This window comes from Cololabis saira, chromosome 15, assembly GCF_033807715.1.
Source record: "Cololabis saira isolate AMF1-May2022 chromosome 15, fColSai1.1, whole genome shotgun sequence".
NCBI classification, from domain to species: Eukaryota; Metazoa; Chordata; class Actinopteri; order Beloniformes; family Belonidae; genus Cololabis; species Cololabis saira.
Genome location: NC_084601.1, coordinates 3,203,581 through 3,275,669, shown reverse-complemented (window position 1 = coordinate 3,275,669; position 72,089 = coordinate 3,203,581). Strand labels below are relative to the sequence as shown.

The 72,089-nt window shown below is 38.6% G+C and overlaps 1 pseudogene; it reads right to left on the bottom strand.

The window, feature by feature from the left end:
* Nucleotides 1–19,290: 19,290 nt before the first annotated feature.
* On the bottom strand, nt 19,291–62,489 carry LOC133461390 (kinetochore protein Spc25-like; annotated as a pseudogene).
* Between the last annotated feature and the right edge of the window lie 9,600 nt (nt 62,490–72,089).

The following is a 72,089-nucleotide window of genomic DNA, read 5'->3' as shown; positions in this document are numbered from 1 at the left end:
ATTAATGGACACAAGATTAACCGTGTAGGTTCAGGACAACTGTTACCAACAAGGAGTTAATTGTCACTTGATTATTTCAATTTTGTTGTTGTGAAGTCAGTTTCCCTTCACAGACACTTAGCAGTTTGTTTCGGTGCAGAGAAAAGCTGCGTTAGACAGCGAGTGTTATCCCCTGACCCCATGTTGAACGTGTCTTCTTAATTAGCTCAGTGAACTAACGGGACCTTATTAAAGGGTCAGATCTCAGTTCTCCCGAGTCCCAACATTGTCTACAGTAGGGAAGGGAAAGACCCACTAGGGGGCACTTTGAGACTTCAGATCAAAAGGAAGAGTGACAAAAGCCTCTTCTGCAAACTCTTTAATAGTTTGAAACATGTTCACTATTAGCTTAATGAGAATTTCTACATAGATGGAACATTTTATAACCTTCCTTGAAACTGGATCATTTTCATTTGGGAGGCATTTTTCATTCATTCAGAGCGCCATGGATGCTGATCGGCCTCAGCCTCAGTTCAGTATCATAAACGCTTCAGCATCCATTGCCCTGCAAGAAGGAAGGACTCAAAAGGGAGATCTTGAGGGACGGGGAAGTTGCTCTTATCTGTTTTAATGGCACTCCGCACTCCAGGGAAGCTGCAGCCTTCACTAAAAGCCAGTGTCAAGATGTTAAGCGTTTTTCAGAAATGACGCAAGATGTAAGTAATTTGGTCCAATCATGTTTCCGTTTTTTTATATATATATATATAAATATACAATTGTAGGTGTTAAGAGGTTGTGGGGTAGGCCAACAGGAAAACATTCAGACATGAAAACTTCTACTGGAGAGCAGAGCAGAGCATGATTGGATTTTCACTGCAAAAACATGCAAGTGAAACTCATTTAAAAAAAAAAAATCACATCTGCTTCTCCATTCTGTTTTCTACGGAAGAGTATTAGGGCCAGGCAGGAGAAAAATAAAAATAATATTTTAGAGGAGGAAGATTTTTTTTTCATTATGCACTTTGAGAAAAAAGTTGAAAAGTCGAGATTAATGTTGAAGTAGAATTTTGAGAAAAAAGTCGAAATGTCGAGAAAAGAGGTCAATATTTCGTGAATAAAGTCGAAATGTTGAGAAAAAAATCGAAATGTCAAGATTATTGTTGAAGTACAATCTTGAGAAAAAAGTCGAAATGTCGAGAAAAAAGTCGAAATGTCGAGAAAAAAGTCGAATTTTCGTGAAAAAAGTCGAAATGTGGAGAAAAAAGGCGAAATTTTGACTTTATTCACGAACTTTTTTCTCAAAATTGTATTTCAACATTAATCTCGACATTTCGACTTTTTTCTCAAAGTGCACAATAAAAAAAAAATCTTCAACTCTCAATTTTTTTTCCTCTTGCATGGCCCTAATACTCTTCCGTAGTTTTCTCCATTTTCATCTTAATGTGGAATATAATTATGAAATCCTATTGAGATTATCATTCATGGCAGACAGAGTTTAGACCTTGTTTGCTCTGCACATGTTTGTGGTTTTTGTGTCTCTTTGCCTGGCGTTTATTGGATCTTTCTGCAGCGTCTGACAGACCACATGATCACTCACACGGCAGCTTTATGAAGTGGTGGCAGTCGCCAACATGCCGCTGGACGGAGTACAACGGTCCAGCCTGGTCGCAGGGTCGCACCTCTGGCCTCCACACTTCTCACACCCTAGATGAAGAAGTTACAGCATCTGTAGACTGTGTTGGATGAGATCAATTTACACAAGTGAGTGTGGGAAGCATACCTAAACAGGCAGGAGGGTGGTAGCAGTGGGCCGTCCACGGCTGTTGGAACTATAGAATGAAATGCCACGTATGCTTGTTTTTTTTTTTTCAACCTGCATGACCTCTACACACCAAAGGTTGTCTACTGAGTGAAAGCAAAAAACTGCTCGCTGTACAGCTTCTTTTCTGTTATCATGGACTACGTTTACATGCAGTCAAAATCCAGGTTATTGCTAATATTCCGGTTACTGAAACATTCAGAATATTCCGTTTCCATGGTAATTAATCATTCAGGATATCTGGATCAAACCAGCGACGCACGGAGAACATCATGATGCAATTCCCGTCATTTCAGCTTCTTCTTCCTGTATCCAAATTCAAAACAAATGCTGCTTCGCACAACTTTTCTCTCACCTTCTTTTAAATCTCTCTATCCCGGTACTTTCTACCGTCTACAAATGCAGAAATGTTCATATCCTTCATTACATTTATGAAGTGATTAGTCTCCTCCTGGTCTTGCGTTTCTCCGAGTATTAGGGCCAAACTAAAAAAATTCAAATTACGAGAATAAAGTCATAATATAATGAGAATAAAGTCGTAAAATTATGTGAATAAAGTCATAATGTTGCGAGAATAAAGTCGTAATAGAATAAAGTCGTAATATTATGAGAATAAAGTCGCAACATTACGAGAATAAAGTCGCAACATTACGAGAATAAAGTCGTAATAGCCTATTACGAGAATAAAGTGGTAATTTATGAGAATAAAGTCGTAATATTACGAGAATAAAGTGGTAATTTATGAGAATAAAGTCGTAATATTACGAGAATAAAGTGGTAATATTATGAGAATATAATTTATGAGAACTAACAGGAAGAGCATCTTCTCCCTGTGTTAAAATGAGGAATATTGAGCATCTTGTGAAGTTATATTTATATATTATATTATATATTACGACTTTATTCTCGTAATATTACGACTTTATTCTCGTAATATTATGACTTCATTCTGGTAATTTTACGACTTTATTCTCATATTATTATGACTTTATTTTCGTAATTTCCATTTTTTTTGTCTTAGTTTGGCCCTAATACTCCGTCGTACCGTTTGGCGTTTACATGACCCAATATTCAGGTTTTAAAAGGAGTAACCCAGGGCTCATATTGGGGTTTTTAAAAACCCCAATATGAGCAAATTCTAGTTATTGAAAGGGGTTATTGGTGTTTACATGGCCGTGCAAATTCAGGTTATTGCCAATATTGGGGTTTTAAAAGGATTATTAATGCATGGAAACACAGTCACTGCTGTCTGTACTTGTGTCTTTCTTGTGCTCCGTTGTGCACACGCTGGTGTCAGATGTTCAACACTGAATCATACCTGTTAAAAGCCATAATTCCATGACTCAAACTCCACCCACCGGCGGCGTGATTGACACACCGAGCGAGTTCAAGGACCACATGGCAGATCGACACCAGCGAGCAGCCGCTGCAGTGTGAAAGCATGAACGTCTGAGTCACAGAAAACAGGACGGAGAAATCTTAGTCAGAAGTTGAAAACGGCTTTGTTTACTGGTCAATGAAAGGTCAGTGTAGTGGACATTTCTTTTTTAATTACACACACTTATATGTACAGGACTGTCTCAGAAAATTTGAATATTGTGATAAAGTCCTTTATTTTCTGTAATGCAATTAAAAAAACTAAAATGTCATACATTCTGGATTCATTACAAATCAACTGAAATATTGCAAGCCTTTTATTATTTTAATATTGCTGATCATGGTTTATAGCTTAAGAAAACTCAAATATCCTATCTCAAAAAATTAGAATGTTCTGGGAATCTTAATCTTAAACTGTAAACCATAATCAGTAATATTAAAATAATAAAAGGCTTGCAATATTTCAGTTGATTTGTAATGAATCCAGAATGTATGACATTTTAGTTTTTTTAATTGCATTACAGAAAATAAATAACTTTATCACAATATTCTAATTTTCTGAGACAGTCCTGTATATACATATACACATACATATATACACACATGTATATATATGAAATTACAGTTAATAAAGTACATTTACAGTTAGTTTCTGCTGTGTTTTGATAGTTGCATCATGCACTTTGTGGACAGAGTAAAGTGCGTTCCAAGAGTGATGGTCTTGGCTAACACTAGCGATGGGGCAAAAACTGCTCCTGCTGGTTTACCATGTGTCAACTGCCCTGTTAGTGTGGGTGTGCGTGTGCATGCGTGTGGGTGCCTATGAGCAAGTGCACACATTCAGTTTTTTCGTAAACCACTGCGTACACAACATTTTTTTTTTTTGTGGGGGGGGGGGGGGGGGGGGGGGGTGTTAAATGTAAAAAAAAAAAAACAAGAAAAAAGTTTAACAATTTTTTGAGAAGATCTTACATTTTGACCGGTAGGGTTTTATTAAATTTTAATTTAATGTCTAAACAACTTTTATTTACATTGCAACGTAGGATGCTTGTAACATGTATGTTTATTAATATGAATGAATGAATGAATGAATGAATGAATGAATGAATGAATGAATGAATGAATGAATGAATGAATGAATGAATGAATGAATGAAGTTTATTCAGTCATGACAACACAAAACACAACACCAAAAAAAACATTGTGCACAGCATTAACATTTCATACAAAACCAATAACCATGTGTTGAACAATGACTGAAAAGGCATAGGCTGCTTATAAAAGCTTATCCTATATTATTAACTTTCTTTTTTTGGCTACCGACCTCCAGAAAACCAAAAAGAGAATAGAAAAGCAAAGAAACAACAGAAAAGCAAAGAAACAGAAAGGCAAAGAAACATTAACAGATAGTCAATCGCATTTACAGTATAAGCTTCAAAAATAGCTTTACAAACCGTTTTCTTAAAAACCAAAAGAGAATGACATGTTTTTAAATGTATGTTGGCATCATTCCAGAATTTAACTCCAGTAATGGAGACACGTCTCCTTTTCATACCCAGAGCTGGGTAAAGTAGCCAAAAATTATACTCAAGTAAAAGTACTGTTACTTCAGAATAATATGACTCAAGTAGAAGTAAAAAGTAGTCATCCAAATAATGACTTGAGTAAAAGTAAAAAAGTACTTGGTGAAAAAACTACTCAAGTACTGAGTAACTGTTGAGTAACGTCTGATTTATTTTTTAACACAACCATTCAAACAGACAAAAGTACAAAATAATCATCTTTAAGCAAATTAAATCAATACAATTAATAAAATAAATTAAAATTAATAAAAAATAAATAATTGCTTTAATTAAAATAATCTTAAATTAAATTCAAGTGCTTTAATAAATAATAAAATAAATAAAATAATAACAGAATAAAAAAATAAATTAAGCACAAAATGTCAAGCCTTTGTACTTTTCTTTTTTAACCAGGCAGAACTAGAACAAACATGAACTCATAGAAACTCTGTGTGTGTTTGAGTCTGTGTAAATGTGACAAAACATGCAAAAACAAACATTTTTCCCAAAGAATCACTCAGTGATGTCATGAGATTGACACGTACGTGGATAAAAGGATAAAAGAAAAGTAACAGCTCAACGTAGCCTAATGTAGCGGAGTAAGAGGAACAGTTTCTTCTTCACAAATCTACTCAAGTAAAAGTACAAAGTATAGTGATTCAAAACTACTCCTAAAAGTACAACATTTCCCCAAACTTACTCAAGTAAATGTAACAGAGTAAATGTAACTCGTTACTACCACCTCTGTTCTTTAGCTTTTTGTACAGTGAAATTGCAGACACCTCTAAGATTATAACAAGTCTCTTGAATTGAAAAAGAACCTCTGTATTGAGTCAGGGAGCATTTTTGATTTTGCTCTGAACATAACATGCTACTACCCTATTGAGTCTTGAATTTACATTTTTCGTCAAGAAAAATGGGAAAGTGACTTGAGAGTGACTGCACATCCGTGACTTTGGGTTAATCACAGTTTCCGTGTGTTACTTTATATGAAACTACATGCACCAAACAAGTGTTACTTTGTGCTTGTTGATGTTTCCAGGCTGGGCTGAATCATTAGGAAGTGATTCTCTGTAACAAGGGCTAAGGAGCTGTCAGGAGACATTCACAGGCAGGTTTCGCCATGGAGAGTGTGAGGAGTCTTATCAGGGTCTTAGCTGTTTTGCTGCGCCTGTTTATAAAGAGCCTGCTTTATTTGGAGTGAATGCATTCTAGCAAGGTCTCTACTGTTGCTGTGCTTTGATTAAAAGTGTTTTCACGATTACCCGTAGTGAGTCTATTCCAGCCTAACAGGGTTACTAGCAGTTTTTAATGAAGGGGAGTAATCATTATATGTGAAAGGGGTTTGTTGGGGTCTCGCACTGTTATTCTCTGTCTGCTTGTTGTGAGTGTGACGGGGAACTTTGCCTCCAGTGGGCACTTGCTTGCTCGCTGCCATTTTTTTTCTTTCATTTTATCCTAAAATAAAAAAGCAGAAGTGCATCCGCTCATTTTGTTGCCGTTACATTATTATTATTAATCCTCATTATAACACTTTCCTCCTTTGCAAAATGTTTCCTTGAAGAAATCTGTAAAAAAAAAAAAAAAAAAAATGATATAAACTGTAATGATAGGTGTAATATTATTTTTGTCTTTCTGCATTTGGGTGTTCTGCATGCTCCTTCCTCTTCTTCAGTTACAGTTGCTCGCTCGCTGTGTGGCTTTCTGCTCCTCTCCTTTAGTTGGCTGTGGTCAGCTTTTGCATTTGCTGGTGTGAGTGAATTTCTCACAGCTTCTCGTGAATGTGTTTTTTGAAAGTCCTATTCAACATTTGGTGCAACTATAATCGGCAGCGAGCCACTACGCTCATGCAGACGTGTCTGTGGATTCACACATTTGGGCCCTAACAAGTGTTGTGCCATATCTTTTTTAAAAATGCTTTTTTTCCAAGTAACAACTTCATTTTTTTTTTTTTTTTTTTTTTTTTTACAATTGCTAAAATGAGTATCCCTCAACCCCAAGATGACAAATAGATTTTATTGAAAGATAAAACATCTATTTATAAAGTAAAACATTTTTATTTTATTTATAGAGGCAAATAATTATTCAGCAGCGACTATCAGAAGAAGATGCATATCATAACTGGAACTTCAATCTTCAACATAACACTTAAAACTAAAAAGAAAAAAAATATAAATCTGTAAAAATATTATCCTGCTAACTTGCATTGTACAATTCAATGCAAAGCATCTACTTTTAGTCGTTCTGCCACTACAAAGTTCCCCTTTTCAACAATCTAACAATCAAGCTTTCACTTCCCTTTTATTCCTTAATTTTTTTTAAGTATTAAATTTAAGCATTTGTGCAGGTCAGAGTTTCAGCTATTAGTGTATTCCAGCAAAAGCTCCGTCCCCGGGCACATTATCTACCCGTGTTATCAAATCAAACAATCGCACGAGAAGTCCTGGAGCAGAAAATTGCATTTTGACACAATTGTGCGTTCTCTGATTAATATATTGCAACATCTGACTCGGTGCTCTCTCATTCTCTGCAGGGGCCAATAGATAATAAATGGGTGACTTGTGAGGCTATAATGAAGTGACTGTCTTGATATTGACAGGGGAGCCTCCGCAATGCTTTAGTGCAAAGTATTTCCTTCCAACGGGGGCCCAACGGTACACACATTATTACACTGGCCGTTAAAATGAGCTAATGTTCTGCTGCCAGCGCTCCTCACCAAGGGGACGAAAACTGAATTCCCCCCTCACAGCTGCAAAACAGAGGTGTAAATTAAAGCCAAATAAAGTAAAACAAGAAAAAAAAAGACTGAATGCAAGACCAAGTCTTTCTATGATTAAAATGTGGGAATTCCTCCATTTTTGGGTAGCAGCTCGTGTGTGTTCATACCTTTAATCTTACCTAGTGATGTGTTTGTAGCCTTTGTTGTAAACTGTGTCATTTCTGTAGCTTTGGGGTTGTTGTTTTTTTGGACTGCCTGGAATAAAACTAAAGTTATTAGTTCAGTAAATGGTTTGGTTAAACTTAAATCAAATTTTATGACCATGCCGTATTCTTTAGTTTAGTTTATTTCGGTCATGACATCACAAAAAAAAAAGAATAAAAATTACAACAAAAAAAACTGTTCAAAGAAAACATTACAAAAAAGTTTCCAATATACAAATATACAAATAACATCTAGACCGAAAAAGGTGTAGGCTGAAGCAAAGCTTATTATTTGCCTACCCTCAAAAATATTAATTAAATTAATGAAATAAAAGCAAAAAGTAAAAGAAAAGACTGCCAGTAAAACAAAATTGCCTCCATGGGAATAACAAAAATTCCTCGAGAAATAAAAAAAAAAAATTAAAATAAAGGTGCAGTCTACATGTTTCCTTCATCCTTAAAAAATCTAATCAAATCACCAATTAAATAAATACCCAAATGAACATAGCAAGCACCACTCATTAATTTGATATAAGGAAATCATCCTTGTTTTCAATGTTTTTTTAAATAAGGTTAAGGTTCTACATAATTTCAAATCCCTATCTAATTTATTCCAAACATCCACCGCTGCCGCTGTAGCATCTCAGTTTGCTGTTGGTTCTGATTGTTGATTTCCTGTATCTGCTCTCCCCTAAATCGAACATATTTTGAATACAGTCTGGCAGCATGTTCTTCTATCTTCTTCTTCTATTTTCTTCTATCTGCACAGATGATTTGCTTCAAAGAGGAATGATGAAATTGGCCGCAGGGGCAGGACTGGTATAAGTGCTGGTTAGTTTCCTGTCCTGAGGTGTTTCTTCCCCCAGGTACTTATTAGCGACGACAGACCATTTCTGATTTGACAGGAGTGAAGCAGGTGTAAATTTCACTCACACAATTCCGCCCCACACATTAATCCAATTAATTCTGAACATCTTCTCCTCCACTTCGCTGCGCCAGAACATCAGATCCAAGAAGTACTTGAGATGTTGAAGGAGAATATTTTAATTCTTGTCAGATCTTTTCAGTTTGGGAATGGCAGTTCCATCTCCTCTGTACACTTTCCACATTCGTTTTCCTCTCTCCAAATAGTTTCTGAACATGAAACAACTAAAGAAGGAGAAACTTTGTGATTGGTAAAGGAGTAAAATCATCTTTTCACAAACTTCCAAGCACCCTATAGCGTGGGGAGTTGGGGGTTTAGGGGATTTAGAGGAATAACAGTGAAAGAATATTCCAATTTGAGAATGTGCAAGATCTCATGCAGTTGCCTCTCTCTCACTCTCTATCCCTCCTCTCTGTTGGCGCTAAATCACACGTTAGTACAGCCAGTGGATGTGTTGACAGTTTTACAAACAGAAATGTAAAACGCCATACTCAAGGGGGTCTAGGAGATACGGGGGGGTTGGTGGTGGGGGGGGGGAACGGGGCAGGAAACGGAACAAGCAATGGCTCAGAGAAGCAGAGAAATCCCTGTTAAAACACCTCAGGTGGGTTATTTTAATTACTTTAAGTACACTACTAACTACTGTATAGTCACATGCGGCGTCATCATAAAGCACGGTGAAAACGTGCTGAGGGTGGAGAAAACATATCAATTACCCATTTCACAGGTATTAATGCTGCAAACAGTCCATCGAAGAGGAAAAGTGAAGCTTTGCAGCTGCAGCAGGAACTGCAAAAGATTGAACCTTTTTGTGAAAACATTGCTGGATTGTTGCACATTGACATGAAATATGCCGTGCATAACAAAGTAAGCATAATATGCAGGTATATAAAATATATGTACCGTATTTTCTGGACTATAAGCTGCACCTGCATATAGGGCTGGGTGATATGAACCAAAAGTCATATCTCGATATTTTCTAGCTGAATGGCGATACTCGATATATATCGATATTTTTCTGTGCCATAATTGGGGTTTCCCCCAAAGCATTATAGCATAGCATCTCTGTTAGCTTCATTTTTTTCTGAGGCAAACCCTTAAAAAAAGTCAGTGCCAAATGTCACACAGGTACATTTATTAACAGAGGTCTGCACAATATCAAAATGTATAAGACAAATGAAATAAAAATAAACTGCCTGCATATATAGAATAAAAATGCTTCTTGAATAAAATAAGACAAATATCCCTTTCCTGCATAACAATTAAATTAAAATACACTGTGTTATTAATACAATGTAGACAGTAACAGGCAGACTTTTCCACTGAGGTTGACAGTTGTGCAAATAACAAAACATTTGTGCAAATCTCAAATAAAACATTCAAGTCAATTTGTCACAAAATAAGCTATATCAAAATCATATATATATTTTTTTTTTAATCGATATAAACAATATTGTCTGGTAACATATCGTGTTTGAAAATATATCGATATATATTAAAATCTCGATATATCGCCCAGCCCTACCTGCATATAAGCCGCATCCGCTCAATTTTTTTTTAAATTATAAAAAAAGATATACAAGGCAAACCCATCTGCTCTATTTAAAAAAAAAAGATATGCAAGCCGCAGATATTTATGTTGTTAGATTAGATATTTACTACATGTACAGAAGGATTTTGAACTGTAAATGATGTACATGTGTGTACCTAAATAGATCTTTCCTAACAGTGTCTTTTAACACGGCAGCAACTTTGCTGATTAAAACGGGACAGAACCAAGAGAAAATAACCGGTATTTATTTATCTATTTATCTGTTTGAAATCTGCTTCTACTTCTATCTGCTAAAGAAGAAGTAGCGTATTCTTCTTTGCATTTATTTTGTCTTAGTTTTGATTCTAATTCCAGTTAGAGCGCCCCAAGCGGTGGAAGAAAAATCCACAGAATAGCTGCACCTTTGTATAAGCTGCATGGTTGAAAACCTATGAAAAAAGTAGCGGCTTAAAGTCAAGAAAATACGGTATATATACATACATGTAGAAGAGTAATATAATATGCTAATATGCAGTTCTGCACAATCATCTAAAGCATTTTATCAGCATTTTTTGTGTGGAACACCAAACCAAAACAACTTCTGGCCTGCTCTCACAAGAATACATGCAATGTACTTATCCGCTTGTGAGATGATCAGGCGTTCTTTTTGTTTTTGTGAAGAATTATGATTCATTAAATGGTCAAATTCATGACCCCTATGATATTTCTGCAAGGCTAAAACCAGACATATTACGTATCACCTAACAGCAAGTATGCATCCGGTCTGATTCTAATCTTGTCTTGTCAACTTCTGACCCCAGCCGTTTACAAGTGAGAAATAAGAAACAAAGTGAGCAGGAGACCAGAAAGCAGAATAGTAAAGAGAGGAGGGTGAAACTTCAAGTCTGTGGATCAGCGGCTTCCACAATTCCCACCTTCCACGTTATTTCAGACAAAGCCACCAGTCCAACGTGTTGCATGACATTGAGAGCGGATGTGATGGCGTGTTGAGATGTAAGCTGTGTCTCTGCTGAAACTGCCAAAGGAAAATATAATAATGGTCAAATTGTGATGCCTTTATTGCAAAACTGCAACTTTTGTGGAAAAAATATGCTGTAGTTTCCACATCAGATTGCCAACTCATAATTTAACTCACAAGTTATGTCTGGTCCCCAAATAAATTGTCTATTATTTATTCATTAGGTCCTGAGCACTGACAGTGCGAAAGCCCTATTGTATCTGTAGGAATTTTTTTAATTCTTTTTCTTTATCCTTCTCACGAAATGAGGGCCTTTTTTCCCCCTAAACGTGCCCCGAAAGTCACCAAATTTTGCACGCAAGCCAGGCCTGGAGAAGAATGTGATATTTCATGGTTTGCATTAATGGGCGTGGCCTAATGGCTCAACAGCGCCCCCTAGAAAACTTTGTGCCTCAAGTACATGCACGAAAATCGCTACACACCTGTATCATGTCGCAACTTAAAGAAAAGTCTCTTGGCGCCATGGCCGAAACCAAACAGGAAGTGGGCCATTTTGAAATAATCGTGTAATTTTGCCGTAATTTATGCAATTCCTTCGGCAGTTAATTCAGCCCAAACCGTAACGTGCACCCAGGTGTGTTATACATCAAAATGTGCGACTACACCCATTACTTTTCTCAGTCAAAAGTGTTACCGTGGCGACGATAGACACCAAAAAGCGCGCCCCCCTTCATCTGATTGATCCATATTTGATAATCCCTATTTTCTGCCATAACTTTTGAATGGTTTGATATAAAGAGTGAGTGGTGTCATCGGACTTAGTTTTGAGTCCATGACCTTAATTGGTGCAAATTGCACCCGCGAGGGCCCGTTCATCGCTGCTTGCAGCTTTAATGTTTAACTGTACTTGTCTGCATTCTTCAATGAATAGTCTCTCATGAAGCAAACGGTATCACAGCCGGATATTTCTGTCTTTTGCTCGTCGGGTCACACAGGGACTTCAGTGATAATCTGAAAATCGCAGGTTGTAATTTTCTAATGGTCACAAGGACTAAGATAAGATGTGAAAATGTTCTAGTTGTCCATATACGAATGACACACAGTTTTAATAATATCACTGTGGGGTTAATTTGTGGGTTTGTTTAGATTTTGTGCATTTTGTTGTATACCTGTTGGGAGATTTTCTTCTCGCTAAATGCGGGGGGAATTAAATCCAATGGTGTGAATGGTGTTTTAAAGACAAACAACGGCCCCAAATGGTCGCGGTGCTGGGAGGACACAGGCCTCGTATCTCCAAAAGGCATCATTAGAAAGTGACAAAAGTGCCGGGGGCAAAACAGGCGTTGCACAATGATCAGTTGGGCTGACAGGACTGAATTATATCGGGAGGAACGGCTTTGAAAAGGAGGGGATTGGAGGGAATCGGTCTAGTACGAGGCCCCCCACTGCTTTAATTACTGATGTGTGCGTCTCCCCATTAACGGAGCACCTATGGTCAGCCGGCCGCTCCCGGCTCGCACAAAGCTGGAGAGGAGAAAGAACATTCTGCGCAGAAAAGCAGGGAGAGAGAAACGGCAGACACACAAACAGGAGTGCTCATTAGCGAATGGTAATCAGCGGTCGAGAGGTTGGGCACTCACCTCACAAAACGCCACATGTCAATTTGTCCCCTTCCATTCATGAGCCCACTCTCATTTCATCCCGCTCCCTCGTGCTGCCTTGTTGAGGAGAATTGGATGGAGCACCGTGGGGGGAAACGCTCAAAGGGAAACGTAAACACAGGCCAGGAGCAGAGATCTCTGCTTTGTCAATAAAAGAGAGCCGCACTTCTTCTTCCACGTTGTAGGCCTTGAGCTTCCTCTGGCCAGATACAGACATCGCTCTCGGCATGCATGCAGCTCAGATCCTCTGCAGATATCTTTGGTCTGTGTTAAACGCACACTGAAATTGTTGTCAGATAAGATCTTTGAGTGCATTTCTGTATTGTACAGTAAATTGTTCTCTCTTCCCCGATGACACTTTCACTACTTTGAATGTAACTTGGTGTGAGAGCTGCTTTCTTACACTGCAAAAACTCCAAATCTTAACAGGAATATTTGTCTTATTTTCTAGTTAAAATCTCATTTTTAGTCAAAAAAATTACCAGAAAAATAACTTATTTGACAATTTTTACCTGTTTCAAGTAAATTTTCACTTGAAATAAGTAGAAAAATCTGCCAGTGGGACAAGATTTATCTTCTTATTACAAGCAAAAAAATCTTGTTCCACTGAAAAAAGCAACAATTTTAACCTGGTTCAAGTAGATTTTCACTTAAAATAAGTAGAAAAATCTGACGGTGGAACAATATTTTTTTGCTTGTAATAAGAAGATAAATCTTGTCCCACTGGCAGATTGTTCTACTTATTTCAAGTGAAAATTTTCTTGAAACAGGTTAAAATTGTCAAATTACAAGTTATTTCTCTGGTAATGACTCTTGTTTTAAGAGTAATGAGATTTTTTGACTAAAAATGAGAAATTTTAACTAGAAATAAGACAAATATTCCTGGTAAGATTTGGAGTTTTTGCAGTGTATAGTAACTGTATTGCATATTAGGACTTGTGATTCCTCATTGAAAGTATAATCTCTCCCTGGATCCTCTTTGGATAATTGGCTGACATTTGAAAAATCAGCTTCTGGTGGTGAGCTGGAGAAAAAAAGTCAGTACTTCTCCGATATCTGTGTATATATAACCTTACTTATCCTGCAGTTGGAATCCGTGCAAACGTGTGGCCCCTCTGAAGGTTACAAGCAATCAATCCCCCAGCTCCTCTAACCTCTAACCTCCTCTAGTTAGCATCCTTACTTTTTCAGATTATTGGCATTAAATGTAGCTTTTGATTTTGGTACACTGCCAATGTTTATGTGAATATCTACAGCAACAGAACATACATATTAGTCGATTAGCAGTGTTGCCTCACAGCGAGAAACTTTCTGATGAAAGTGCCAGCTCGAGTTATCTTTTTTTCTCTGTGCCGTGTTTTGTCTCTTGGCCTGGTGACGGTGTGGTGACCGGTCCAGGACGGGCCCTGGCTTCTGACCAAAGACCGCTGGAATGGGCTCTATTCCCGCTTTGACCCTGAATAGAAGAGAAGAGGGGATGGGAAATGAATACATGGTCCCGTCACACAGGACACAGGAGACCGGTTAAACAAATGCCTTAACATCCGCAAAGCTACAGAGAAAGAAAGAAAGAAAAAAATAGCTGACAGCTGTTTTTTTTAATACCTTTTTTTTCATTAATTTATCATGTTTAGTTTTTTTTAGGTTTTACAGAATTTTGATGTTTTTTTATATCGTTTTTTTTAATATATTTTGTATATATATATTTTTTTAATATTTTCTTTTATATATTTTTTATATTTTTTATTCTAATATAGTTTTATATAGTTTTGATGAGTGAGGTAATATATGTTGGGGATTTTATTACATTTTGAACCTTAAAAAAACACAGATAAAGGAAAAACAAGGAGAAAATAATTAACACACATGGTTGTGATGTTGCATTGACAGTTTTACTGTGAGATGATTTAGGATTTAATCATCAAGGGTTTAAGTCTTCTTAAATCTTAAATCAGCTTTGATAAAACTGCACTTATACAACGTTTTTCTCGTCTTGCAGATCAATTCTACGCTTCAACATTCACGTAGCACTGATTAGCTCTCTCAAGTTGTATGCAGTCATTTATCTCTATTATACATCCTCATGTATCAGAGAACGACATCTATAGAGGAAGTTTGGGATTCAGGTTCTTGCCCACTCATCTTGACATGTGTACTGAACCAGCCAGGGATTGAACTACCAACCTTCCAACGACAGACCACTTCAGTTGGGATTAAAGACATCAGAGAGACAGACCTGGGGAGTGATTGTAAATTCCTGATGGATTAGATACGACTACCAATGGTTTCTGTTACTGAGCCATCCAAACCCTTTGGTCTATCCACTCTTACGTCCACATAAGGACGCAGAAATGAATATGAAATATGTTTAACCCTTGTAGTGTCTTTGGCTCAAAATGACCCAATTCTTCTCTCCTTCTTTCCTCCTGCCATGCTCTCTCCTTCCTTCTTCCTTTCCTCTTTTCCTCCTTTTTTACCCTCCTTTACTCCTTTTTCTTCCTACCTCCCTTCCGTCATTTGTTCCTTTATTACCTTCTTTGCTTTTCCTTCCTTCTTTCCTTATTTTCTCCATTCCTTCCTTCTTCCCTCCCTTCTTTCTTTCCTTTTCTCCATTCCTTCTTTCCACCGTTCCATCTTTTCTCCCTTCCTTACTCACTTTCCTACTTCCTTCCTTCTTTTCTCCTTTCTTCCTTACTTCCTTCTTTCCTCCCTTCCATCTTTTCCCCCTTCCTTACTCCCTTTCCTACTTCCTCCCTTCTTTTCTCCTTTCCTTCATTCCTTTTATCCTTACTTCCTTCTTTCCTCCCTTCCATCTTTTCCCCCTTTCCTACTTCCTTCCTTCTTTTCTCCTTTCTTCCTTACTTCCTTCTTTCCTCCGTTCCATCTTTTCTCCCTTCCTTAATCCCTTTCCTACTTCTTTCCTTCTTTTCTCCTTTCTTCCTTACTTCCTTCTTTCCTCCCTTCCATCTTTTCCCCCTTCCTTCCCCCCTTTCCTACTTCCTTCCTTCGTTTTCTCCTTCTTTCCTTCATTCCTTCTTATCTTCATTCCTTTTTTCCTTACTTCCTTCTTTCCTCCCTTCACCCTCCCTTGACCCACAGACAGCACAAGTGTTAATAGGAGTGTGTTAACTGTAGTATTTTACATTTATTTTACATTTATTTTTTCCACTACTTTTCCATTTCTCCAGCAGCAATAGCTGTGAGTGTTTAGTTCTGGCTGAGACGTAGTTATAGTGATACTGTTATGTGTGGGATGTACAGGCATGTGACACCAGGCCTGCACTCCTTTCTACTGCCACAATGTGACAAAAACAACCAGCACGGTCTGCTTGACAGCAAAAAGAATATTTAATGCACCAAAGCCAATTTCCTCTGAAATTGGGGAGCACTGGCTCATACTCATACATTCAAAACTCAGATCACATTTCCTCTCAGTCGAGTGGAATCAATACAACTCTCAATCTTACATTGAAATGAGATCTAGTCATCCTCATGGATTATAGGCAGCTCATCATGGGATGAAAGAGCTGGCAGATATCTCTAGAGATGCATCTCCATCCAATCCTTCCCATCTCCATGTTTCTCCCAGGCTGTGTGGCCCTCTATCCATCCCTTTCTCCCTCTCCGTCGATAAGCTCTGGGACAGTGAAAGAAATGAGATAATCCTTATCTTAATTACAAGTATGATTTCGAAATAAAGTTCCTAAGCCTGAGAAAATATACCGAGTCAGGTAATATTGCTGTACAACAAAAAGGTGCATGTTGAAAGCAAAGGTTAAAACAAAAATCGGGCAGCACGGTGGCTTAGTGGTTAGCACTGTTGCCTCACAGCAAGAAGGTTCCCGGTTCGACTCCCAGGCCCAGCAGGGTCTTTCTGTGTGGAGTTTGCAGGTTCTCGCTAGGTAAATTGATCATTCTAAATTGCCCCTGAGTGTGAGTGTGTCTGGTTGTTTGTGGGGACTGCGGGTGGAAACTAGCACTTCTGCTAAAACCCGGTGTATTTACACTGCTTAATGTAGTGTTAAATAATATGCATTGTCCCGTCTAAATAAACTTTGAATATGGTTAAAATCAAAGCATGCTGGGTAAATATCTTTAAAAAAAATGTTGCACTCTGTATAAATTCCCTTAAAAAGAAGTTGCGTTAATGAGAGTGGAGTTGTGCTTTGATGTGTTTGGCTATTATGCATCCTTTGCACCTTCATTTTTCTCATAATGGCAGCTTCAGCAAGGTTTAATTGGTATGGAAATAGAAGTGGTGAAACATGACAGGAACAAGCCTGGCTATTTAGACCCTTTATCACTGTATACTATCCCTTCAACCAATTATCGCCAATCTACTCCACTGCAACCCCCTGCTAACCTCTTCATGATTTAAGCAGCCGTCATGCAGCTGCAGAGAGGCAGCTACGGGTCGATAAAGGCAACTTGTAATCCAGTGTGGTGCAAATTGAGTTTCTGTTGGCGAGTAATAGTTTGAAGAGCTTATGTGAGATTTTAGGCCCCCCTATCTACGCAGTAAGTAGCTCTGCCATCCTTGAATCATATCTTAATAATATTATCATGAATTCATAAAGGATTGCACTTCTTTATTATTCTTTATGTATATTTTATACAATTGATTTCTAACAAAGTAGATATATCTTTGTCTGTGACAGTGGTTGTTTGTTACAACGGAGTATTAGGGACAAACTAAGACAAAAAAATTTGAAATTATGAGAATAAAGTCATAACATTACGAGAATAAAGTCGTAATATTACGACTTTATTCTTGCAACAATATGACTTTATTCTCGTAATTTTACGACTTTATTCTCGTAATTTTACGACTTTATTCTCGTAATATTATGACTTTATTCTTGTAATATTACGACTTTATTCTCGTAATATTACAACTTTATTCTCGAAAAATTGCGACTTTATTCTAGTAGTATTACAACTTTATTCTCACAACATTAGGCTATGACTTTATTCTTGTAAAATCACGACTTTATTCTTGTAATATTACGACTTTATTCCCGTAATATTACGACTTTATTCTCGTAATATTACAACTTTATTCTCGTAATTTTACGATTTTATTCTCGTAATTTCCTATTTTTCTTGTCTTAGTTTGGCCCTAATACTCCATCGTAGTTTGTGCAACCTGATCTCACAAAAATCCGTGAAATTCCCACGACCTCTCACCACTATTTTCAGTGGCATCCGTTGTCGTGATATATACACGGATTATTACATTATCATTATTTATATATTATTCTTTATTATAGTGGCTAAGTTATGAGTTTTTGACACGCAAGTTACTGTTTGTTACTGTCAGTTTGTAAAAGCATGTTTCTAACGCTGTTTTAACAGTGTTTTATTGAGGTTTTAATGGTGTTTTGATGATGTTTTAAAAGTATTTTGACGGCGAATATTTAACCATGTTTTCTAGTATTTAACGTAAATTTGAGTATTTAACCGTATTGTTTGCTGTCGCCATGACGACGGAGGTGGCGTAACCAACCTGAGATCAGGTTGTGTTTGTGTGTGTGCTTTATTTGTAAATGACCACAAAATGTCACCTTGCAAAGAAAATTCACAGCTCAAGCTGTTTGTGTTGGCCTCTTAGCAGAAAATGACTGTACCTCAAAAGAAAAACGGAAAGAAAGATGAGAAGTGACTCACTCTCACTCTTCTGTATCAATTTCATGAATCGGGTTTTTGCAAGTTCAGGAGGACCCGCCTCCCTGAGGTACGGTGGCCGAGACCCGCCATTGCTGAAAATAAACGCTGCAAACAGAAACAAACGCCGCTGCAAATAAAATAAACGCTGCAAATAAAAACAAACGCCGCTGCAAATAAAAAAAACGACGAAAAATAAAAAATAAATTAAAAACTTTTTGCTGATGCACCGGTGTTTTTTACGTTAGAGGAGAAGAAGAAGACGAAGAGGACGTAAGTGAAAAGGAAGAAATAAGAAGAGCGAGGAATAAGAAGAACAATTAATGAGAAAATAAGTGAAAAGGTTAGTGTTCAACGTCGCTACGTGTAATTTTTTTCGTCTCACATAAAAACACCATCAGCATCAGCAAAAATAGTCCCCGGTAATTCACTTCCGTTGTGGCTTTTTTATTTGCGTCGTTTTTTTTATTTTATTTGCAGCGGTGTTTCTTTTTATTTGCAGCGTTTATTTTATTTGCTAAGCGTTTATTTTATTTGCAGTGGCGTTTCTTTTTGTTTGCAGCGATTATTTTATTTGCTAAGCGTTTATTTTATTTGCAGCGGCGTTTCTTTTTGTTTGCAGCGTTTATTTTATTTGCTAAGCGTTTATTTTATTTGCAGCGGCGTTTGTTTCTGTTTGCAGCGTTACTTTAGTTTTCAGCAATGGCGGGTCTCGGCCACCTTACTGAGGTGATAATAGAGCAGCACTGCAGTTAAAAATCCATATAACCACATCAGCGGAGCGCGGCTACAACCCCTGCTAGAATCCAATCCCTGGCAAACTCATTTGGCTCGGCCGTCCTAAGGACCAGCTTGTTTGTCTGGGCCATTGTTAGCCCGGGAGGCCGCGCTGAGCCCCGAGGGCTTGGTCAGCGTTGAGGGTGTTGTGCAGGTTGGGATGCTGAGAGAAGGCTGTGGAAATGGGTGTAGGCCAAGGCTGGGCAGGGCTGAACGCCAGCGTGTCAGCGGGACACCTTCCTTTCTGGGAGCCTGATCAGCCCCCTTCTGGGCCCCCAGCAGGGTGCAGGAATACATGGTCAGTGCAAGACAGGTCCATCTGCCCCTCTACCTCTGTCCAGCTCATGCCAGGACCTTCATATCACCTGCTCCATCGGCAACTTATGGAAATGACCTACTGCTGCCTGACCTCGCTGACATGCACGGCTCACCTTCAGCACACGCCTCCATCGCTGCTCAGACTTCCCCGTCTGAATGACTGATGTGAGCTGAAGTGTGTCCTTCATCTGTCTCCAAAAGAAAACAATAAGTGCCTTTACTCTTTTACTCTCCCTTTTTTTTTGTATTTTTTTATTTTATTGCAGTGAAAACATCAAAACATAACACATAAACATGGTATTTTTTATATAATTTTACATTGTACTGTTGATCTCAGCAGTACGGAGCCTGTAAGAGCTCAAGTGAAGGAAAAAAAGTAACTTCGTGGCCACGTTAAAGTTAATCGAGAGCACGTTATGTGTCATCGTGAGCACAATTTATTAAAGCGTGGATACAATTAACAAAGCGTGCGCACATTTTGGAAAATTGTGCGCACAATATATCATAAAATCATGAGTACGATTTACTTACCCTTGATCAAAATTTTATAAATGTTCGCACGTTATATTCAATCGTGCTGTAATGCGTCCCTTATCAGCCATAAGGGCATTAAGATCCTTTAAACATGGATCTCCTAAGAATTTACCATGGGTTAGGCATGGCGCAAAAAGAAATGCTGGCAACTCTAGCCTCCCAACATGGTATAGTGATCAGTCTAGCCACTTTAAAAAGAATGCTTAGAGCAAGTAATCTCCGCCGTCTGGCGTGGGAAGCACCGAAAGAAAGTTAGTTTACAATGAACTAAAGCGAGCTCTCAATTAAGGAAAACGAGAGCTTGTTTAACCAAATCGTGTGCACAATTTAGTAAAAAAAAATGTGCACACGTTTTATTAACTCGTGTGTACGATTGATTAAATCGTGTTCATGATTTAATAACTCTTGAGCACGTTATATTAACTTGTGCACACGAGTCGATAAAACGTGCACACGAGTTAATAAAATGTGCTCACGTTTTATTAAATCGTGCGAACGAGTTAATAAAACATGCGCTCGATTCTGTCAACATTAAAAATATATTGCATGATCCTTCACAGGCTCCGTACAGCAGCGTGCCACAGAGATAAACTCCTTCCTGACATTTGCGAGGAATGCTGCTAGATTGTTCAATCAATCAATCAATTACTTTATTTGTCCCCAAGGGGGCGATTAGTTTGGCGACAGGAGAAGCACACAATGTTAAATATACATAAAATATACATAATAAATTACAATAGTAGTATAGACCTAAGCTTGAGAGTGAAGGCTTTTTCACCCACTACCTTTTCCTTCCGGCATTTAAAAGAACAATAGCGGAGGAACAAAGGAGTGTTTGTATCTGTTTGTCTTTGCAAAAGGGAGTCTAAGCAGTAACTGATGGTAGAAACTGAAACTGTTTATTCAGGGACGTGAGCAATCAGACAATATGGAGTTTGCCTTCTTGATCAGCTGTTTATTATAAAGTTCTTGTAAAGTTTGTTGAGCCGACCCGATGATTTTACTGCTCAGACCAGGGGTCGGCAACCCGCGGCTCCAGAGCCGCATGCGGCTCTGGAGCTGCCCTAGTGGCTCCTGGAGCTTTTTCAAAAATGTTGACCTTTTTTTTTTCCTTTTTTCTTCTTTTTTTCCTTTTTTTTCCTTTTTTTTCCTTTTTTTCTCTTTTTATTTCTTTTTTTCTTCTTTTCTTTTTTCTTTTCTGTCTTTTTTTTCCTTTTTTCTTTTTTCTTCTCTTTTTCCTTTCCTTTTTAATCTCGACTTTTCGACTTTTTTCTCAACATTTCGACTTTTTTCCTCGACATTTTGACTTTTTTCTGGAAATTTTGACTTTTTTCCTCGACATTTTGACTTTTTTCTCAACATTTTGACTTTTTCAATAAATTTTGACTATTTCCTTGACATTTTGACTTTTTTCTCAACATTTCGAGTTTTTCTCGAAATTTTGACTTTTTTCTTGACATTTCACCTTTTTTCTCGAAGTGCATAATGAAGAACAAAATCTCCCCCTAACTATAACTAATATAGATATATGCAGCATGTGTTGTCTTCATTCTAAGGCTGATACAAGACTTTTCATTTTTTGCAGCTCCAGACATATTTGTTTTTTGTGTTTTCGGTCCAATACGGCTCTAAAACATTTTGGGTTGCCGACCCCTGGCTTAGACTGACAACCTTATTGAGCAGATTTCTGTCTTTGACCTTCAAGGATTGAAACCAACAAATGAAAGAAAAAGTGATGACAGATTCGATGAAAGAACGATAAAACATAGACATCAGGGAAGAATCCACCTGGTATTTAGAACGTTTTTGGAGACAGAGAAGGCGCTGCTGCTTTTCTTATATATTGAGTCTGAATTTGTGTTGATCTCCTGAAGGCGCAGCTTTCCAGGACTGGCAGACACTCGAGCACAGGGTCACTGGACACAATCTCATATGATCCATTTTCTTTAATCCCCATTGTGATAATGTAAGCACAGTCCTGATCTTTCAGGTTGATGTTCCGGAAAACAAACTGCAACTTTTCACCTTTGGCCGGCTGTGTTTTGTCAAAGATAGTTGGTATCTCCAAACCTAAATGATCCTGAAACACCAGTCTGGCTTTCTGCAGATTCTTCAATTTGTCTTTGTTTGCTTGATATTGAGACTATTAACTTAACCTGTTCTTCTTTAAGATTGTTAGTTTTTCTGAATGATGTCCTCTTTCTGCATCCCCTCCTCCTGAACTTCTGACATGGCCTCGGATATGGCACTCCATTTCTCCTTTATCAACACATGTTTCTGTCCCAGGTCTTTTTTGAACACCTGTAATGTCTCCAATAGCTTCTCGTCATCCTTACATTTCTCCAAACATGTATCATGTGCTTACCAGAGGTGTCTTCAGTATTCACATTCATTACTCAGGTAGAAGTATAGTTACTAGAGTTTAAAAATACTCCTGTAGAAGTTGAAGTATCAACTCAAGTTTTTTACTCAAGTAAAAGTATAAAAGTACTGGTTTCAAAACTACTTAAAGGAGCATGAGGCAGGATTGAGGCAGGATTTATGAAGAAAATTCGTATACGTTTTAAGTTTTCTAGTAATAATGTCAGATGAAGCGTTCCAAACCAAAAATAATGAGTCCTCTAGTGTATCTCTCCTTTGCCTTGAACAGGCTGTGTGCTGCAAAATGCGCTGCAGTGCTGGGGCCGAGTTTCCCGCGCTGTCCTGTGGATGTGACGTCACATGACGCTGCATGCACGTTCTCTCCGTTCTCCCGTGCCGGTGTGGGTACCAGGTTGTATCGGGCTGAAATATTTTCCCCGGAAGTGTGCATTTTTTCCCCGCGGTGGTATTTTTTTTGCCATGTTAAGCTAGGAAGGTAGTTTTTCACCATGTCTTCACATTCAAAACGTCTTTTTTGGCAATTGCGGATTAATCAGTGAGCGCTTAGTTGACGTTACATTTTTTAAATTATATTTATATAATGTATTATGACTATTTTGCTTAGACATTTACAGATTCAACACTGAGAACATATAGAGACATACACTTCTGTAAAGTCAGAAGCAGCAGATCATAGTGGAGGTAAAAGGGAGAAGAAACATATAACTGCTGTTCACGACACGACCTTCTTTCAATGACTTCTCTCTCTCTCGGCTGCTGTAGTCACTCTGTTCCTGGTCTTTTCACGCAAACGGTCAAAAGCCAATCACAAGACGGAACGTCATCACGTACGGGAGACCTCCGATAAAAAAAAGCAGGTGGGAAAAAAAAGCACCGACACCGGCTTCACTGTTGGCTGCAGTACCCCCGACGGCCGTCGTGGTGAAGGGTGGCGCTAGAGAGTCTCATTTCTTAAAAGGAGCCTCATGCTCCTTTAAAGTATAAAAGTAAAAGTAATGTAAAAAGCCATTAAAGACAAAAGCCATTGAAAATGAATGTATCTTAGTATAATGCAAATATATTAAAGAAGCATATATGTGTACTGTTGAGCATTAACATGTGTTTCAGAGAGCAGGAGATACGATGACTAGTTGTCTATAAGTATTGTAATGGTGCAAAAAGTCAAACTTCAGAGGCATGTTATCATTTATCCTAACCTTTATTGGAATGTACATCCAAGTTTAGTTGCAGGAATCTGAGGGAACGGATGTAAGAACAAAACTGGACAAGAACATCTGAAACAACCACAACCAAATTCACTCTATCTGGATGGAGCAATTTAACTGGATAGTTTTTATTAAAGGCCCAAATGAGATAGAGTAACAAGGCTGTTTTTAAAATGTAAGGAGTAAAAAGTACAGATAATTACTCCAGTGAAGTATAGATAACCAAAATTTCTACTTAAGTAAGGTAACAAAGTATTTGTACTTTGTTACTTGACACCTCTGGTGCTAACTTCACAAATTGCCTGTGGGACTGGGATAGTTCTGCAGTTGTTTCGATTATCTCTGCATATGCTTTAAGGTGTTTATTGTGGATCTCCTCCAGCTCATTCATGTCTGGGTCGGTGATGGACGTTCTGATGTCAATGTCGTTAAGTGCGGATGGGAATCTTTCTCAATCAGACCAGGGAATATCAGTGTTTTTGTATTTCTTGTATTTCTGTAACGGTTGAGCTTCCTCTGCTAAAAGTTGCTTTGAATGACTTCATGAAGCTTTCACGTGAAGTAATGTTGATGTGATTGCTTGTCTGGGGCAAAGCGAGTTTCATTTCACATCACAAATTGTTCTTTTAGTTGTGCATGTGCAGTGGAGGCCAGGCCTTCAAAGGAGCATGCCAAGCAGCGGTTTGCACGTGCCTTAAATTTACAGCAACACCAGCATCACAAGCAACGCACACTGTCAAGCTAAAAATAAGACATCCTGTATCTGAAAACTTAACACCTTCTTCAAAAAGACTGGTGTGAAAAGGAGCAGGGTAGTTAAAAAGACTCTGAAAGTTCACAGTTGTACGTTTTTAGATGGTTCAAATACAGAAATTGTCTTTTTTAAATGTTGCAGTTTGATAATGATTTTCCAAATTAGTTTGATTATCATCAAAACATACATTTAAACTGTATTTACATTTATTTCCCATCAAAGAATAACTATTTACATATATAGCAGCATAGATGGTACTTTTTGAGCTTGCTGTTCCTCAGGAGCATTTGCTCATTATTAGATGATTTTGCTTCTTGAGCAGCAAAGATTAATTCTAAGGATAAAGTGTGTAAAAAGAACTGGACAAAACCTTCTGTGACGTCACTCACAGGTTTCTGATGATTTGTCTGGAAGCCTGATTATTGGAGCTCTAATGGCCCCCACACTTGCCAGTATAAGGGCTGACTCTGTCCAAACCCCAGACGATCCAAAATGGGTAAAAAACTGAAACAATCAGCCTAGCATTTCGTTGGAACATGCATTACCTCACTTAGCACAAGTGAGCTATCTTAGCCCCTCTTAGCACATGCTTGCATTCGTGTATGATCCTAATTAATGTTTCCTAACAATAGTTAAATCCACCTAAATCAAGTATTCTTGTTTTCGATAGCAACTACCACTACAGAAAATACATCTAGTCCAGGGTTCGGCAACCCGCGGCTCTAAAGCCGCATGCGGCTCCTTAGCGCCGCCCTAGTGGCTCCTGGAGCTTTTAAAAAACGTTTGACCTTTTTTTTCCTTTTTTTCTTCTTCTTGTCTTTTTCTTTTTTTCTTTTTTTTCTCTTTTTTACATTTTTTCTCTTTTTTTCCCTTTTTTTCCTCTTTTTTACGTTTTTTCTCTTTTTTTCCTTTTTTTCTCTTTTTTCCTTTTTTTCTTTTTTTTCTTTTTTCTCTTTTTTCTCTTTTTTCTCTTTTTTTCCTTTTTTTCTATTTTTTCTTCTTTTTTCCTTTTTTCTTTTTTTTCTTTTTTTCTCTTTTTTCCTTTTTTCCCTTTTTTCTTTTTTTTCCTTTTTTCTTCTTTTTTCCCTTTTTTCTCTTTTTTCTTCCTTTTTAGTCTCGACATTTCAACTTTTCTCTTGACATTTCAAATTTTTTCTCGACATTTCACATTTTTTCTCGAAGTGCATATGTTTTTGGTTCAATACGGCTCTTTTAACATTTTGGGTTTCTGACCCCTGATCTAGCCCCATGCCGAGCTACTGAAAAAAACTACTGAAATGAGGATCAATTGACAAATATGATCATAATGATTATAAGTCAATGTTTGTTTGGTTAGTTACGCTAAAATGGAAAAGATTTGGTCACATTCACCCAGACACCATTCCAGGCAAAACCAAACCCATCGTGGTGCTCCTTCAGTACATTTAACTGCACATCGAGCCATACTATTTTGAAAATGAGAATGATCATGTGCAATGAGGGGCAGCACAGTGGCCTAGGGGTTAGCACCGTTACCTCAGATGTTCCTGGTTTCTGTGTGGAGTTTACCTGTTCACCCATGCTTGTGTGGGAGCTCTGCAGCTTCCTCCCACAGTCCAAAAACGTATAAAGTGATTATTCTACATTGTCCTGCTATAGACTGGCCAACTGTCCACTGTATACACCAGATACCCGTGCAGGTACAGGTGATGGATGGATATGTGTTAACTCGCAACCAGAGGTGGGTAGTAACGAGTTACATTTACTCCGTTACATTTACTTGAGTAAGTTTTGGGAAATGTTGTACTTTTAGGAGTAGTTTTGAATCACTATACTTTTTACTTTTACTTGAGTAGATTTGTGAAGTAGAAACTGTTCCTCTTCCTCCGCTACATTAGGCTACGTTGAGCTGTTTCTTTTCTTTTATCCTTTTTATCCGCGTACGCGTCAATCTCATGACATCACTGGGTGATTCTTTGGGAAAAATGTTTGTTTTTGCATGTTTTGTCACATTTACACAGACTCAAACACACACACAGTTTCTATGAGTTCATGTTTGTTCTAGTTCTGCCTGGTTAAAAAAGAAAAGTACAAAGGCTGGAAATTCTGTGCTACTTGTGCTTAATTTATTTTTTTATTCTGTATTTTATTTATTTTATTATTTATTAAGTACTTGAATTTACTTTAAGATTATTTTAATTTAAGCTATTTTTTTATTAATTTTAATTGTATTATTGTATTGATTTAATTTGCCTGAAGATGATTATTTTGTACTTTTGTACTCTCTGTTTGAATGGTTGTGTTAAAAAAATAAATCAGACGTTACTCAACAGTTACTCAGTACTTGAGTAGTTTTTTCACCAAGTACCTTTTTACTTTTACTCAAGTAATTATTTGGATGACTACTTTTTACTTCTACTTGAGTCATATTATTCTGAAGTAACAGTACTTTTACTTGAGTACAATTTTTGGTTACTCTGCCCACCTCTCCTCGCAACCCAGAAGTCAAGTTCACAAAAGACATCCCACAAATGTTTTTGAGCTGAAGCAGCTCTGCAAAGAAGAACAGTTTAACATTTCTTATAACGAAGCAAAAGGATCCACCAGCTGTGAACTGCATGGGCTGACTCACCTTCTCCTCCAGTACTACATTTTTAATTAGCGTGCTTAATAACCACAAGAAATTGTAATTATTTGAATGCTTTCAGCTTAGTAGTAAGATCAGATCACCTTTGTATCTTTTTTTTTTTTTTGTCACAGTACATTAGAAATAAAAATGTTGTCATTTCTTAAAACGGCTTCCACCTTGAGTCCTTTTCTGCATGTTTATATCAGATATCCATCTGTGTTTTGTTGCTGGAGTTGCTTTCTTGTGTCATGCTTTTTAGGTGACAGACGTGCATGTATTGATATAAACATTTCCATCTTCTAAAATGGAGGTTTCATAAAAGCTGAAAAGACAGGTTTTGTGTCATTTAGAGATGCTTTACATACATCTTAAATAAATAGAAGTTTTTTTTTATTTTATCGTCCTCTACTGGAACTCATCTGTGTTTTCTTAGGTAACTGCTTTTACCCTATGTGCTCTGTTCCTGCGTCTCTGAAGCTGAATCTTTTTGCTTTTCTTGAGAGCTGTTGACACATTTGTTTTTAAATGTCTCTCTTCTATATCCAGGAAATATCTTTGAAAAACAGAAACATGGTCCTCGTAATCAGACCCCGTTTCCACGTAGCAAAAACGGTGGTGTTTTCATGCGTTTTGGCCGTTCATTTACACGAAAACGAAGCTCAAAGTCTCCAAAAACCATAATTTCTGAAAACTCCGGCCAAAGTGGAGATTTGCAAAACCTCTGTCTTCACGTTTGCTTGTAAACAGAGAGAAACGGACATTTAGGCTTCAGAACGTCACATTATGAGACAGAAACGTCACCAGCGTCATGAGTGACACCTGTGTTTAATATTTGTTTGGCCACCGTCAATATTTTCTTGTATTTTACCTGTTTTATATTCTAAAGTCACATTTAAAAGTAACTCCACTTCTCTGTCACTCCAAACGAAAGACTCTCCTTCATGTTGGAAGTAACTGGAAGTTACTCGTGTCATTTGTTGATGTTTTTTTCCAGGATTCTGATTGGCTAGCATGACTTTATCTTCTCGTTACACTGCCCCCTGTAGGTTTGGATGCTCATAGCACCTTAACAGATATTTATGCAGGTTCCTGGAAATGATGGTATTTTTCAAAACGTAGAGGGGGAAATATCCGTTTTTGTAAATACCCGGCTATGTGGAAACGTGGCCTCAGACTCATTTAAAGTGCACACAAATGGAGCTGCTGCTCTTGTTATGTTATGAATCTTTATTTCAGCTTGTACACATTTTTTTACAAAACAAGATGAAAAGGTAAAAAAAAACCATTTCCTTTGCCGAAAAGTGTAACTGAAGCCGTAGCTTATAGTGCAGACACTTTTTATCTTAAGATCAGCTTAAATATGAGACATTAGCATTACTCCGTGGAAACAAACATACGTAAAGAAGACACAAATAAATAAGACAAAATATAAAATTGACGTCTTCACATTCTAGAATGTTTTTTTTTTGATAATATACTTTATAATTATAGTGTTTTATATTTATTTACAGTATTTTCTTTAAACATTTCCTTAAACTTGAAGATAGAACTGCACATTTTTAGGTCGTATCACAACTATTCCAAATTTCTCTTGCCTTAATTGATGTACATCTCTTTTTAATATTAGTTCTTGCTGTCGTCGTCTCAAACATGAGTTTCCCCCTCAGGTCAGAGCGGTTTCTTTTATCTGGAACAAATCCTGAATGTAGTTTGGAAGCAGTTTCTGCTGGGCTTTAAAGGCAAATAGAACAGTTTTCTGCTCTGCTATATCATGGAATTTTAGAGTATTATATTTAATAAAGAGATTATTTGTTTGTTTATAATAGTCAGATCTATTAATTATCCTTAAAGCTCTTTTCTGTAACAGGAAAATAGGGTTTGTATTTGTTTTATAGGTGTTAGCCCCAAACCTCCACACAATAAGTCATGTATGGAACTATGAGTGAGTTATACATCCAAAACTGTGCTCTTTGACAGAAAAAATCATTTGTTTTATTTAATATTGCTAGGGTTTTGGACATTTTTGATTGCCTGCAGAACTGCAGCAGGCTGCCGGGCCTTTTGTTGCTGCGCTGACTGAAAGCGGTGAATGGGGAGCAGTTGTTGCGCTCTGTGAAGCCCCAGCTGTCTTTAACTGATGGGCTGGAGGAGGGGGAACCCACCGCAAAGGTGTAAGGGAGTTCAAGACGACTGTAGATTCATAACAAAACTGAACAGACTGTCCTGATAGTCATCCCAACTTACCAACCAACCAGCCGAGCAGCCGAGCAGCCGAGCAGTGAGTTAACACCCAGGTCTGCGGTTCAGAACGAGCTAATTAATGCAGCCAAATGAGATCAGCGCCAGAGGCCCAGGCCAGGCCCGTATTTGTTAAACAGCTTCCTTCAGTAAGGGTCTATGTGCTGTAATTACCACCAAGCCGTTGCACAATGGCCCCTTTTATGTCCGACTGAAAGTGATTTCATGTCCCACATTCCCCTATTAGCAGCGTGTTTTTTTAAGTGAGATGAGAGAAGTCTGTCAATAGCTTTGGTGTGTGTTGGTGAGGGAAGGTGCCAGTTTGCTTTGTCCATAATAGGCATCTTGACGTAAGTACCAAAGCAGGCACATGTTCATTGATGCGGTGAATCTGAAGATACGGCCCACCGGCAACTAATGACAGACTGATGGGCAGCAAATGAGTTGGCTGTGTAGTTTCAGATAATGCTGACCAATGCTCTGCTTGCAGCGGGAAGAAAGTAATGTCAGTCCATATGAAAGGCTACTACTAAATAAAAGAAAGGATGGGTGAAAGAATTCAATTAAATTCAATTCAATTGTATTTATATAGCGTCTAATACAACAAAAGTTGTTTCTAGGTGCTTTCCAGAACATGCTAGAACACTTAGTAACTATCGGCCAATATCAAATCTGACATTTTTGGGGAAAATCATTGAAATGGTTGTTTTCCAGCAAATGAAAGGTATTATCCAGGATTTTGGAGAGCTAGCAAGATTTGAAAGTGGCACCTCCTGTAAGCCCCGCCCCCTCCTCCCCCTCCCGTCAGCGCTCCGTCCAAAGCCACGCCCCCACAAACTTTGGGGAACGCGCATTTTCAGGAGTTGAGTTTTCCAGGACATTTTGGACAGCACATTTTCAACAAAACTACCCCATGTCTCATTCACCTGTAAGCAAGGCCGGTTTTAGGGGGGGGCAGGGGGGGGCTGTGCCCACCCAAACGTGCATCCTGCCCACCGGCGTCTCCATCCCGGCGAGAGTGGAGAGCGGCTGGCGGTGCGCTGCAGGCTCTAGAGCCACGGCTACGGCGTACCCTACGGCATAGCCTACGGCGTAGCCTACGGCGTAGGGTACGCCGTAGCCCTACGGCGTAGCCCTACGGCGTAGCTGTGGCAACAGAGCCTGCACGGCACCGCAGCGCTCCGCCAGCCGCACCGGTGCTCTCCGCTCATCCCCACGGACCCCCATACAGCTTCCGAGCCGGAGCTGCTGCGGGTCTTCAGTGCGGCTGCACGTGTCCCCGCGGGCTGCTGCTGCTGGGCGGAGAGTCCTGCAGCAGCAGCCCGGACTGACGCTCTGCTCCCCGCTCTCACACACAGCGGGACCGAGCTGCTCTGGAAATAACTACATAATAACTACATACTGGGGGTCCGTGGCAGAGGGGAGGGAGGGGGGTTACACTGGGACACTGTGAGCCGTGGAGGACCCGTTCGGACCGAATGAAACGGATTGGTTAGAGTTTTTACAGGATTAAAGCTGGGAGGGGGAGGAGGGGGCGGGGCTTAGAGGAGGTGCCACTTTCAAATCTTGCTAGCTCTCCAAAATCATGGATTATACCTTTAATGCTTTTATGATGCAAAACAATCTTTTTAACACATTTCAGTCTGGATTTTGGCCACACCACAGCACTGAGACTGTACTCATCAAAGTCTTAAATGATTTATATATTTTAGAAGAGATTGATCACTCATTTGTGAGGAGAATAGTCAGAGAAAGTAGTTTATATGTCACATCCTTTACCCTTTAGTAGACAGTTGGAACAGATTTGCCGTCTCCTCTTAAGATCTCGACTATCTATTCTTAACTATTATAAGGAGTTTGTAGCGACAGCAGATAAAGTGGCCCTTAACATCACAATCCAAAACAACAATAAAAAGCTTAAAAGGGAAAACCAAACCGCGAGCATGTCACTTTTTTTACACGGATCAAATCTATCTATCTATCTATCTATCTATCTATCTATCTATCTATCTATCTATCTATCTATCTATCTATCTATCTATCTATCTATCTATCTATCTATCTATCTATCTATCTATCTATCTATCTATCTATCTATCTATCTATCTATCTATCTATCTATCTATCATAAGCTGCAAAAGTATGTATTTTGGGGTTTATTTAAATGCTTATTCTCTCTTGAGTTTCCCACTCAGGTACAGACATGGATGGATTTCAATATTCATAAATGTCTGCACTTTCAAGAACCCACAAATGTTTTTTTAAGTTGGTCAAAGGTTTTACTTTTTCACCTGCAGCTTTCTGCACAAAATAGTTTCGTTCACAACCTTTGAAAAAATTAAGTTGCCCATTGGAATGACTTCATTTATACCCCTTTTTTTTATCATAATAAAACTTTGAATATTAAGCCTGAGTTTGTGGTCTTAAAAGGCATTTGAAAGAAAAATAGAAACAGCATCTACTTTTGCTGATTTAAAAAATAGTTTGGGCAGTTTTCAAAGGAAAAATCACTTAATCAATATCAACCCCCCCGAAAAAGTAGACTTAAGTTGAAAAACCTTCCATCCATCCATCCATTATCTATACCCGCTTTATCCTTTGCAGGGTCACGGGGGTCTGCTGGAAACTATCCCAGCTCATTTTCACCCTGGACAGGTCGCCAGTCAGAGGTGGGTAGTAACAAGTTACATTTACTCCGTTACATTTACTTGAGTAAGTTTTGGGAAATGTTGTACTTTTAGGAGTAGTTTTGAATCACTATACTTTTTACTTTTACTTGAGTAGATTTGTGAAGAAGAAACTGTTCCTCTTACTCCGCTACATTAGGCTACGTTGAGCTGTTACTTTTCTTTTATCCCTTTTATCCACGTACGCGTCAATCTCATGACATCACTGAGTGATTCTTTGGGAAAAATGTTTGTTTTTGCATGTTTTGTCACATTTACACAGACTCAAAAACACACAGAGTTTCTATGAGTTCATGTTTGTTCTAGTTCTGCTGGTTAAAAAAGAAAAGTACAAAGGCTTGAAATTTTATGCTACTTGTAATTAATTTTTTTTTTTTATTCTGTTATTTTATTTATTTTATTATTTATTAAAGTACTTGAATTTACTTTAAGATTATTTTAATTTAAGCTATTTTTATTAATTTTAATTAATATATTATAATATTTAATTTAATTTGCCTGAAGATGATTATTTTGTACTTTTGTCTGTTTGAATGGTTGTGTTAAAAAAATAAATCAGACGTTACTCAACAGTTACTCAGTACTTGAGTAGTTTTTTCACCAAGTACTTTTTTACTTTTACTCAAGTAATTATTTGGATTACTACTCTTTACTTCTGCTTTAGTCATATTATTCTGAAGTAACAGTACTTTTACTTGAGTACAATTTTTGGCTACTCTACCAGCTCTGTTGCCAGGGCTGAAAAACTTTCCTTGACACAAAATTTTCCTTTTTTTTTCTCTTTATAATTCCCATATTTTCCCATCTCTTTTTTCAATCAGTTCTGACAATATTGAAGAAAGCACAATAACTGAATTGAAAACCATGGCATCAGGGACCCCCTCTCGCCCCCCAACTATATTCTTCCTCTTCCATATGCCGAGTCTGTATCTCCGTATAATCCATCAGTTCAAGTTTTACGGAGTAAAGACATCAACAGTCGTTTGGTGTTTAATGTAGCAGAAGCGTGGAGCTGTCCCGCCACTATAGTGCCACCCTGACACTGTCAAAGGTGCAACATTTAGCCCCAGGCACTAATACTCAATCGCTGCTCGGTTCACAGGGGCCAGCACACCAGCAGGGCCGGCTTACGCTCCACTTGGCCCAGCCGCCGCCCCTCCCTGGTCGCCCTCCCTTCCATGGAGGAGTAAAACCTGCGCCCCCTCACCCACGGGGCCTCTGCGGTTGGATCCCATCCCGCAGCGCCAGCATCCAAAAGACACGCCATGTTTTGCAGGGTCCCATAGCAGCAACTTTGCTTGGGATGGAGGTTTGAAACCTGACTGTTTGCTGCTGGAGCGTCTTCTGACGGGACGTGTGTGGTAATGGGCCGCTACGTCCCAGACTTGCACTGCAAAAACTCAAAATCTATAGAATATTTGTCTTATTTCTAGTTAAAATCTCTCATTTTTAGTAAAAGAAAATTTCATTACACTTAAAACAAGAGTCATCACTGGAAAAAACAACAATTTTCAGCTGTTTCAAGTAGATTTTCACTTAAAATAAGTAGAAAAATCTGCCAGTGGAGCAATATTGTTTTGCTTGTAATGAGAAGATAAATCTTGTCCCACTGGAAGATTTTTCTACTTATTTTAAGTGAAAATTTACTTGAAACAGGTGAAAATTGTCAAATAAGTTATTTTTCTGTCGATGACTCCTGTTTTAAGTGTAATGAGATTTTTTGACTAAAAATGAGACATTTTAACTAGAAATAAGACAAATGTTCCTGATAAGATTTTGAGTTTTTGCAGTGTACGTCCCAGACTTGTCGCAGAGGAAACCTGCAGGATGCGCTCATATATGGCAAACTCCATGTGCCATAAAAATCAATGTATTTTCCATTTGCTAATGGTTCAACAGCTTACAGAGAAAGTAATTAAACATAAGATCAAATAACCTGCTTATTAATGTTATGCCCTGCCCCGACACATCCACACATACATATAACATTGCTACACTATATTCACATTCATCTTCAATTAGATTAGGCCGGGGGCCACATCTGCAAAAAGACTGTATGGAGAGGGCCGCACTGAAATTTTGGGGGTTTTCAAAATGTATTTTTCACTCAAAGACGAAGATTTATGTATATATAATAGATTTGTGCTCAGGAATGAGCAGGAGAATATATCTGTCTAGTTTACATATGAATTATGTATTAATTGTCTCCAGATTTAGTCATTGTGAATGTTAAATATAATATTCAGATAAAGAAATATTATTTTAAATGCAAGTTCATTTTGAAACCATGCATTGTGCAAACTTAATGAAGTTGATATTTTAGACCTACTTTTAATAAAACACGCCATAATGACAAAGTACCACTTTCCACCAAGATTTCCTTATTTGAATATTATATTAAGCATTGAGCACAACCATTTCAGTCCATAGTAGCCAGTTTGATGTTATAAATAAGCAACCACAATATTAACCATAAGCTCCTTTATTAATGACACATCTGTGCATTATATCAGCAAAACAAAACAATCACATGAAATTATAGGAGGTTTAGAAGTTCATCTGAAATGCAAAGTCCTCATTTAGAGATTCAAATGAAAAAAAATTCAGGCCAATCCTAGAAGCTAATGATGTAAACAAGTCCTCTATAAACATAATGTGACAAACATTATCACTGTGCAACACTCTCAAAAAATCTGAAGTAGTAAAAAACCTCTCGAAAAGATATTAACATGCACAAACACTGTCCAATGAATCTTTAACCAACTGAAAAACTACCCAGCATCTTAAACTTTTATTAATAAACAAAATGTCATAAGTAAACCATGTTAGTTTCTCTTGCCGGCCCGAAGTGACGCCGACCGCTGACCGGAAGTGACTCCGACCGGAAGTGACGTCCGATCGATCGGGACAACACTACTTTCCCCCCCTTTTTTTAAATATGACCAGGGGCCACATAAAAGCTCCTGGTGGGCCGCAAGTGGCCCGCGGGCCGCCAGTTGAATATCCCTGTGTGGCAGGGTGGAGGAGCAGCCACTCAGTTGATTGGGCACACCTGTGCCCAATCTACCTCTCCACCCTGCCTGGCTTCGTAAAGAGCGGCTGCATACCAGCAAGAGGTCTCTGCTGGGAGGAAGCTGCTGAGTCGGCACGTGTGTCTTGGGTGTAAATAAACGTTTCCTGCACGAAACCCTGTGTCCTCTGTCCTGTCGGGTGACCCCCGTAGCACTAGCCCTTGCTATACCCTGCTATATGCAATATTCAAGCTTCAAGCTAAATAGAGCTGGCACAGATTATGTGCTTCCTGATGATAGAATATCAACCTATAGAAAAAAAGCATTGAATAAGTACTAAAGAAGAGCTGAGAGGAGAGCAGAGCGGCGTAGCAGAGCCATCAAGTAGATCAGATCCAGTATTCACAGGTCCGGCTGGATAGGAGGTGAGAATCTAAGGTCAGGCTCCGACACGACTCCCTGACTTCTAATTTGGAGATTCTCATTTTCAGTTCAGGGCAAAAAATCGTACCTGTGAGGAGCCTCCAGGCAGAACAGGGAGAGGTGTGGAAGAATCTGTTTCAACCACTTCTTTGTTCCGTCTCTATGTCTCTTCAGTCACAGTTATGAGTTGGAACTACAAATATGCGCTTGAAAATGATGTAGCTGCGGTCTGCACATCGTAATCTCATCTGCTCCCAGACAGAACGCAAATACACTGATACAAATATTGTGCTTGATCTGCTTAAAAAAAATAAGGCAACTTTTTGCATGAGATTATTATGTAAATCAAGAAAGACTAGTCTTTGTATAAACTACATAAACTTAATTTTTTGTATGTAAATAATACATTTTGCAAGTACAGTCAACTTAATTGTGTTAAGTTTACTTTATTTATCAAAATTAAGTTGACTTTACTTGCAAATGAATTTTGTACATACTAAAAATTAAGTAGTTTATACAAAGACTAGTCCTAATCTACATAAAAATCTCATGCGAAAAAGTTGCCTTCATTTTTTTCTTTTTTTTTTTTTTCTTTTTTTTTTTTTTTTTTTACCTTGTCTGCACACATATTATTGATTGATACCATGACGGTAGAAACCAAAAGTGTATATATGTGCATTATTACTATATGTAATATATACATATATACACGCACACATATGCGTACACATACATAAATATACACATACAAACCCAGTGTTTTTTTTTTTTTTGTTTTTTTTTAGGGGGGGAGGGGGTGGGGGGGGGGTGACGACATCCACTGCCAATCCAGGAAGCAGGAACACACGGAGACACACGTCAAGCACTGGAAATCTGCAACAAAAAACCGCAAACAAAGCACGAAACCGGCACAGAGCCAACCAAAACACGAACAGCAATCGACCTAAATCTTGAGATCTGATCGCAGTCTGAGCTAAGCTATCGCTACCGCTACCTAAACCCAAAAACTAGAGAGCCAGCATGCAGGTGAACAAGCCAGTGTGTATGTCTATGTGTGTGTGTGTGTGTGTGTATATGATCATGCGTGTGTGTGTGTGTGTGTGTGTGTGTGTGTGTGTGTGTGTGTGTGTGTGTGTATGCATGTGACTAAATGACTATATGTGTGTATGTGTGTGTGTGTGTGTGTGTGTGTGTGTGTGTGTGTGTGTGTGTGTGTGTGTAATAAACCAAACAAAGCTCCACCTGAAGTGTATCCATAGTGGGGGAGGGGGGGGAGCAACCCCGCCACCCGCGAGACCAGAGGCCGACAAGGAAGAGCCCGGAACCCAGGCCACCGGCAACCCCACAGAAGGGAGAAGTAGGAGGGAGGCAACCCACCGCCTGCGAGGCCCCCCCCCCCACCCTGCCTTCATTTTTAAAAGTAGATCAAGCAAGATATTTTCTACTTAAACAAATAAAGCATGTTTCATCTAAACGTTGAAGAATCAGAATCAGAATCAGAAAGGGGGTTTATTGCCAAGTTTGTTAACACACACAAGGAATTTGTTGTGGTGATTGGTGCAATACAGTAAAAATAAAAATAAAAATAAAAGTAAAAAATAAAAAAAATAGAAAAGCAAACAAATATATATGGAGATAAACTAAGAGATAGAATAAAGTAAAATGTATAACAGAAATAAACAGAAATGTACAATATGAGGATTAAAAAGAGCCGGATATGAATCTTTACAAAAAGTGACGTAGGATGACAGATGACAGATAAAAAGTATAAACAGAAATGAACAGTATAGACAGAAATGTACAATATGGGGATTTTAATGTCTTGTTTTTTGAACAAATGCAGATTAAGTTCAAAACTAGATGTATTCATGTAAAGCAACAAACTTTACATGCGCTTAGATTTATTTTTTTCAGTGTACCAGGCTCAGGTGAAAAAAACGCCTTTATGTCTTCAATTGTGAAACCATGAATTACTTCTTTAATTTTTGATGAAGCTCATATACAACCATTACAGTTCTGAATAGCACACTTATGCACTGCTCTACAGTTTTACCGCTTGTTTCCAAAGCTCTTCAAAGAGCATCTTGTGTTAACGTTTTCTCCACTCTAATTACCCTCACAAACACGACTACAGTCGCAGCTGTAGCACCACAGCTGTGGTGCTACAGCTGTGGTGCTACAGCGTGTGCGTAAATAAGGGCTTGAAATGGGGGAGCAGGAAGTAGAAATGTGACGGCTTGCATTGTTTGAAAAGACAAAAAAAAACCTCAAACACACCGCAATTAAACAAAGGAATGGAAACCTTTTAGCGCTGTTCTTTGGGAGGGTTTTGTATTTCGCCTTATGTTTAAGGATTAATACGTTAGGTGTTAAGAAAGAGAAAATATAGTTCTGATTTAACACATAATTGAGCTTGGTTGTGATGATGACTGCATGTTTAACTCATATCAGTTTTCTGCATAGTTAATTAGTGCTAAACAGTCTATTTTTGCTCATTCTTTAAGTGCTAAGCGATGATTTCACTTTCAAAGTTCAATGTCAATGATATTTTTGAACATTTTTGTGGTATTACCCAGTACTCGAGTTGTAAAAAACAATCAGGGGGGATGGTGGATTTTATCATATGGGGAAAGATAATTTGTGCTGATTACAAATAATATAATATATTACAAATAATAGCAGTGACCAAAACACCTGCAGAAATACTGCAGGAATGATATAGCAGCAGTTAAATGCAGCCTTCTGTAAGCTTTAAATATCCACTGGGCTTAACAAGAATATTTGTCTTATTTCTAGTTAAAATGTCTCTTTTTAGTAAAAAAAATCTCATTACACTTAAAACAAGACACATCACTGGAAAAAACAACAATTTTCACCTGTTTCAAGTAGATTTTCACTTAAAATAAGTAGAAAAATCTGCCAGTGGAACAAGATTTTTTTGCTTGTAATGAGAAGATAAATCTTGTCCCACTGACAGATTTTCCTACTTATTTCAAGTGAAAATTTACTTGAAACAGGTGAAAATGGTCAAATAAGTTATTTTTCTGGTGTTACTTTTCTGGTGATGACTCTAAATGTTGAAATAGCAGTAAAACCACATTCATTGATGAAATGACATAAGGGATGGAAAGGAGGGATGGCAGTTTTACAGGGGGGATGATTTGGACTGTTTTTATTTCAGGGGGGATGCCATCCCCCTCATCCTCCCTCATCCCCCCTCAACTCCAGTACTGATATTACGTCTTTTCTGATCAATTATTTCCCCTTCCTCAATTTTTCATCTGCAATCAAAGGTCTGTCATCCAGCTGTAGGATTCTTAGATATAGCTTCTTTTTTTAAAAAAAACACCCACACATGGCGACTTTTCCTGTAATAACATTCAGCATGATCAATATAAAGGTAAATATGAGGGTGTTTTGCAAGTTTAGTGCAGTTTACTTGAAGCCTGCCTCCTTACGAGAAGCAGTCTGGTCAACATGTCACACCCTGGGCACATGGATGTGTCAGCATAACACATTAGTTTCATCATGATTAGATGAAGGCGTGTCCTGACCAGCACACACGTGACCCCTTCTACCTGTTTCTGATAAAGTTGCACACTCACACAGCCTGACTCAGCTTCCTGAGCCCCAACACCTCGCTGATGAGCAGGACCCGTCTCACTTCAAGATGAGTCCAGTTCAGACTCTTTTTTCCAGTTATTAAACCAGCTCTTATTATTTCAAGTAGGATTATAATTTTTTTATTTCACAGTAGGGGTGTAACGATACACTAATCTTACGATACGGTACGATACACGATATTGAGGTCACGATAATGATACGATATTATAGCAGTATTTTTTTAAAACATTGAATGAGGAACATATGACTGGAAAAAATTGTCTTTTATTTGAAAGACACAAAATACAAAACAATGCTGTGTGTTTGCCCTATTGTTACAGTTTGTAATGTTTTATAACTGTTTAAGTTTTAAAGAGAAAGCCAGGCCAACCATTTTCCACAAACTGAACTAAAAGTAAATGTCAGGTTTGCATTATGATCTTCAGTTTCATACAAGTACAAATATTTAGACACAAACTGAATAGTTTCTCTCATGTATGATTTGACTTTTTTCTTTTCCAGAAATTTAACAACTAAAATTAAATAATTAAATAAAAGTAAATAAATACATACAATTTTACATCATAAAAAAGATTGATTCATGCTCACCTTATAAGTGTAAGAGGAGATTTATATTTTTTAAGAAGGTTATTTTGGTAATTCAGGGTTGATTATTTTATAAATCTATTCTTTATATTGTGATGTAAATCAGGGACTATAATGACACTAGTCAGTTTATCTGTAGTGATTAGTCTGTTTTAGATTGGGTGGAGTGATACGCCACAGTACGGCACTAGGTGCTGTTGATGTTCTAAAATCTTTAGTCAAAAAATCTCATTACACTTAAAACAAGAGTCATTACCAGAAAAATTATTTGACAATTTTCACCTGTTTCAAGTAAATTTTCACTTAAAATAAGTAGAAAAATCTGCCAGTGGAACAATATTTTTTTGCTTGTAATGAGAAGATAAATCTTGTTCCACTGGCAGATTTTTCTACTTATTTCAAGTGAAAATGTACTTGAAACAGGTGAAAATTGTCAAATAACAAGTTATTTTTCTGGTAATGACTAAAAATTAGACATTTTAACTAGAAATAAGACAAATATTCTTGTTAAGATTTTGAGTTTTTGCAGTGAAGTAACCGTGTAGAACGCAATAAACATTGCTACTTGCCTATCCTTAGTTTTAAAAAAAGGTGCAGTATCTGTTTTTGATTATAATACAAAGATCATTTTTGCTTCCATATATGCTGTTCGGTTGATTGTAGGTAGATTTATCTTCTCATTACAAGCAAAAAAATCTTGTTCCACTGGCAGATTTTTCTACTTATTTTAAGTGAAAATCTACTTGAAACAGGTGAAAATTGTTGTTTTTTCCAGTGATGAGTCTTGTTTTAAATGTAATGAGATTTTTTGACTAAAAATGAGACATTTTAACTAGAAATAAGACAAATATTCTTGTTAAGATTTTGAGTTTTTTACAGTGTTGGCTTGCTTCAACTGGAATGTATGTGAACACGTATCTTTTCTTGCTTGTTGTGTTCTTGCCATCCCACATCTCAAAGCTGGCACTTATTGTTTCAGCAGATGTCAAGGGATTCAGTTTGTCTTACGGTTTGAGAAGACCTTCCTCCCCGTTAGCCCTTTTTGCTCTGCAGGGCTCGGGAATCACTCAAGCAAAGAGACGGCGTCTTCCGTTCCACAGAGAGGCTTCTCGTCTTTCCAGATTGCCAGAGAGGAGATGTTGCAGACGCACACATACATAATACACACAAACACGCAGCGCCCGGTCCCTACTCACAGACCGTCTGACCCCCTCCGCTCTTCCCATACTTCTTGTTCTCCCCATTCCCCCCATCATCTCCACCTTGAACCCTCTGAGGAGAGGAGGCGTATCGAGCGGGAGCTTGAAACCATGCTTGTATCGTCTGAGGACCGGCCGGCACTTACCTCCACTTGAACATTTAGTGCTGTCTTGCTGGGCCTGGACAGAGAATAGCACTATAGGGTCACTGATGAATTGCTATTTCTGGACGAGAGATAAACACACTGCTTTGTAGGGATTATCTCTCCAAATCTGTGGCGTCAGAGCTGAGATTTGTATGTTCTGTTTTTGAAGAGTCCAAGTTTTTTCATAACGTGTAATATTGCAGTCCCAAATACTAATATGTGTATATGCAGTACTGGAGTTGAGGGGGGATGAGGGGGGATCCCCCCTGAAATAAAAACGGTCCAAATTACCCCCCCTGTAAAACTGCCATCCCTCCTTTCCATCCCTTATGTCATTTCATCAATGAATGTGGTTTTACTGCTATTTCAACATTTAGTCATCACCAGAAAAATAACACCAGAAAAATGTGACAATTTTCACCTGTTTCAGGTAAATTTTCACTTGAAATAAGTAGAAAAATCTGCCAGTGGGAAAAGATGTATCTTCTCATTACAAGCAAAAAAAAATCTTGTTCCACTGGCAGATTTTTCTACTTATTTCGTGAAAATTTACTTGAAACAGGTGAAAATTGTCAAATAACAAGTTATTTTTCTGGTAATGACTAAAAATGAGACAATTTAACTAGAAATAAGACAAATATTCCTGGTAAGATTTTGGGTTTTTGCAGTGTAGACTTGTGTTTTGAGCTTTGTTTAAAATATCTTTACCTATAAAGAAATTTCAAACCATTTCTGTGAAATATTATTCCCTTAGAGGGAAAAAGTTATTTTTTTAGATTTTTTCTACTTATTTCAAGTGAAAATCTACTTGAAACAGGTGAAAATTGTTGTTTTTTCCAGTGATGAGTCTTGTTTTAAGTGTAATGAGATTTTTTTTTACTAAAATGAGACATTTTAACTAGAAATAAGACAAATATTCTTGTTAAGATTTAGAGTTTTTGCAGTGATCCATGTTACTTATCCTGTGAAGGACAGAGTCATATTGATAAGTTCAGAAAAGTGTTTTTTATTGTTGTGTTTTGATGTATTTGATGTAAGCCCAGTGGATATTTCAAGCTTACAGAAGGCTGCATTTAACTGCTGCTATGTCATTCCTGCAGTATTTCTGCAGCTGTTTTGGTCACTGCTATTATTTGTAATATATTATATTATTTGTAATCAGCACAAATTATCTGTCCCCATATGATCAAATCCACCATCCCCCCTGATTTATTTTTACAACTCCAGTACTGTGTAAATATTAAACCCTTGAATCAGGTAATGATACAACAGCAGCTGTTTGTCCGTCAACCTGAAGTATTCAATGGGTGAGAGTGGAAAAGCACTGCTCCTACAATATACTTCAAGGAAATTACTACGCTTTTAACCAAAATAAAAGTAACTATGACACTTATTTTCATAAGAGGTATTTTACAGAACTAAAAGAAACAGCTGAAACGGTCTCGTTCTGCTCTGCGTGTTATCAACTGCACACACCTACGGCAAGCCCTTTGAGAAGGAACCAGTGTGAATGTAACAACACCTACTAGATGAAAAAGATAAATAAAGCATTTGTTTGTGCTCGTCTGCCTAAAAGGCTCATTACAATATTGATTGAGTACAAGGCATTTGTACGGTGGCCGAGACCCGCGATTGCTGAAAATAAAAGTAACGCTGCAAACAGAAACAAACGCCGCTGCAAATAAAATAAAAGCTGCAAACAAAAAGAAACGCACAAGAAAGCCACAACGGAAGTGAATTATCGGGGACTATTTTTGATGATGCACCGGTGTTTTTTATGTGAGAGGAGAAGAAGAAGACGAAAAAATTACACGTAGCAACGTTGAACACTAACCTTTTCACTTATTTTCTCATTCGTTGTTCTTCTTATTCCTCGCTCTTCTTATTTCTTCCTTTTCACTTACGTCCTCTTCATCTTCTTCTTCTCCTCTCACGTAAATACAAATCATCAAGTGACTACACACAGACAGCAATACTTTGACATTTTTTTCTTTTTTTACAAGCTAAAGCCCAGTATATCTGACAAATAAATAAAAGGCTCTGAACCTGACAGAGATGACAGAAGAAGAAACATTTTAGCTGGCGTGTCACCAGGGGGAACATATGGTGAAATCCCAGCCTTCAGTGCTGAATTTATTTTCACCCTTTCTCATTCAAATGAATGCGGAAAGGGTGTCCAAACTTTTGACTGTGTAGTGTATATATTTGTTTTCTACGGTGGCCGACAAGGGCCAAACGCACTGCAAGTTAAGGAAAACGGCTTCAAGTACAGAAACGATTCAAATTCACAAACTCAAAACGAGGTACAAAAAGAGGAACGTGGTGCAAATGAAAAAACGTGCTGCAAAAAACAAAGACAAATGCAGCATCATCAAACGCTGCAAATAGAGAAACGATGCAAAGCACAAAACAATATAAAACAAGAAACCATCTTCAAAAGAAAAACGCTTCATAACCGGTTCCCAAACCTGCAGGGGGCGCTGCTGACTGAACCACAGTGTTTACATCCATTACGAAACGTTTCTTTATTATATTTTACACCACACGATACAATGTAGCGTTGTACAGGGATATAAACATCGTATATAAATATAGTCAGATAAAAATCACATTACAGTTCCCGCTGTATGTTTAAACCATGGATGTAAACACGGTAGTTCAGTCAGCAGCGCCCCCTGCAGGTTTGGAGGTTTAGGTTTTTTGCAGCACGTTTTTTCATTTGCACCACGTTCCTCTTTTTGTACCTCGTTTTGAGTTTGTGAATTTGAATTGTTTCTGTACTTCAAGCCGTTTTCCTTAACTGAGACGCATTAGGCCGTTGCAGTGCGTTTGGCCCTTGTCGGCCACCGTAATAGATCACTCACAAAAGCTCTCAGACCTTGAAACACATTTTTTTTTTTAAATAAACGAGTAAGATCTGGGATAAAACCAGAAACTTATGGAAACTCAGGATTGTGTGAGACATCCTAAACAGCTGTCAGTGCAGGTGTGTGTGTGTGTGTGTGTGTGTGTGTGTGTGTGTGTGCACACATGTGCCATTACAGTGTCTGTGCATTTTAATAATAAGGTGTTGACTCTGCCCTCCGAGACTCACCTGTGGGGAATCCCGGCCCTGTGTATTCAGACGTGTGTTCATTAACGTGAGTACACGTAACGTGGCCGTGTCTATGTGTGCATGTCACTTTGGGAAACACATATCTGCGCACGACAGCGCGACACCTGCCAGGGGCTGCGGTTGTTTATGACGGTGGCTGTGCGAGCCGGGGAGGACGGTGCCAGCTGCAAACACACTGGTGCAAAAAAACACGCACCAAAATAAGGCGCCCAGAAAAAGCTGCAGTCGTTTTTTATCTGTCCATTTGTGCCAACAACCGAAATTCACACAAGCAAACACGTATAATTGGCCAGAAATTTCAGCAACAATGAAATATATAACGTGTAGAAAAATGATCCCTGCACAGAAGCGCACGCTGACACGGGCACACACACGGGTAAATGTAATAAGCAACCGGGCCGGGGCGAGCTGTGTCTCTCTCCCTAGGTCTAGCGTGCTGTGCAGGTCCCCAGCAGCTCTTATATTACAGCAGTAGGCAGGGGAGCCTGGCAGAGCACGCGGCCTACAAAGTTCAATATAAACGAACAGTGGGATCTCCCGGGGAACTGGCAAGGAAAAGCTTAGCAAAGTTAAATCCTCACCAGCCTCTCCTGACTGCTCATGCCAATGGAACAACACACATGCAACGGTGCACACGGGCACTCCAACCACGCAGGGTGGGACTTAACGACGGGGATGGGACGCCTGTTCCCGTCGTTACCGGGTTCACTAGTCCCATTTGTGATATTTCAGCAATTTGATCATCAAAATTGGAGACCGTCCATTTACAAATGCACAAGTAGGAGGGAAAAACTTGTATATACAACCACTGACTACTAGTGCTGGTGGATTTTGGACCAAATTGGATTTTTTTGGTAAAACTACAAAAGACAATGGAATAAATTGTTTCAAATATTTTATCTTTATTTTTTAAAGAAACATAGTAAACAAATTTCCCTATTGGGAATGAAGTGCAATTGAAAGATACTGTAAATCCTCCTTGAGTTTAGTAAAGTGACAACAATTACAATTTTCTTGACCAAACAAAGATGACTAGACGGACTCTGTCTGTAATGTGAAAAGGAAAATTGATTTTCCGATTTTCCTTTTTTTAACATCGATTGTGATTAATAAATCCGATTTAGATTTAAAATCGATTAATCGCACAGCCCTACTGACTATGTTTCCATGCAGTCAAAATTGGGGTTATTGCTAATATTCCGGTTACTGAAACATTGGGAATATTCCGTTTACATGGTGATTAATCATTCAGGATATCTGGATCAAACCAGCGACGCACGGAGAACATCATGACACAATTCCCGTCATTTCTGCTTCTTCTTCCTGTATCCAAATTCAAAACAAATGCTGCTTCGCTCAACTTTTCTCTCACCTTCTTGTAAATCTTCTATCCCGGTACTTTCTACCGTCTACAAATGCAGAAATGTTCATATCCTTCATTCCATTTATGAAGTGATTAGTCTCCTCCTGGTCTTGTGTTTCTCCGTGTTTATAAGAACTTCCTGGACTCAAAACACCAGAATTCCTTGTGAACAGAACATGAGCAGAAAACAAATTCATGTTCCGTTTGATGGGGATATTCCGTTTGGAGTTTACATGACCCAATATTCTGGTTTTAAAAGGAGTAACCCAGGGCTCATATTGGGGTTTTTAAAAACCAGAATATGAGCAAATTCTGGTTATTCAAAGGGGTTATTGGTGTTTACATGGCCGTGCAAATTCGGGTTATTGCCAATATTTGGGTTTTAAAAGAGTTATTGATGCATGGAAACGTAGTCAGTGATTCAAAAGAAGCTCAGTAACTGTACAGTAGAAATTTGAAATAATTCTTTTGAACGGAATCATCATTACTAGGTGAGAGGATCAGAAAGGATTTTAGTTGCATCCCCTGATGAAGGTTGGTGGCTGATGAAGGTCTTGTACTTCTTTCGTTTTGGTTTTCTGCAGAAAATTGTTTTTATAATTCTAAAATCATGACAAAAAAAGAAGATTGGAGCGGTAGAACTGGAATTGTAAAAATTGTAAAACCTCCTCCTCAGTCATTTCAGCTGTCACGTCTCCATTTACGCTGACGTGAGCCGGTGGGCTGTACTGACGTAGCAAACTACCGTAAAGCACCTTGTGGTCGCAGGGAACCGATTTTGCTGTCAGTCAACTGTCAATAAATAAAGGAAGAGGACAACAAATACAAAAACAGCATCAACGATACAGGCCCCGTACAGCTATGCCAGATCCCTGTTCTTGTAAATGGGCTGAGATGACATCACTTCAAGGTCAAGGTCAATTCTTTTTTACATAGCACTTTTAAAACAAACTATTAAAGACAAGATGTCAGAGCTGAGCTCCAACTTAAATCCAGCGAGTAAAAGTAGATCTGAGGCATAAATAAGGCAACCACATACGAATCATGAACCAGCCTAACATACATGAGTGTGGGAGGAAGCAGCGGTAGCTGGAGAAAACCCACACAAGCACGGGGGGAACATGCAAAACACAGTCACACACAAAGAGTTCTGCTGGGAGTCAAACCAGGAACCTTCTTGCTTTAAAGCACCAATCCAAACCGCTAGTCCACTGTGCTGCCCACTAATAATCTGAACAATTCTTACAGGTCTTTGTTTTTGGGCCAGTTCCAATCCCCCCCTACTCCTACTTTTCATCCCTACCCCTAAATTTTGCACGTTCCCGTGAGGGTAGTGGTGTCCCAATTCCTCTTTGTATGTAGGGCTAGTGGACATAACGAGGACTAGGGGGCATCAATCTAGCCCTTCACAGCGAGGGATTTCAGATTCTGACTCACCGACCGAGGGCCAGACAAAATTTCCCAGAATGTTTTACGTCATCATTTGCAGACTGAATCAAACAAAAAAAACATGGCGGACATTTCTCATTTTTAGTGAATAAAATCAATATTTTGAGTTAGTTTCTGCATAAAAATATGCTTAATTACATTTCTAGCGAGAAATATATATTTTACTTTCATAATATTCACTCAGTGAATGTACATAATCACTCGTTTGCTCGTTGTTGCAAAGTCTTTTCAGATCTCGCCAGAATAAAGGCTGATTTATGGTTCCGCGTTACACCAACGCAGCGGCGCGCGGCGCCGCGTAACCTACGCCGTAGGTTCTGCGTTGGTGTAACGCGGAACCATAAATCGCCGGCGGCTCTTCTCATCCCCGAAAACATCGGAGCAAATTTCTTAACAGGCGTAATTTGGATAAACTGAGCCCAGGTTGGGGATCTTAACGGTTACTTTTACGCCTGAAAAAATATTAAAACTTAATAAAGTGGCATATTAACAGCGCTACAGCTGAAATTAAAACAGCTTTTATCTCTGGGCTTCCTGATATGGTGTGACGTTTGTGCAAACGTAACTACGCAGTCGCTTACGTACCCGAACATAAACCACGCAGTGACGTAGCAAGTGGTGTCCCAATCCCTAGGGAACATTACAAGGACCCTACGCCTGTGGCTAGTGGTAGTGGGTGAGGGCTAGTGGTAGAAAGCAGGGTGAACATTGGGATTGGCCCTTTATGTTCAGCTCTTCCTTCAAACATGTCTGCTGGAATATCACAGTTGTCGTTGAAGCTTCATCCTTTCTGAATGCCTCGCACATTCTTTATTGGGATCAGGTCATGAATTTGGGCAGTCCAGACCAAAAACCTCCCCCTTTTCCCTCACACCATACCTTTAAAGTCTGCAGGATGTGATTTTGCATCGTCTCATTGAAGTCGTTATGCATGTCCCCAGGAAAAGCTAACATCAGGCAGTGTTCCCTTCAAATCTCAGGATACTTTTTGTGAGTAAATGCTGCCATCCCAGATACCACTTTCTCTGTAAACTCTTCCGGTACTGAGTAATCATACAGTCCGTATTAATTCAGGCTTGACCGTTATACACAGAAACTCCCCGGGATATCTTTAAAAAACTGTGAATGTTGAGGGAGAAACATGTAAATCCTCTTTTTTGGTGTAACATAATTTATGAACAATTTAGAAAAACCGAGGCACTCAAGAAGATAGAAAAATATAAACTCTTCAAGGCAGATAACAGAGGTCTCTGTTATCTGCCGTGAAGAAGGCCTACATGGCCGAAACATGTTGGCATTTTTTCACTTTTACAAAGCCATGATTAAATAAAGGCTTTTTATATTTTTCTATCTTCTTGAGTGCCTTGGTTTTTCTAAATTGTTTTTCAATCTTTTTTGATCCCCATGCACAAGGGCACCTTAAGTATACTTTTTTTGTTTCTCACACCCAGCATGCATTTGTAGTTAGACTTATAATTTACAGTTCCATGATTTACTTGGGCACTTGTTGAAAAACTCAAGATTTATTCTTTGGTGGGTTCCGATTTTGTACAAAGGCATCACAGAAAATGAAATAAACTACCTATTTTCCGCACTATAAGGTGCACCTTAAAGCCTTTAATTTTCTCAAAAACCGGCAGTGCGTCTTATATATGATCATTACAGTAATTTCTATTACTGTAGTCAGGGGAATTGTGGGTAATGTAGTTGGTGTCGCTGAAGTAATGGCGCTAAAAACGTCAGGAATCGTCACAGACGTTCAAGACAACAGCAGCGACGCTGACTCGTATAATGGTGACTTTGATGAGACGGAGCAAAGCTGGTTTTTATTTTGTTAATAAAGTTTGACATACGGTACTTTTCTTCTTGTTTTTTTTTTTTTTTTGCATTTGCTGTAGGATTTTGTAGCATTTCCTGTAGCGCAGCTCCATCAGGTAGATACGTAACTCAACCCCAGCCACTATAGTACGCTATTTTACCAGATATTTAGTGCGCCTTATAATGCGGTGCGCCTTATGGTGCTGAAAATACGGTAACCTGTTGACTTAATCGGCTTCCAATTACATATTTTGTTATGTATTTACTACAGTAAATGACTTCCCATTCATTGTTTAGGTATTTTTGGCACTCCTCAATTGCAAACGTGTTAACAGATTCAGAGAGAATTTATGAAATAAAGGTTCTGAAATAAGGGAAAAAACAAGGCTAATGTAATCGCAAATTTGTTTAATTTGTATTTTTATATATGGTCCAAGTTTGTGTGATCTGGACTTGTAGATGAATAACGAACAAAACAGTTCTGCTGCAATGCCTGAGTACTTTATGACACTAATCAGCTCTGAATTATCCATCACCTCTAAACTGACATTAGACAGAAATGTGGCCATGCAAATTCAAGCCTATTTATCAAATTTGGCCACATTTTATTAATTATATTCTAGCTGTGAACAAAATGCTGCATTATGTTGGTTATGAAAGGGCAGAGAAACAAAAAAAAATGCCTCTCCTCCTCTCCCGCTCTGCACGCGCTCAGCCTTTGCTTTGCAGGGTTGCTCTCCTGTTCAGATGGCTGCAGAGACAATAATGACCCAACAGATGGGTTTATTAGAGGGCGGTTAAGGCAGCCAGTGGGTGGTTGGTTCAGAGGGAACCAAGAGCCGCAGCGCCGGGAGTTCTGGGTGAAAAAGAGAGTGACAGGAAGCAACTCTGGCTCCGGTTGCTGATCCAATAGGCAGGACTTCTCTGTCATAATGATCTCAACCTTTACAACTGTGTGTGATTGTCTGTGTCTGCTGGCTTCTTGGAAAACACACCCACACATATGTGCACTCTTGCTTATGTATTGCATTCATCCTTTTGCATTTGTACATTTTGGTACATGTCCCTCCCCCTGAGGCGTGTGCATTGTCTTTTGACATTTAAATAAAGACTGTGCTGGCTTTGTTAGCTACCTGTGTGTTAAAGCTTGTTTAATATGTCATCTGTCTCCTTCTGCCTCTCCATTCAGCGGGCTTAGTGTGCATGCTTTGCATCCGCAGCCCCTGGAGTTTGAAAGGGGGCTCCTGAAACCCTTGTTAGTGTCTCGGCGAGGGTATTTGTGTGCGTGCTCCCCTGGAGGAAGCCTCTCTCTGCAATACGGGACAATATGGACCACATCAGATCATGCAGGAGCCTCATTGTTCTCCTCGCAATTCAAGGTTGCTCCAGCACTTGTTAGCAGTCGCTCGTCTCAATAGAGTTAGTTTAGCAAATCAAAGCCAGATAATTGGACAAGATGATGATGCTGACGAATGAAAGGAATGAAGCCATGAAGCCATGAAAGGGGGGGAATTTGATGATGGCATGATTGGCACACTGTTATTAGTGAAAAGCAATATTTTTCAGTACAGGATTTTGAGACTAATCAATTTTATTGCTTTTCTTTTTGAAGGCCTTTCAAATGCTCTTAAACTGCATGCCAATAATACACTGCAAAAACTCAAAATACTAACAAGAATATTTGTCTTATTTCTGGTTAAAATGTCTCATTTTTAGTCAAAAAGTCTAATTACATTCAAAACAACAGTCACCGGAAAAATAACTTTTTTTTTTTTTAACAATTTTCACTTGTTTCAAGTAGATTTTCACTTAAAATAAGTAGAAAAATTTGTCAGTTGAACAAGAATTTTTTTGCTTGTAATGAGAAGATAAATCTTGTCCCAAGGCAGATTTTTCTACTTATTTCAAGTGAAAATTTACTTGAAACAGGTGAAAATTGTCCAATAACAAGTTATTTTTCCGGTAATGACAAAAAATTAGACATTTTAACTAGAAATAAGACAAATATTCCTGGTAAGATTTTGAGTTTTTGCAGTGTAGACTTGTGTTTTGAGCTTTGTTTTAAATATCTTTACCTATAAAGAAATTTCAAACCATTTCTGTGAAATATTATTCCCTAAGAGGGAAAAAGTTATTTTTTTCAAGTATTAATTTAACCAGAAATTAACAATCTGAATGAATTATTCTGCTTTCCCTATAGCATTTTGTAACTTTTCCTTCCTGCACAAAAATCAATTATTATATTTATTTCTTGGTTAATGAAAATGTAAGTCCCACTAGCAGCAGAGTTTGTGATTTCTGTGCCCTGCTCTGGCGACACACCGAGGGAAACGCCTCAGAGCATTTTATGCTACTTAGAGACCACTCAGCTGAGGAGAGAAATGCGCACGAAACCTGGAGGGAGAAATCAAAGGCTTGTTAGGGCTGGGTCGAGGGTCCTTCATGGTCTCTCACCTCCAAAACCTCAGACCAAGACCCACCAACCCCATCTGGATGCTGGAGACTCCCCACCCCCGCCGCCCCCGCCGCCCCCCCTGCTTCTTAAAAGGTCACTCAGCGTTGGCCTCACTCCACAGCTCCACAACTGTGGCAAGAATCACACTGAAGCATGTGATAAGTGAGATTTTATCCCTGTTTCCTTTTCTCAGGGTGTATATATATATATATATATATATATATATATATAAATATATCTCTTTTGCTGTCTAACTTTAACAATATCCACATTTATCAGGTTTAAAAGGATCCCATTTGGCCTTTTAGGAACATAATCGAACATTTAAAATGATCCACTCTCCACTTTCATTCTTCCCCAACTTCCAAAAAGGAAAACGCTATCGACACCTTTGACTTTTTCAAATGCATTTTGTGTTTGTTGTTTTTTTTAGTGGGGTGCATTACAAACAAAAAAGGGCCTTTCATACGGTGGCCGAGACCCGCCATTGCTGAAAATAAAAGTAAACGCTGCACACAGAAACAAACGCAGCTGCAAATAAAATAAATGCTGCAAACAAAAAGAAACGCCGCTGCAAATAAAAGAAACGCTGCAAATAAAAGAAACGCCGCTGCAAATAAAATAAAAAAACTACGCAAATAAAAAAGCTACAATGGAAGTGAATTACCGGGGACTATTTTTGCTGATGCACCGGTGTTGCACATTAAAAATTACACGTTGAACACTAACCTTTTCACTTATTTTCTCGTTCGTTGTTCTTCTTATTCCTTGCTCTTCTTATTTCTTCCTTTTCACTTACGTCTTCGTCTTCTTCTTCTCCTCTCACGTAAAAAACACCGGTGCATCAGCAAAAATAGTCCCCGGTAATTCACTTCCATTGTAGCTTTTTTATTTGCGTAGTTTTTTTATTTTATTTGCAGCGGCGTTTCTTTATATTTGAAGCGTTTCTTTTATTTGCAGCAGCGTTTGTTTTTATTTGCAAAGCATTTCTTTTTATTTGCAGCAGCGTTTCCTTTTATTTGCAGCGTGCAATGGCAATGGCGGGTCTCGCCACCGTACTTTCATCCGTCAGGAGAGTACGGTGTCTGAGACCCGCCATTGCTGAAAATTAAAGAAAAGCTGCAAATAAAAACAAACGCCGCTGCAAATAAAAGAAACGCTGTAAATATAAAGAAACGACGCAAACAAAAAAGCCACAACGGAAGTGAATTACCGGGGACTATTTTTGCCGATGCACCGGTATTTTTTACGTGAGAGGAGAAGAAGAAGACGAAGAGGACGTAAGTGAAAAGGAAGAATAAGAAGAGCGAGGAATAAGAAGAACAACGAACAAGAAAATAAGTGAAAAGGTTAGTGTTCAACGTCGCTACGTGTAATTTTTAATGTGCAACACCGGTGCATCGGTAAAAATAGTCCCCGGTAATTCACTTCCGTTGTGGCTTTTTTATTTGCTGCGTTTTTTTATTTTATTTGCAGCGGGGTTTATTTATATTTGCAGCTGGGTTTCTTTATATTTGCAGCATTTCTTTTATTTGCAGCGGCGTTTCTTTTTGTTTGCAGCATTTATTTTATTTGCAGCGGGGTTTATTTATATTTGCAGCGTTTCTTTTATTTGCAGCGGCGTTTATTTTTGTTTGCAGCATTTATTTTATTTGCAGCGGGGTTTATTTATATTTGCAGCTAGGTTTCTTTATATTTGCAGTGTTTCTTTTATTTGCAGCGGCGTTTATTTTTGTTTGCAGCATTTATTTTATTTGCAGCGGCGTTTGTTTCTGTTTGCAGCGTTACTTTTATTTTCAGCAATGGCGGGTCTCGGCCACCGTAGGAAGAGATATAAACACACTCACATTCACACACATGTGCCCAAAACAATACACCTTATGGGCACCCCTGCACGGACTCAATTCAGCCATGTCTGTAATCCTCCTAATCTGCCATCATGACCCAAGGTGATGCCATGTCACTACAAGTGTTTGGCTTTGCTTTGAACTCAGCCATGTTGACACTCCACGTCTCCCCAGAAACTCCACCTGACCCTAGCCCAGCCCTCCGGCCTCCCCTCGGCGGCGGCGCGGCTCCTTCTGCCCTGTCTCAAGCAGCTACATCGTCTCAGGCACAGTTTGGCCCGGAGCCGACACCACAGCGCACGGCGACCCTGATTCAGGTGGAGTAAATATAGTCCGGCCTGACACGGAGAGAGGACACTTCCCTGCACCTGAGATGTAAACAAACTTAAGCAAGCAAAAAGCCCCGCGCCTAAAGCATTGCTCACAAAAGCTTTACGATATCCACCGCTGACAAAAGATGATGCCAGAGTCTCTAACACCTCACTTTTGCCTGCTACTCTCTCGTTACATGACATGGGCGTTTGCAGCCGAGCACCAATTGGCATGACAGTGTGACCCCCAACCTTTTTTCTTGCCTGTCCCCACATCTCATCCCCTCCCGTATCTTTTTCTCCTTTCCTTTCCTTGTCCCCTCATCATCGGTGTCACTCCCCCCCACCCTCCAACAGAACTCTCACCCACACGCCTGCTCTTCCCTCCGTGACAATATCCTGGTAATGGTGGCCTTTGTTTTTCTTGGCCCGGGCGCCTGGATTTGTCAGGACGCATTTCCTGCCCGCAGACTGAGGGGGCTGCTGCTGCGTGGCAATCTGGGCTCACTTCTCAGGCAGCTAAACCCTTTGACACTGTGCTTTTTAATTAAAATTACATTATGATTAATCAGGCAGAAGGAGGGGCCCTCCCCCTCACTTGCACTCCCTTCCACCTCCTCCTCCTCCTCCCCCGTCTCTCCTCTCGCTCCTCCTGCTCCGTTTCCAGGCAGGTTTGATTACAACCTGTGACGGACGTTCCTCACTGCCAAGTTGCTAAAGATGTGCTGGCAGATGCGGCGGACTGGCCAGCTTGTCGAGCCCCGGGGTTGCAGGCGGCTAGGGAGAGTGGGAGAGAGTGACAGAGGAAGGGAGTGGATGGAAAAAAAAAAGACTAGGAGGAGCGGCGATGGAAAAAGAATATGCCAAGGAGAGCGTGTTTAACGAAAGACAGTGACTGTGTTTCCATGCATCAATAACCCTTTTAAAACCCGAATATTGGAAATAACCCGAATTTGCACGGCCATGTAAACACCAATAACCCCTTTGAATAGCCAGAATTTGCTCATATTCGGCGGAATATGAGCCCTGGGTTACTCCTTTTAAAACCTGAATATTGGGTCATGTAAACGCCAAACGGAATATCCCCATCAAATGGAACAGGAATTAGTTTTCTGCACATGCTCTGTTCACAAGGAATCCTGGTCTTTTGAGTCCAGGAAGTTCTTCTAAACACGGAGAAACCAAGACCAGGAGGAGACTAATCACTTCATAAATGTAATGAAGGATATGAACATTTCTGCATTTGTAGACGGTAGAAAGTACCGGGATAGAAGATTTACAAGAAGGTGAGAGAAAAGTTGCGCGAAGCAGCATTTGTTTTGAATTTGGATACAGGAAGAAGAAGCAGAAATGATGTTCTCCGTGCGTCGCTGGTTTGATCCAGATATCCCAAATGATTAATTACCATGTAAACGGAATATTCCTAAAGTTTCAGTTTCCGGAATATTAGCAATAACCCAGATTTTGACTGCATGTAAACGTAGTCAATGTACACTACAAGGAAAGGAAATCAGGAGGAAAGAGAGAAAAGTGATTCCAAGTCTTCCAGACACTCAGGAGACGGGGACGAGTGTCAGGCAGAGACGACCGTATTGATCTGCAGAGGGAAGAAACAGTGAGGCATGAAGCAGGGAATGAGCGGAACAAGGCGGCTGGGTACAAGAGGCCACGCTGAACTCCAGTCAGCACTCAGAGTCTTTATCTCACAGGTGTAGCGGCACAGACCGTAACCTGGAGCCCTGTGTATGTTTGCTTGTTTAATCAGCCTGAAACTGTCATGTTACAGGTATGTAGAGACCTAAAAACAAAAGACAGAGCTGATGAAGAGCATGTCGGGGACAAGACCTCCACAGTACAATCGAATAAAACAAGAAGACTGGACGCTGAGGGATCCAGGCGATTCCATGTTGCATGAGTGAAGACTTTTAGACTTGATTTGGCCGTGGTGAGATCTTTCCAATTTATAAAAACTGTTTCTGTCTCTTATAAACATTTGTATATGGCAATATTCCCTACAAGTTTCCTTTATAAGAGCATTTCCTGCAGCTGCTGTTAGCACCTTATATGTTAATGTTATTTTTCTTCCAGACTGTGGTAAAAAAAAATAATCAGTGTTTGAATTTGAATCTCCGTGCTACGTGATGGACATTTACAAAGATGATTACGTGTGGTGAAGACTTATTTAGCATTGACGCAGACGAGGAAGGAATATTATCAAGTGTAAAACAGATACCAGATGTGGAAAAGAGTTTTACCTTTTGAACGTAATTTCTGTCAAAATCTTGTCAATGTCAAACTTCATTAACCTTGTTCTGTCTTTGGATCAAAATGACCTCATTCTCCTGTTCCTTCTTTCCTCCTGTCTCTCCTTCCTTCTTCCCTTCCTTCTTTTCTCCCCTCGTACATTCTTTCCTTCCTTCTTTTTTTCCTTCCTTCTTTTTTTCCTTCCTTCTTTTTTTCCTTCCTTCCTTCCTTCCTTCCTTCCTTCCTTCCTTCCTTCCTTCCTTCCTTCCTTCCTTCCTTCCTTCCTTCCTTCCTTCCTTCCTTCCTTCTTTCCTCCCTTCTTTCATTCCTTCCTTCTTTTCTCCCTTCCTTCCTTCTTTCCTTCCTTCCTTCCTTCCTTCCTTCCTTCCTTCCTTCCTTCCTTCCTTCCTTCCTTCCTTCCTTCCTTCCTTCTTTCCTCCCTTCCTTCCTTCTTTTCTCCCCTTGTACATTCTTTCCTTGTTTTCTCCTTTCCTTCCTTCATTCTTTTTTCCCTTCCTTCCTTCCTTCCTTCCTTCTTTTTTCCCTTCTTACCTTCCTTCCTTCTTTCCTCCCTTCCTTCCTTCTTTTTTCCCTTCCTTCCTTCCTTCCTTCCTCCCTTCCTTCCTTCCTTCCTTCCTTCCTTCATTCTTTTCTCCCTTCCTTCCTTCTTTTTTCCCTTCCTTACTTCCTTCCTTCCTTGCTTCCTCCTTTTCTCCCTTCCTTCCTTCTTTTTTCCCTTCCTTCTTTCCTTCCTTCTTTTCTTCCTTCTTTCCTTCCTTCTTTTCTTCCTTCCTTCCTTCCTTCTTTTCTTCCTACCTTCCTTCCTCCCTTCTTCTCTTCCTCCTTCCTTGACCCGGAGACACCACAAGGGTTAAAAAAAAAATATTCTTAGAAAGGACTTGATTTTGTATTTAATATTGCGTATTGTGTTGTGTATTCATCTCTAGTTGTTTACCTCTCCTCCCTGAATCTTCCAGGCCTGAGTGTCCTGTGGCCTCATAGACAGGCAGTATTAAAACCAGTGGGTGGTCTTTCACCGTCACTGGGCAGAAGCCCCTCATCACAGCACATTAATTACACACCCTTAGTAGATCAAACCAGCCACTCCTGTTCATGCATGACACAGACTGAGAATTCAGCAAAGCGTGCATTGCTTAAAATCGAGTAAAACAGCCTTGCTGCTTGCTGTCACTTTGATGCCCCTGTCCCTGGTTTAGAAGCAGTCTGCAGTCCACTTGTATTTATTTTATTCACTGAATCTAAGTGAATACCTACGACGGAGTATTAGGGCCAAACTAAGACAAAAAAAAGGAAGTTACGAGAATAAAGTCGTAATGTTGCGAGAATAAAGTCTTAATAGAATAAAGTCGTAATATTATGAGAATAAAGTCGTAATATTATGAAAATAAAGTCGTAATATTATGAGAATAAAGTCATAATATTATGAGAATAAAGTCGTAACATTACGAGAATAAAGTCGTAATTTATGAGAATAAAGTCGTAATATTATGAGAATAAAGTCGTAATAGAATAAAGTCGTAATATTACGAGAATAAAGTCGTAATATTATGAGAATAAAGTCGTAATATTATGAGAATAAAGTCGTAATTCATGAGAATAAAGTCGTAACATTACGAAAATAAAGTCGTAATTTATGAGAATAAAGTCGTAATTCATGAGAATAAAGTCGTAATATTATGAGAATATAATTTATGAGAACTCTAAGAAGAGCATCTTCTCCCTGTGTTAAAACGAGGAATATTGAGCATCTTGTGAAGTTATATTTATATATTTATAATATATTTAATATTACGACTTTATTCTCGTAATATTACGACTTTATTCTCAAAATATTACGACTTTATTCTCAAAATATTACGACTTTATTCTCGTAATATTATGACTTTATTCTCGTAATTTCCATTTTTTTTTGTCTTAGTTTGGCCCTAATACTCCGTCGTAAATACCAGTGTGGCTGCTGAAGAGATAAAGAAAATGTCAGTGATTTTTCTCATAATTATCCATCCATGATGTTGATGCACAAATGTGTGCACCTGTACTTGCACATAAAACGTGCAGTGCTGCAAGTACAGTAGCATAAGCAGTGATTAATTCATGTTTCTAAAAAATGTGGGTGTGCATGTAGGTGTGCACATGCATACTTAATGTCCATGCATGAATTGACAAGTTGCTCCTCTCTGGCTTGACCCAGTCGTGAACTCTGTTGCCCTTGCGATCCATACGTATCATTTACCCACTGCCCTCCCTGCTGTCTCGCCTAATGCACGGAGGCGTGAAACACCTCGTAATGCTCAATCACAGCAGGGCACAGCATGCTAGGAGCCATCCAGAGTGACAGCACAGGACCAGGGAGGCGGCTGGCTGAGGGAAGAAATGCCACATCGCCCTTAGGGAAAGGAAGAGAGGGGAGGTGGAGGAGGAAGAGGCGAGAAGGGTGAGGGACTCAAGGGGCTTGCAGGCTAGGGAGAGGGGGAAGGGGAACAGGGGTTCAAAATGGGGTTTAAGATGGTCTGTGTTCATGTGGTTTTATCAAAGTTAGCTGTTCACCTGCAAAACCCACTGTTACGGTGTCTTGTATCAAGGACTAAAGTAGTTTGAACGCATCTTTAAACCTTTATGGCTCCAGCAGGTAGCCTACTACTCTGTTGCCTGAAAACAGGTCAACGGTTCACAGCGACATGTTTCATCTTTGTTGTAGGACATCTGCTCAGCCATCAAACACTTATTTGAGTGCTGCATGGCAGCCCAGATCATTGACTGTGTTTCCATGCATCAATAACCCTTTTAAAACCCGAATATTGGCAATAACCCGAATTTGCACGGCCATGTAAACACCAATAACCCCTTTGAATAACCAGAATTTGCTCATATTTGGGTTTTTAAAAACCTGAATATGAGCCCTGGGTTACTCCTTTTAAAACCCGAATATTTGGTCATGTAAACACCTAACAGAATATCCCCATCCCCAATATCCTGGTCTTTAGAGTCCAGGAAGTTCTTATAAACACGGAGAAACCAAGACCAGGAGGAGACTAATCACTTCATAAATGTAATGAAGGATATGAACATTTCTGCATTTGTAGATGGTAGAAAGTACCGGGATAGAAGATTTACAAGAAGGTGAGAGAAAAGTTGCGTGAAGCAGCATTTGTTTTGAATTTGGATACAGGAAGAAGAAGCAGAAATGACGGTAATTACATCATGATGTTCTCCGTGCGTCGCTGGTTTGATCCAGATATCCTGAATGATTAATTACCATGTAAACGGAATATTCCCAATGTTTCAGTAACCGGAATATTAGCAATAACCCCAATTTTGACTGCATGTAAACATAGTCAGTGAAGTTTTTTTCCCCGCACATTGAGACCGGAGGAAACGCAGTGTGTGTTTATTCAAAAACATGACGGTCATGAGCCAAGAGAAGGCGAGTTTCGCAACATGGAGATATTGTCATTACAGTAATCCCTGGTTTTTCGCAGGGGTTACAAAAAGTTCCAAAAAGAACCCGTGATAAGTGAAATTCTTTTTACAATTATTATAGAAGGTTCAAATTGCAGAGATCAGCACCGCCTCACACGTATTCCTGCTCTTCTGAGCTGCTGCATCCCGACTCTGTAGCGTCTTTTTCTCCTAAAGCCGCGGTGCAGGAGTGTTTTTACCAGAGAAGAAAATAGTTATAGGTCGTTTTGTCGCTCTTTTTTCTTCTGGGCAAAAAGATTGTTATAAACCAACACCATGGATTATATCTGAGACTGTAATGAACGATTCATCAAAGTTCCCGTTCTTGAGCTGCTGCTGAAGCTCATTGGTCGTTCTCAGCTTGTTGCTAAGCGACCAACGTTATTGACACAGGAAGAGAAGAAGCGGGGAGACTGTTTGGCCAATCAGAATCCAGAACACAAGGCACAATGTAAATCCATACAGTACCTGCTGAAATGAAGGCTAGAGGGGATTAATGGGAGCATTTAAAATAACTAAATAGTTACTTTTCATAGTAACGCATTACTTTTTGGTCTAAGTAACTGAGTTACTAACTGAGTTACTTTTTTAATGAAGTAACTAGTAGCTAGTTACTATTTTTCAGTAACTAGCACAACACTGTCAGGCATCAAACACTTATTTGAGTGCTGCATGGCAGCCCAGATCATTCCTATTATAGAATAGTGTCATTGTTCATATACATGTCATGGTCATGCATGTAATAACGGATCATGACAGGTCAGGTCGTTTATACTCTAAAAGTTCTCCACCTGTCTGACAGGCGACACCCTTATGTCAGCGGTGGACCTTTACTTTGTCCCTGTTCACACTACGCTCCAGCATGTATATTTATAAGGTTTCTCACTTTCAGGGAGCATACAATTACACAATTACACAGGGATTCAAATGATGCGGAACCAGAAAAGGCGTTCTTGGTTTTTCTGCAATTCTGACCTCTATGGGATGGAAAAAATCCAAAATACAGTTTAAAGTAATAAGAAAGGACACATAAAATGTTTGTATTACGATCATGAGATCATGACATTATCCTGTAAACTCTTTTGTTGTATTCTGGTGTAAATTTAACAGAGAATCTGCCAAAGGTGCAATCAGTCTTTTGATAGTAAGTTATTGCCATAATAAGATTAAGCTGCACCACATGTGGAAGTGCAAAGTATGAAATGTATATGAACATTTTCCTCTAACCGTCCTCTAAAACGTCCTAATCACGTTAACTATACACCAAAAACTATTGATCAGCAGCTTCCGTTTTCCTCTTTACAGAACTGTTGAGCTGCTCAGTTCAGATCATTCTACAACATATTGGATACATTTCAAGATGTTCTCATTCCTTTCACAATCGGATGTCCTAGAAGGAAAAAAGCAGTTCCCATCATGACACTCCCACCACTGTGTCTCCTGCTGTAATGCCCTCCATACTTTACTCTCCCCTTTCAAACGAAAAGATTATAGTTTAACGTTTACCTTCTAAAGAGAACTGCTCTTGACCATCAAGGGATTTTTTCAATTATTTTTTTTTAAACATTTTTGCCAAATAGACTTGGGATGATATTTCTTTGCCACAATGGCAAAATGGTCTGGTCCAAAGTTTTCACGAGTGGCTTTGCAACCCTGTGTATGCTGGAAATTACGGTGGCCGACAAGAGCCAAACGCACCAAACGCACTGCAACGGCCTAATGCGTCTCAGTTAAGGAAAACGGCTTCAAGTACAGAAACGATTCAAATTCACAAACTCAAACCAGGTACAAAAAGAGGAACGTGGTGCAAATGAAAAAATGCGTTGCAAATAGAGAAATGATGCAAAGCACAAAACGATATAAAACAAGAAACCATCTTCAAAAGAAAAACGCTTATAACCGGTCACTACAAGCGGAAGTGCTCCAAAGCTGCAGGGAGTGCTCTCGGCGTAACAGCTCAATGGACAGACACACGGGATGTAGAGAGAGACCGAACAGCTGACGGTAACGTTAAAATATAATAAAGAAACGTCTCGTAATGTACAATGATATAAACCACATTATATCACATTACCGTTCCCGCTGTATGTTTAAACCATGGATGTAAACACTGTGGTTCAGTCAGCTTTTCGGTCTCTGTTACGCCGAGAGCGCCCCCTGCAGGTTTGGAGGAACGTCCGGTTGTAGTGACCGGTTATGAAGCGTTTTTCTTTTGAAGATGGTTTCTTGTTTTATATCGTTGTGCTTTGCATCGTTTCTCTATTTGCAGCAGCGTTTGATGATGCTGCATTTGTCTTTGTTTTTTGCAGCACGTTTTTTCATTTGCACCACGTTCCTCTTTTTGTAGCTCGTTTTGAGTTTGTGAATTTGAATCGTTTCTGTACTTGAAGCCGTTTTCCTTAACTGAGACGCATTGCAGTGCGTTTGGCCCTTGTCGGCCACCGTAGAAAACCATCAGCAACTCTTTTTCTTTTTGAAAATCATATCATGTGGGTCTCACAAACTGGCAATCGTCCCTGCATTATGTTTAGCAGGTGTCATTCATTCAGTCAGCAAAGATGAAATTAAAAAATGTATTGCTCACAATAGCAGCAGATGGCATCAAAGAGTTCCTCGCTTTCAGGGAGCATAACATTATATACAATTACCCAGGTTTACTTTGGATGGCCAGAGTGTTGTGAACTGTGTTGAACTGAACATGATCAGAATTGTGTGCTGGAAAAGTGCTGGAAGTGGAAAACATTGGTGGAATAAGAAGAATAATAAGAAGGAGAAGGAGGAAGAGGAGGGATGGAGAGGGAAGGATGTGGAGAGTGAGAGAACAGCAACATACGGAAGTCACACTTGTGAAACTGAAGGTGTGAAGGTGTCTTTATCATGTTTAAAGGCAGCTTTTTGGACGTCTGTTGAAAACTCATCAGCTTTGCTGCTTAATCTTTCTTTGAATTGTACATTTTAGCGAGAAACTCGGCTGAAATATTCATTTAGATTGATTAATTTAGACTTTTTTGAACATTTGTTTGAAAACTGTATGCATAATGATAATGATTAAAACATAAATAATGTAAACCAAAAAACCATCAAATATTTGAAATGTAAAGCTAATTTTACGTTATCCTATCAAATGCCAAAACCATCTACTGTATACACTTAGACGCCTTAACCATCAGGAAAGACACATTTTTCTGACTCACTGCCACCTTCTCTACTTGTAAAAACCTGACTAGCTAGCATCTGAAAAATGTTACACATACATACATGAGCATGAGAGTGTGAGACACTGATACTGGCAAAAGGCTCACACTGATGCAAATGCTTTTTTTGCTTCAAGTCAGCACAAAATTGTAATGCAGGAAATGCAAACAAGAGGACGGATCTGTTTCCAGACTGGCAGAACCTTGCGTGTCCTTGTCCATGCCCTGTGGACTCATGCCCAGGACCCGGGCCTCTTCTAGGCCAAGTTGCCCAATGGTCCAGTTAATCATATGCAGCGCCATGAGGAAGGTTTTGCTGGTTCATGCCAGTTTATGCCTCCGTAACGGCGGGGTGTCAAGGCCAGAGCTGCAGTAAGAGGGTTGCCTGACAGACTGCTTTGGCATGGTAGAGCTTGGCTGGGATGTGGAGATGAGTGGACCCCTCAGAACTCAAACCTCCTCCCGATGTTCGTCCCAGTGTCCAGGTCCCGCTGGGAGGCCGTCGACCCCGCTGGCTGTGTGGACAGAGACCCCGCTGACCAGCACAAACATTGTCATTACTGCGTCTCAGCAGGGAGAAAAACCTCTGAGGGCCAACCAGAATCAGTCCCATCCAGAATGTTGGAGCCTCACTTTGAAAACTAGGAGATGGCAACGTATCAGGAGAGATGGAAATATATATACAGGACTGTCTCAGAAAATTAGAATATTGTGATTTTCTGTAATGCAATTAAAAAAACAAAAATGTCATACATTCTGGATTCATTACAAATCAAAAAAAATATTGCAAGCCATTTATTATTTGAATATTGCCAATCGTGGCTTACAGCTTAAGAAAACTCAAATATCCTATCTCAAAAAATGTGAATATTCTGGGAATCTTAATCTTAAACTGTAAACTAGGGCTGGGCGATTTTGGACAAAAATAAATCCTGATTATTTTCTCTGAAAACCCGATTTTCGATTTCGATTTCGATTTTTTTGGTAAAACTACAACAGACAATGGAATAAATTGTTTCAAATATCTTATCTTTATTTTTAAAGAAAAATAGCAAACAAATTTCCCTATTGGAAATGAAGTGCAATTGAAAGATACTGTAAATCCTCCTTGAGTTTAGTAAAGTGACAACATTTACAATTTTCTTGACCAAACAAAGATGACTAGACGAGCTCTGTCTGTAATGCAGCCAGCTGCAAAAAAGGAAAATTGTTTTTCTGATTTTCCTTTTTTTAACATCGTCTTGATTAATAAATCTGATTTAGATTTAAAATCGATTAATCGCACAGCCCTAGTGTAAACCATAATCAGCAATATTAAAATAATAAAAGGCTTGCAATATTTCAGTTGATTTGTAATGAATCCAGAATGTATGACATTTTTGTTTTTTTTAATTGCTTTACAGAAAATAAAGAACTTTATCACAATATTCTAATCTTCTGAGACAGTCCTGTGTGTGTGTGTGTGTGTGTGTGTGTGTGTGTGTGTGTGTGTGTGTGTGTGCGTGTGTGTGTGTGTGTGTGTGTGTTTTGCATGGACATTAGCACATTGAAATTAAATCCAAATTTGATGTTAATGCGTCCACGTTTATTGTTGGCTTTGTCTCGAACACAACAAAACCCAATCAAATTAAAAGCATCAAAATATAAAAAAAAGCAAAACAATTTAACAGTGTCATTCAAAAATAAAACACACAGCAAAACAATGTGTTGGAGAGGAAACAGGAGGAAGCAGAACGCTTATTTAGTCCTGTCCCTTCCTCACAATATCATATCATATATAACCTATAAAAATTAAAGAAATTAAAAGAAAAGAAAAGAAGGAAAAGACAAAATAAAAAAAATAAATACAACACAAACAACCAAATAAACCAGATCAGTCATAATTGAACCGGTCTCCTACAAGATCCTAAATTCAAGAGTCCAATCTCCCAGTCTCCTCTACGATGATCCACGACCAGCCATGAATGCAGGCAGTTACATTTGTATCGTATACAATCCATCCCACAAAGAACAAAATAATCAATTCAATTCAATTTTTTTGTATAGCGTCAAATCATAACAAAGGTCGTCTCATGACGCTTCACAACACGGAAAACAGAGATAAAAGTGATCAGATACAACACATCATAAAATAATGTATAAAAACATAAGCATCAGAAAAAGATCCGATCAAATGTAATTAATGAAAGCAAGATAACGATTAGGAACAAAAGTTTAAGACCTATTAAGGGCATCTTGGGATATTGTAAGTACATGCCATCAACAATTTATGAATACTTAGATTTCCCTCAGTGCAACCATTGAAAGGTTACTGATTTAGTTTAGTTTAGTTTAGTTTAGTTTAGTTTATTGGTCCTTTTCAATTCCCAGTACAGGTGCAATTCGTCTGTGCCATACAAAAAAAAACCATATATAATATGTATATATATATATATATATATATATATATATAATCTTTATACCATTCTACTAATCACCAAGGACAGAAAAGGCGTAGACAGAAGCCTAAGCTTATAACGCCTACCCTTTTCACAAAAAAATGTTAGTTTTATAAACTAGTACAGTGTCATACAGTATTTGCGTAATCAATAATACAATAGTATTTACACATACCTACACATATACATTCATAAATACATACACGCATACTGTGTATACATATATATATATATGTATACATACACACATACACATATCCATACATGCCCATGTGTATTATCCCTTTGTTTTATTTGTATTAATCATTTTGTATATATAGGTGCTTTTGAATTGTAATAACGTGCTACATATTTTCATTTCAGTATTTAAACTGTTCCACAGACTAAGTCCTGTCACTGAGATCATCGTTGTTTAACGTTGGTTCTTGCCTTTGTTTTCCTGAACATAAATGTTCCCCTGAGTTCATATCGGCTAACTCAGCGGTCGGCAACCCAAAATGTTGAAAGAGCCATATTGGAACAAAAACACAAAAAACTAATATGTCTGGAGCCGCAAAAAATGAAAAGTGTGAGCCTTATAATGAAGGAACACATGCTGCATGTATCTATATTAGTTATTACTGGGGGAAGATTTTTTTTTTCATTATGCACTTTGAGAAAAAAGTCGAGATTTCAAGAAAAAGGCGAAATGTCGAGATTAATGTTGAAGTACAATTTCGAGAAAAAAGTCAAAATGCTGAGAAAAAAGTCGAAATGTCGAGATTAAAAAGGAAAGGAAAAAGGAAGAAAAAAAGAGAAAAAAAGGAAAAAGGAAAAAAGAAGAAAAAAGAAAGAAAAAAAGGAAAAAGAAAAAAAAGAAGAAAAAAAGAGAAAAAAAAGGAAAAAAGAAGAAAAAAAAAGAAAAAGGAAAAAAAAAGGTCAAACATTTCTGAAAAAGCTCCAGGAGCCACTAGGGCGACGCTAAAGAGCTGCATGCGGCTCTAGAGCCGCGGGTTACTGACCCCTGGGCTAACTGCTTTGGAAGAGCTGCTGAATATTGTCAGGAAGTGTTTTATTGTTGATTTTGAACATAAATTGTGCTGTTTTAAAGTCCACTAGATCTCTGAATGTAAGCACATTTGCATTTATGAATAATCTATTAGTTGGTTCTCGATAACCTGCGTTGTTTATACTGTAACTCTAATGGCTCTTTTTTGTAAGATGAAAATCGGGTCTGTGATTGTTTTGTATGTATTTCCCCAGATTTCCACACAATTAGTGATGAATGGACAATGAAGCAACTGTATAACATATTCAGGGAGTCATGAGTGAGGATGTCCTTGGTTCTGTGCAACATTCCTATTGATTTAGATACCTTTGCCTTTAAATGATCACTCTGATCTGATCTTTCTTTAAAACATAAAGTGAGTTTCCATTAGCAGGGTCAGGGGTCAAATCCACGAGGCTGTAATTGTAACGGGGCCGTCCTTTCAACCACCGCTCTCCGTGATGAGACTCAGAGATCCACTGACTTAGCAAGCCATGAATCCATACTGCTTGGTGGCAGTAGTGGATCATTTTTCTCAGTTTACCAATATGAAGATTGCAAAGAAGAAGAAGGAAAAGAAGAAAAGCGCTATATAAATAAAATGTATTATTATTATTATTATAAGAAGAACTCATCTTCTGCCCACAGCATATCCAAAGAGGAACCAGCTTCCAGCTGGCTGTGGATAACAAGACAGAAGAGTAGGAGCAGAAGAGTTTTGACCTCACACCTGCGAGGTTAAGCAAATGCTGATTTGATGTTAAAGTTCAGTGGAGCTAAAGATGGCGCCACTCTTAGCTGTATTGTGTACACATCCCCAGCAAATCTGAACCAATCACTGGATAACAGTGACTACGTTTACATGCAGTCAAAATTGGGGTTATTGCTAATATTCCGGTTACTGAAACATTGGGAATATTCCGTTTACATGGTAATTAATCATTCAGGATATCTGGATCAAACCAGCGACGCACGGAGAACATCATGACGCAATTCCCGTCATTTCTGCTTCTTCTTCCTCTAACCAAATTCAAAACAAATGCTGCTTCGCGCAACTTTTCTCTCACCTTCTTGTAAATCTTCTATCCCGGTACTTTCTACCGTCTACAAATGCAGAAATGTTCATATCCTTCATTACATTTATGAAGTGATTAGTCTCCTCCTGGTCTTGGTTTCTCCGTGTTTATAAGAACTTCCTGGACTCAAAAGACCAGGATTCCTTGTGAACAGAGCATGTGCAGAAAACACATTCCTGTTCCGTTTGATGGGGATATTCTGTTTGGTGTTTACATGACCCAATATTCAGGTTTTAAAAGGAGTAACCCAGGGTAAGAGCAAATTCGGGTTATTCAAAGGGGTTATTGGTGTTTACATGGCCGTGCAAATTTGGGTTATTGCCAATATTCAGGTTTTAAAAGGATTATTGATGCATGGAAACACAGTCACAGATACCCACAAATAAGCTACGTTTTGTTCTCAGAGTTTCCGGGCGGTGACTTCTGATAAACAAATAAAGCTCTCCCCCGCAGACATTTTTATAAAATGTCCCCTTGATTGTTGTTGGGTTCTTTTTTTCTTTTTAATAATCACTACAAAGTGTACACTGAATCTGAATTCATCAAATCTGGCTATCCAACACAGGGATTCAAATGATGCAGAATCAAAAAAGCCTTTTTGGAAACGAGGCATTTCTGACTTCTAAGGGATGCAAAAAATCCAAAATACAGTTTAAAGTAATAAGCAAAGACACATGCAATGTTTTTATTACGATTATGAGATCATGACATAATCCTGTAAACTATTTTGTTGTATTTTGGTGTAAATTTAACAGAGAATCTGCCGAAGGTGCAACCAGTCTTTTGAAAGGTAGTTCAATGCCATTGCCATTGCCACAGTAAGATTAAAGTGCACCACATGTGGAAGTGCAAAGTATGGAATGTATATGAACTTTCTCCTCTAACCGTCCTGATCATGTATATTGGTTACCAATAACTATTGATCAGCAGTTTCCGAGGAACGTTTTCCTCTTTACAGAACAGTTGAGCTGCTCAGTTCAGATCTTTCTACAACATATTGGATTCATTTCAAGACGTTCCCATTCCTTTCACAGTCGGATGTCTTAGAACAGGGGTCAGCAACCCGCGGCTCTAGAGCTGCATGCGGCTCTTAAGCGCCGCCCTAGTGGCTCCTGGAGCTTTTTCAAAAATGTTTGACCTTTTTTTCCTTTTTTTCTTCTTTTTTCTTTTTTTTCTTCTTTTTTTCCTTTTCTCAACATTTCGACTTCTTTTCTCGAAATTTTGACTTTTTCCTCGACATTTCGAATTTTTTCTAAACATTTTGACTTTTTTCACAAAATTTCAACTTTTTTCTCAACATTTTGACTTTTTTCTCAACATTTTTACCTTTTTCTCGACATTTCGACCTTTTTCTCGACATGCATAATGAAAGTGCATAATGAAAAAAAAAATATTTTTTTTCCCCAGTTATCCCCAGTTATAACTAATATAGAAACATGCAGCATGTGTTTCTTCATTCTAAGGCTTATACAAGACTTCATTTTTTGCGGCTCCAGACATATTCGTTTTTTGTGTTTTTGGTCCAATATGGCTCTAAAACATTTTGGGTTGCCGACCCCTGTCTAGAAGGAAAAAAGCAGTTTCCATCCATGACACTCCCACCACCGTGTTTCCTGCTGTAAAGCCCTCCACACATTACTCTCCCATTTCAAACAAAAATGTTTTACTTTCCTCTTTACTTTCTAAAGTTACCTGCCGATGAGAATCAACAGTCTGGTCCAAAGGTTTCACGAGTGGCTTTGCAACCCTGTGTATGCTGAAAACCATCAACAACTCTTTTTCTTTTTGAAAATCACACGTTGCAGAAGTATAAAAGAAAGCATTATGTTTAGCAGGTGTCATTCATTCAGTCACCAAATGTGAAATTAATTTATTGCTCACAATAGCAGCAGATGGCATCACAGAGTTAACAACAAATAAGTCCAGGGGAACACCCATAATCATAAATACATTTAGGGCAGTATTGGAGAAAAGGTCTGGATCTCTAAATGGCTTTAAAAGTCTTTTCTTATCCATTTGTTTCTGAACAAAAATCACACTTTTGTGCATTAAAATGTCATTAAAAAGACCTTGATGCCTTCAGAGAAACTTTTGCAGCTTTTGCAGAAAGCTTTTGGAAGAATGCCAAGAAAAAAAGGACAAATCATGTCTCTCCAGGAACACTTAAACAGCAGATGTTTAGACCAGCTTTTCCTGCATTTGTTTCTGTAGCAGATTGACATTTGTCATGTCAGAATATTATGAACAATGCAAATATTTACATTACAATGAATTTGAATTTTAACAATTTAGACGCACTTTAGCATACAGGACTGTCTCAGAAAATTAGAATATTGTGATAAAGTTCTTTATTTTCTGTAATGCAATTAAAAAAAACAGAAATGTCATACATTCTGGATTCATTACAAATCAACTGAAATATTGCAAGCCTTTTATTATTTTAATATTGCTGATTATGACTTACATTTTAAGATTAAGATTCCCAGAATATTAAAATTTTTTTAAATAGGATATTTGAGTTTTCTTAAGCTGTAAGCCATGATCAGCAATATTAAAATAATAAAAGGCTTGCAATATTTCAGTTGATTTGTAATGAATCCAGAATGTATGACATTTTTGCATTACAGAAAATAAAGGACTTCATCACAATATTCTAATTTTGTGAGACAGTCCTGTATTTGCACAGGATTATTTTACCCAAGAGTGTCAAAAGCACATATAAACTAATGTTTGATGTAAAAAATAAATAAATAAATAAAATAACCAAGGTGAAAATATCCAGGTCTAATAGAAACATGAGTGTATTATATGGTTTGCATCAATGAGCGATGCCACAAAAAAAGAGCAGCGTGGATTGACAGCGCGGCGGGGCTGGCCTCTGGCCGACTGTGACCTTTGACAAGTCTCTGTCACTTCTCACCTCTGGAAAAAACAAGCTCTGTCATACCACTGCACACAAACATCATGTGCTCCTTTCCCCTCATCCACCGTCTCTTCAATTAAAAGCTTAATGGATGTTTTAGCACTCTGGCACTTTGATGACAGCATCCTAATCCGCCACTGTTGGATCACTGGAGAAGCCGCGGAGGAGGGGAGGAGGGGAGGAGGGGTGGGGATATCTTACAGGTTAGGAGGGGGGCACTGACAATATAATCATGGTGAGACACTGTAGCGTGAGGAATTTTTTTCCTTTTCTTTTTTTCTCTGTTTTCACACGAGGCAGACCCAAAGGGGTGGTCCTGGTCAGGGCATCAGGCTCGCCGGAGAGCCTGGTCTCACCTCGCTGACATGGAAGCCACCCTGGCTGTCACTTTACATCTCTGACGCCTAGAGAGGGAGACCATGACCAGCCTGACAGGGCCAGCGGAAGGTGAGGACCCAAAATGCTTGAGACACACTTGGCTCAGAGCCAAACTCTGCTCCTCCTTCACTTTCCACTGCAACCCCCTCCTCCTCCTCCTCCTCCTCCTCCTCCTCCTCCTCCTCCTCCTCCTCCTCCTCCTCATCCTCCTCCAGACCCTGACACCTCCGAGGATCGTCGTGAACTTTTATACTTTATGATCTTTCTAACCTTTACGTCTCGGGATTCAATTCTGAAAGGATTTGAAAGACCAATTAATCAGTCCTCGCTTGATTAAGAGTTTTATCGGTCTCTTTCACGCCATAAAAAAGTAAGAAATCTTTATTTTTGGATAGGTGGCTGCTTTTAGAGGACAGATTACAACGGATCAAAGTATGGCAGAAAGATATGACGAGTATTAGGGCCAAATAAAGACCAAAAAAAATGGAAATTACGAAAATGAAGTCATAATAATATGAGAATAAAGTCGTAAAATTAGCAGAATAAAGTCATAATGTTGTTAGAAAATGTCGTAATATTACGAGAATAAAGTCGTAATATTTTGAGAATAAAGTCGTAATATTTTGAGAATAAAGTCGTAATATTAAATATTCTAAATATATAAATATAACTTCACAAGATGCTCAATATTCCTCATTTTAACACAGGGAGAAGATGCTCTTCCTGTAAATGACCACTTTATTCTCATAATATTACGACTTTATTCTCATAAATTACCACTTTATTCTTGTAATGTTACGACTTTGTTCTCATAATGTTACGACTTTATTCTCATAATATTACGACTTTATTCTATAACGACTTTATTCTCGTAATTTTACGACTTTATTCTCATTATATTACGACTTTATTCTCGTAATATTACGACTTTATTCTCATAATGTTACGACTTTATTCTCATAATATTACGACTTTATTCTCATAATGTTACGACTTTATTCTCGTAATATTATGACTTTATTCTCGTAATATTATGACTTTATTCTCATAATATTACGACTTTATTCTATTACGACTTTATTCTCGCAACATTATGACTTTATTCTCGTAATTGTACGACTTTATTCTCATTATATTATGACTTTATTATCGTAATTTCCAATTTTCTTTTGTCTTAGTTTGGCCCTAATACTCCGTCGTAGAAAGAAAAGAAAAGAAAAGAAAAGAAAAGAAAAGAAAAGAAAAGAAAAAGAGAAAAGTTCTATTGAAGTAAAAACCCATTGCAACCATTGGCTCCGTGCTTCATGATTGTGGTTTAGTATGAAACCAAAAACAAAATCAGCCCAAAAATACAGAGTCTGTAACTTATAAGAAATCACATGAAAGGCCCAGAGAAAGCACTTGTGACTTTGGTGCAAACCCCTCAGGACTGAAACCTGTGACAATGACTAACGTTTTGACACCTTGTGGGTGTAGCGAAGTGAACACGGGCTTCCACGCTTCAAGCAAAACAATCAGATCTGTGGACGTGCGCCGGATAACAGTTTCTCTTGTTTTCTTCATGTTAGGGATTCTTTTCTTTAGATAAATACTGTACCAATCAGCTTTTTATCACTATTCAGCCACAGTTTTATACCCTAAATTATTATTTTTCTTAAATCATTTTAATTGAAACTCTATTATAAATTGAAAACAGAAGTGATGCTTTAAACCACTGACATGGTATTTGCAAAATGTACCAAAACATTTATTTACATTACGAAAAGTGTTTTCCTTTATCATCAACCTGACTAAGATTAATAATAAATCGATCAGTTAGTTCTCTGTTGCGGATCATAGTGAGTCTCTTGGGATGCTGAAGGTGCAACACAAGATGAAACATTCATTATGCAATATTTCTTCATGGCCCCCCTTATTAGTAGCCTACAATTTCCCAGAACATTATTTACTAACTTCCTGTTTGCAAACTGGAGCTTAGTATTATGAGTGAACTCTGACGTAAGTGGCAGCAGAGTAAGAACAAGAATGACTTGTTCCAACCACTAAAACGGCTTTGGTCAG